The sequence below is a fragment of the Callospermophilus lateralis genome, chromosome 6, assembly GCF_048772815.1.
Source record: "Callospermophilus lateralis isolate mCalLat2 chromosome 6, mCalLat2.hap1, whole genome shotgun sequence".
Taxonomy (NCBI): domain Eukaryota; kingdom Metazoa; phylum Chordata; class Mammalia; order Rodentia; family Sciuridae; genus Callospermophilus; species Callospermophilus lateralis.
In genome coordinates, this window is record NC_135310.1 from 122,263,865 (window position 1) to 122,335,953 (window position 72,089).

A 72,089-nucleotide genomic window follows, 5' to 3' on the forward strand; every position below is an offset into this window, starting at 1 on the left:
GTAAGTTGAGAGGGAAGATGAAGCAGTACAATGAAACAAGTGAATACAGTGACAATGGTATGTCCAAGCAATTCTGAGCAACATTATCTAGCATTAATGTCATCACATTCTAAATCAGATGATATAATTCTGAAGTAGACTGTGAGTGAGATGAGGGCACAACAATTGTGGAGTAAGGAGACAAACACTATTAAATCCATCCTCCTCCTTCTCCTTTCCTTCCTCCTCTTTTGCTGACACTATTTCCATCAAACTGACAAGTAATATATTTACATATAGAAAATACTTAAATCCACAAAAAAGATATTTATATAATGTCATTATTGGAGTTAACCATTTTACTAATTTGATTAATGCCTCAATTACACTTTCTCACATGCTGTGAACATTTCAGTACCTTTAAAAGATACTAAGTAATTTGATGCTTCTATCAAAGTCCAGAAACCACTTAAATTATTTCAATAAGGAAAATTTAATATAGACATATTCATGCCTGAGGCCCTGTGTTTATTCCCTAGCATTGAAAAAAGAAAAGAGAACTAACAAGGTGGTTATCTACTAAAAGAAGTAAAAGAAGTCTCCAAAGAATGATGAAATTGCACACATAGTGAGCAGATACTACCTCTTGGGATGAGGAAGAGTAGCAAAGGAAGGAAGCAATGTATGATAGGGTCCCCAGTGAGATTGAGGTACAGAGCTCATTGGGAAAGATGGGACTATGGTCCACTGGAAGGTTGAAAAGGATCTGTAATGCTCCAACTAAACAGGTGTCCTCTTTCATAATGCCCTCCAGAACACTTCTGACACCAAATGTTTGGAGTTTTGCACACCAAATTATTCTCCAACTCTCTGCACATATCTGGGTATCGATAATTTCAATTAAGGAATGATCAGAGACCCCACAGGTTAAGTGAACCCCACAGTCTTAAAAGTATGCCCCCCATGACTTAGTGACAATCACAAGATGACTCCTCAAATTACCCACCTGTTTCTTTCTGAAGTTTCTGTCACTTTAAGGAAATCCAGTGAAGTTTCTCCAGTGGCAAAGAAAACCTCTACTCGGACCTCTCACACCCTTGCCCATACCTCAGAAAAGAACTTAAGGATGTGCTTGGCTTCATCGAAGAGAAAGAGCATCATTAGAAAGTGAAAAGTGAATATAGGAACACTTAGAGAATAATCTCAAGATCAAATAGAGATACACAACCAGGGATTAAGGTTATGTTATTTTATTAGGGTACAAAGGTAGAATATATGATCCAAAAGGACAGGACTTCCTTGGAGATTGGGAAATATTGAGCAAGATGTTTTCCCTTCAGGGAATCTGGTCTTATATGTTGTTTTCAGCTGATTGATCAGGTGATTGATCCAGTCATATGTTAGCCCCTAGGTTCATAAGGCTAGTAGTTTCTTGCTATTGATATCTTGTTCCTGATTTGCTGCATTCCAGAAAATTTATGCAGAACTGGAAAGTTATAAAGTAATTTATGGGATTATTTGGTGAATTTTTATATTTTGGTCTCTTTCGGTCCCTTAAGTTTTTTTTTTTGTCCAGGACAGAGGCAGTTCACAAGTTATTTTCCACATCCCAAAAGGCACATTTCTCCTTCAGAGAGTTTTTTTCCTTAGTATCCCTAAATTTCTACCTTATTACCAAGGCCCATCCACCATTCCAAAGATCCATCCTCAGATTGGATGATTTTCTACAGTCATTTTTTTAGAATGGCTCACAAAACCAAGAGAAACAACTATGTTTACTAATCAATTTATTATAAAAGATCTTATAAAGGATACAGTGAATAGCCAGATGAACATTCACATAGGATGAGGCCCAGAAAACTATCAAGCACAGGAGTATCTGTCCCTATGGTGGAGTTTCATAGGCACCACCCTGACACATGGATACAGTGTTAGTTGCTCATCAAGTCAGAAGCACCCTCAACGTTTTTATGGAGGTTTCACTGTGTCATTATGGTAGATTAAATCATTGACTGCTAGAAATTAATAAACTCAACCTTAGTCCCTATTTTCTCCCCTCTTTCAACTTTCTTCTCATAAAATTTGTTCCTTTGGCAACCTGCCCCCATCCTAAGGTGACCCAGAAGCTTTCTAAAAGGTATCTTATTAATATAAACTCATATGGTTGAAAGGGGCTTGTTATTATTAATAACAGACTCTCCTTTTATCTCCATCAGGAAATCCCAAGGATTTTAGGAGCTGTTTTCAGGGATGAGGGAGAAGAACCAATTTTCAGGAACCTAGAGCAGAGACTAAAAACAGAGTCAAATATAACAATATAGACATTCCTTACTATGTAACCTAAAGCTGAGCCTACTGCACACCACTGGAAGGTGCATCAAAAAGCAAAAACTGCTCAGTATAGTAGCCCATGCCTGTAATCCCTGAGGAAGGAGTATCACAAGTTCCAAGCCAGCCTCAGCAACTTAGCCAGGCCCTAAGCAATGAAGGAAAAGTGTCTCATAAAAAAGAGTTGGGGGTGCTGGGGTTGTCTCAGTGGTGAAACAAGTGTGAGGTACTAGTTTTGATCCTCAGCACCACACTTAAAGATAAACTAAATTAAACAAAGGCACTGTGTCTATCCACAACTAAAGAAAAATATTTTTAAATGTGGCTCAGAGGTTAAGCATCTATGGGTTCAATCCCTGGTGAAAGAAAGAAAGAAAGAGAGAGAGAGAGAGAGAAAGAAAGAAAGAAAGAAAGAAAGAAAGAAAGAAAGAAAGAAAGAAAGAAAGAAAGAAGAGAGATAATTAAGTTGCCTTGCAGTGGCCCTTCCAGTGCATTGTACCAATAATCTCACATTGCATCATATGGCAAAGAAGTGTTTACAAGGTCCAGATCCAATAACACAAAGAAGACCAGCATGGAGTGGATTTGGAGCAGAAATGCAATGAAATGATACTGGACTCTGTCCACACCTTTGATTTTATACTTTATGTATGCACACCTGTTACACCATTTACAACCATTTGAACTTCCATAAAACAACAAATCTATCATGACAAAGCCACCTGACAAATGAAGATGTTCTCATCTGTTCCCCCACATAAGGAAAGAAGCACTCCCAGTCACTGTATACTACATTGCTATATTATTTACTCTTCAAATTCAGTCAGTCACATTGACTATACTGTTACCTAAAAGATAACAATTTGTATACAAAATCATGAATATAAGAAGAGAGAGGAAACAAATTGTCAATATATACAAATATACACATATATACCACAAACAAACAGGAAATAAAACAAAGCTATTACAGTCCTTGTTTATAGAAGGACTGTGGTTATATGCACTTTCTATCTTCCAATTCCCATTCTGTGTCATATTTCCCCCAGTCAGAACAACTGGTCACAGTTCTTCACCTGGTAGAGTGGACACATCTTTATTCTTCCAGGGTCTAAGTCTTCAAGGTCCTGTCTCTTATTCTTTCTGTGGTTTTCCATTACCCTTAACATCAGACTTTGAAGTACTAAGAGAAAATATATTAACTGGACCTAGGCTCATGGTCAAAGCTTACTGCATTCATCTTGCAGGAAGGGTGGATATGATCAAAGTACATTATATGCATGTATGAAATTGTCAAAATAAAACCCAATATTTTGTACAATGAATATGTATTATTAGCTTTTTAAGGAGGGGATCCATTCCATTATCTGTAATTCCCTGGATTAACATACCACAACATTCTGAATGGTAGTAGAAATTTACTGAGATATGAAAAAATGGATATGTTTTATTCATCCCAGAATAAGAAGCAGATAACATAGAATGTTGGACACTTCTCTTAAAACTCCATCATTCATTGTAGTTTGGAACTGAAATATCCTCCAAAGGCTCATGGTCCCCAGCTGGTGGCCCTTTTGGAAGGTGGTAGAAACTTAAGAGGTGGGGACTAGAAAACAGGAAGGAAGCAGGTTACTTGGATGTGTCTTTGAAGACTATGTGGTATCCCCAGTCCCATGTCTCTCTTGCTCTTGCCCTCTCATGTTTATGTTCTCTCTCTCTCTCTCTCTCTCTCTCTCTCTCTCTCTCTCTCTCTCTCTCCCTCCCTCCCTCCCTCCCTCTCCCTCTCTCTTTCCCTCCCTCTCTCTTCCTTTCTTGCCTTCTGTCTTCCTTGAGGTGAGCCACTTGCTCTACCACCTGTTCCCTGTCATCACATGACATTCTACCTTAGAAACAATGAAGGTGACTCTGGACTGAAGCCTCTAAGACTGTGAGTTGATTTTCTCACAGAGGGGGAAAAAAGTGACTAACACATGATTCATTTCCCTAAAAATTTTTGGACATTATACTTTCTATCATCTGATAGTACAAATCTGCAAAAATAGACCGGGGTATCATTCTCAACTTCAAGTTTCCTCTACAAACATTCAAGTCCAGTAATGTGGTGTCCCATTTGTTTGATTTTTTTTTGAGATAAGGTACCACTAAGGTACCCAGGATGGTCTCAAACATATGGACTAAAGTGATCCTCCTGCCTTAACCTCCCCAGTAGCTAGGACTACAAGTTTGTGCTGCCAATATATATATATTTGTGCTGCCAATATATATATATCTTCATCAGAAAATTCCAAGGGGATATATGTCTATCCATCCTCATAGTTAAATTCCACATTTCCTAAACAAGTTCCAAAACAGTCAACTTTTATCTTCTGCTATCTGAATATAAGACATGAACAGAACTCTTATACCACATATCTGAAGTCTGAGCAAAGATTTGGAGGACAAGCCCACTGAGCCTTCAGGAGATTTTCCACAAGGAGTCTGTAGCCAAAGGAAGGGCCACAGTAGGGGATCAAGGACAGCAGGGGAACATGTGGGAACAAAACTTTGCAGTATCATGGAAGTAATGGAGATTCAGCCACTGGGGGAGCACTATAAACACCACAGTCGGACCTGAAGCCCTCTCGTGGGGTCCCCAGGATCTCCTCCAAAGGATGTGAATTGTTAAGGGCAAAGTGATCCCCTCAGACCCACTTGCCCTGGAACAGATGGTCATGGACACATCTCCTACCATAAACATGAAGTATGGAAAGAGAGCTCCAGGGAAGAAAGCTGGAGGGAAAGAGAAAATGTGAGAACCACTCATCATGTTATATTAGGAGACATCCCCTTCACTGTAGTCCAGGAAACCCCCACTCTACATGAATCCTGCCTAGAAGATAACCAAGTCACAGGATAAGTCTGGGAAAAATATCTATTGTTAAACTGCCCCATTACCCAAACCCCCCTATCTGGTAATTCCTTGTGCCAGCCTGTTCTGCTCACATCTTTCCTACAGAGTCCCAGAGTCCACCTGCTGAATTATCCATTCTCTATCTACACTTCCCAGTACCATATTCCTGATGTGATGCTCTCAAGTCCCAAAACACTGCATTTTTCATCATGGTACACACATGGCTCCTTCCAAGTCAGACATGTCTTTTCATGAGAGACAGAAAGACAGTGGTGAGCAGAGCATGGATCCATAGTGACATGTCCTGTTGAGAGAATTTTCAATCATGCAAGGTCCTCACCTGCCCCAAGACAAAGCACACAGCAACCCACCACCTCACAGCCACATCGCTGCCTGAGCTGAGGAGGGGATAAGACTCCTGACATATGAGTCTTGTAACTCAAGCCCACATCCTCAACCAGGAGAAAGAGCTAGAGACTGATTTAGGGGTAGACATGTGACATGACCCTTGAGAACCAGTACCAGTGTTGCGACCATCACTTCTGCCACAGCAACACCATTGTTGATGCCAGCATCTGAATCACCACAGAGAACTTAAGGAGAAGCCAGAAGCCATGAGGGCAAGAGGAGGAACATCTAGAAGCACACAGTCACTCACAGGCTTGAAACTGTTGTGTCCACCAATCTATGAGAGAGCACACATCTCATATCAGGGACTTGCAGAGTCTCTACCCATCAGGGTCAGCACCCAGACTTCTGAAACACAGCAATGCGGGAGGAAGAAGAGAAAAGCTGTGTAAAAACATTCAGCTGATGTATTTGTTTTTACACACACACACACACACACACACACACACGCACGCACCACTCACACATCCTGCTGCAGCCTTCCCATGAAGACTAAGCCAAAAAGCTCAACACCCCAGGATCAAAATATTGGATATCAATCTGAAAGGTCACTGTTTAGATTTAGCTAACAAATAATTCTTTCTCAAGACACAGACATACAACCATCCTAAAAACTGGGATATCTTAAGATGTAATTGAAGTTATCAAAATTTCCAAGACCTCCATTTATTTATAAAGAACTCACTATGAGCAGAATACCATGGGCAATCAAGCCCAGTAGCCCAGATCCACCTACACTGGCCTCTGCAGGGCCCAGGCACAGCAGGCCTGGTCCACCCCTTTCCTGGTGGGGCAGAGACTCACCAGAGCCTAGTCTCTGGTGTAGGACTGCCCTTTCTGACCAGTGGACTACCTTGGGAGCCAAGATCCAGCCCAGACTGCCCACACCAGCCCTTGTGGGATCCAGGCTCTTAGAAGGCCTGGTCCACTCTTCCCCCAGTGGGGCAGACACTGCCAGAGCCTAGCCTTTGGCACAGGACTGCCCTTTCCAACCTTCAGACTACCTTGGGAAGTCAACACAGTGGCCCAGACCCACCCACACCCACCTGTGCTGGACCCAGGCACACAACAGGTCCAGTCCACTTCTCCCCAGAGCCTACCTAACAGAGCCTAGCCTCTGTCACAGGACCACCATTTCCAACCAGCAGACTACCACTGGAGGTCAAGCCCAGTGGCCCATATCCACCCACTCCAATGTATGCAGGACCCAGATCCAGGATGCAGTAGCATTCATTGAGGGACACCAGCAGGTTCTGGAAGCCCAACATCAAGGTAATTTACACACAATCTACACAGGTACTATAAGAATATAGGAAATAAACTATAATATCTCAGATCCACACTGCAAGAAAGGAAGACACATAGACAACATGAAAAAACAAATCAGGACACTATAATAACAGAACCCATGGACAGCAAAGTTGATAAAATGTCAGAGAAGGAGTTCAGAAGGTCATACTAAAAAGATATGTGAATTAAAGAATGAACTAAATGAGCAAATACAAGCAAAAATTGATCACTCCAACAATGGGATAAGAGATAGCAAAAGATTAATTCAAGAGAAATAGAGACTAAAAAAAACGTCAGAAATCCTTTAAATGAAGGATACAATAAATCAAATACAAACTGAATAAAAAGCATAAACAATAGACTACATCACTTGGAAGAAAGAATGTCACATAATGAAGACAAAGTATACAATCTGGAAAATGAAGTTGATCACACAGTGAAGAAAGTTAGAAACCATGAACATAATCCAAGAATTATGGGACAGCATCAAAAGACCAAATCTAAGAGTTATTGGGTGCTGCAGTCTGGCTGGGCACAAATAACCAAGCCACCACAAAGCACTTGTATGTTCAAACAGGAGACTTTATTGCCCAAACTCCACCAGCACTCCACGCACACTCCTCCTCGGGTACTCTCCCAGGCTCCGCACCAACTCTCTCAGAACCCCGTGAGAACTCAACAGGAACTCCAAAGTAGCAGGCGCCTGAGGCAGCAAGAGCTGCCCTATTGCCAGACAGCAAAAGTCTATATACAACTGAATACACAGCTTAGCTTAACCATCATCATCATCTCAATGGCTCACTGGCATCATCTTTTAACCATTCCCTCTGGCAAAATGCCAGGCATCATTCTGACTCAGCTGTGGCCCTCAACTCTCTCCCCTTCTGTTTAATTAAACAACAAGCATGTGGCTTTGGGACCGTGCCTGCCTTAGGTTGTCCAATACTAAATATGGTTTTTACCCATCATTGGATGAGCTGATCTCAAGGCGTCAGCCTCCTGTCTTAGGTTGGTACCATTGCAATTGGATCTTACCCGTCATTGACTACCAGTCCAGCATACAGCCATACTTGTGAATAGGCCTTGCACCAGTGTGTGTGGGGGGGTGAGCTTCTTTGCCTCACTTCCGTTGGCCCCCAAATTTGGCCTTTGTTAGCAGAAGGGAAGAGGATGCAAAATACCACAACAACAAGCCAAATGACAGCTCTTTTTGGAAAAATTGTACAACCAAAGACACCATCAGCAAAGATACCCCAGCTCTACCACAATTCGCTGCACCAACAGATAGTTCACAATGCATACAAGTGATACATAGTTCATGCAAGTTCTGCAAGCAGTTCAAAGCAGAGGAATCCATTAATATATCCATTTCCTCCCAAAGTAAATCGACTCCTTGATTGAGCATCAATTGTTGAGTTACATTATTCATTGATGCATCAGTTTATACAGTTTGTTGTGATAGCTATCGCAGAAGCTACAGTTTGGTTTTATCTTCGTCTTCACCGGCACTGGGATGAAGGATACAAATTCTGGCAATGATGGCTTAAAAAAAAAAAACTAACATTCCAGCAGGCACTAAAAAAAAGAAATTTTCTAAACAATTTAGTATCCTGAATAGAATTAAATATAATTAAAAGGAAAGGTGAAAGTAAAAAAACAGATCTGTTAACCTCCTTTTTTAACAATCCTCAATAGTTATTTACCTAATTTAAATTAAACCATTTAAATCAAGTGAATAATCAAAAAATATTTGGATCCATTTTTTCATGAGTGCTCCTCATATATGATATATGGACATATGCACATACAGACATACAACACAGAATACAAGTCTGCACACATAACACAATACATACAATACATAATAGTAAAGGCCTTGTAGCTTTTCACAGGTGAAATCTCCATTGCATTGTTTAAACACTCCACAGTCAAAAAATAGAACTGATCAGAGAAACATTAACCTAGGTCTGTATAAGCTCAAAAAATAAAATAGAACTTCATAATGTGGGAAGGGGCAATAATAAAATAGATTGAAAAAGCATCCTGGTTACCACCTGGGTTTGACTTTTCTTATGATATCCCATCCATCTTCCTGTAACTTGCATATGGGTTTGAAGGTATTCCCACAAGTAAGCCTCAAGGTTTTTTACATTTGAAATAGGCCTTAATGATGTTCATTATTCATTAGCCTCCAGGTGTGAGAGAACCACTGTCATAGATGTAAGAATAGCCAAACTGGAGTTCTGGCTATCAGCTGTTATGGATTTGAGCCAAATCATCTTCTTTTTGGTTTGTAGAAATCGCTTTAGTTAGTCTCTCTGAAATCCAAATCGGCTGCTGTTCTCCCTGTGAAAACACACAAACAGACCCCTGACTCCAGACAATTACTGGGTCAGGACCTTTCCATTGTCCTGCTAGAATATCCTTCCAAAGTACCTTGGGCTTATGTACATTTTTTGGACACATATGCCTTTCCACAGCACTAAGCCCTGATGAATCCAAATTTTAAAAGTTTAGAGTAAAAAGGGTTATTTTAAGTTTATCTTTGGAGAATATATACCCCTTCCCAATTCCCTCTTTTTGCTTTAATAATACACTTTAATAGTTTGATGAGCTCTTTCAACTATGCCTTTTCCCTGTGGATTGTATGGGATTCCTGTTATATGAGTAATGCCAAATGATGAGCAAAATTGTTTAAAAGAGGTAGAATTATAGCCAGGACCATTATCTGTTTTTTAACTGTTTTGGAACACCCAGAGTGGCAAAATTTTGTAAACAATGAGCTATAATATCTTTAGTTTTTTCTCCATCATGAAGGGAGCCCATCAAAAATCTGGAAGAAGTATCAACTGTAACATGCAGATATTATCAGTTGCAGAAAGCCAGCACAGGCATTAACCATATGTGTGACCCATCAGTGACCCAGGAAGAATGTACTGACCCTACCAATCCCAGGTAGGTCAGGCCCATGTGTGGTCAAGAGTGAAACAGGTGAGTCCCAGTAGAGGAATTTCAGAACTGGGTCATGGAAAAGGGCCTAGAGGTCTCAAAGGTGGACCTCTGCCCCTCAGAGAAGTAGAGAGGGACTCAGGGCAGGAGAGGTCCTGTCCAGCCCCCAGAGGCACATTCTAATATTCCCTGGGATGCTGCACACCTTGTTCCTCTCCTCTCACAGAGACTCCTCTCTGCAGGCAGAGTCAAGGCTTGCTAATAACCACCAAAAAGTACTTAGGCACACCATTCACTGAGGATCATTTTACCTTGAACATTTTATACTTCATTCCCATGATGATTTAGTACCTTACCATGAGGTGGTTCTCACTGTCCTCATTATAGAGCTGAGGGATAGAAGCAATATGTGGAAGCTATCCAAGGTCACAGGGTCATGTGGACAACCACTCTCAGAAGCAGGTCTGCCACATGGCATAGTCTAAATCTAAAAGAGTTGAGGGCACCAGCACTTGGGGTGCTCCAGGGACCTGGGGGGCAAAAGGAAAGGAAAAGAGTACATCAGAACTTCTATCATAAAAATTTTACCCTTACATCTATTTGTTTTTATAAGCTGAATAATATGTGTACATATTTGTTAGCTGCATGTTCAAAATACATAACTTTAAAAGGAGGGCATGTTGGGCTGGGGTTGTAGCTCAGTGGTTGAGCGCTTTCCTAGCATGTGTGAGGCACCTGGTTCAATTCTTAGCACCACATATAAATAAATAAAATAAAAGTTCATTGACAACTAAAAAATATTTTAAAAAGAGGGCATATCCAGAACCATTTGGAAACGCCCTCCCAGAGAGAAAGGAATGACAAGCACCAAGCAACAGTGTGTTTGTTCCATGGATGCCAGAGCACTGTTGGGCCAATGGAAAGGCCACCCAGCTAGTCTCCCCCAATCTCCTCAGCCTCTGCTGCCCTCTTGTGGCAGAATATAGCAGAGAGAAAGGGCAGTTCCCAGAAGGAAGACAGAGAGAGGGTATAGAGGTGCAGACAAGAATTCTTAAAACTGTGGGAGCTGGGGTTGTTGCTCAGCAGTAGAGAGCTTACCTAGCATGTGCAAGGCACTGGCTTCTACCTTCAGCACCCCATGAAAAAAATAAATGAATAAAATCAATTTTTTTACAAAAGAAATCTTAAAAATGTGGAAGGAATCAAAGGAAACCAGATATAAAATGCCAGATGCTGTAGGATTCCAAATATATGAAGCTAAAGAATAGACAGATGGAAGCTGTGGTGACAGAAGTCATATGAGGAGGTTTCTGTCAGGCTGAGGAGGTAGTTAGGATAGGAAGAGACACCAGGGAGCCTCCAGTGAAGAGTGAAGGTTTCATATCTTCATCTGGGGTGCTTCCTCAGGTATGCACACATGCATGTGTATAACTGGAAATTGAATATTAGTGCATTTATTCATTTTCAGCATTAAAAAAGAAAAAGCCAAGCACAGTGGCACACACCTGAATCCCAGCAGCTCGGGAGGCTGAGACAGAAGGATTCCCAAGTTGGAGACCAGACTCGGCAACTTAGAAAAGATCTAAGCAACTGAGCAAGACTCTTTCTCAAAATAAAAAATAAAAAGGGCTGGGAATGTGCCTCAGTGATTAAGCACCCCTGGATTTAATCCCATATATATATATAGTTTATGGAGGGGGAGAGAAGAAAACTATTCACCTTATGCAAAGTTTTTAGGCAGGTACAATTTATGTATGGTCAAAATAACCCTGGAAAATCCTTATAACACACATCAAGCATACATAAGGTTTTTTTGTTTTTTTTTTCAGATTACAGTTAGTCTTCGTTATTTGATTGACGTCCAAGTTTCTTCTGGAATATAAATTTCTTGGTGATGTGCATGTTTTCCCAAAGCCTAGGATTACTGAGCCTGTCATATCCTAGCCACTTAATAAATATTTTTTCAGTGACTATAACTGATCACATGGGTTGCCCTGATGCTTTGGGGTGACTCAGTTCATCATGGTGGGAATACATGCAGCAGCAAAACCTCTCATTTTATGGCCAAGAAGAAAGAGAGACAAAGAGAAAATGGTCCTAAAATCTCCTCCAAGGGGACACCCACAATGACTTAAAGACTTCCAGTTGGCCCCACCTCCTAAAGACTCCACCACTTCCCACTGGCAACAAGCTTGGAGGAAAAACATTTAAATATAGGAACACTGGAGACCCACATGATAGTAGCATGGTACTACCCCATGTTTCCTGGTACTAAGACCAGAGAAATCCCACCCCTGTTGTAGTCCCTCATAAAAATGACACATCACTTAATAAAGCATGCAAAGTCCCCACAATACACTCAACAGTGAGTTCAGTCAGATCATCCTTTGAAACACTTCCTGGTGTGGACCAGGGAAAAATGCCAAAGCCCAGGTTAAAGAAGCAATCTCCAGGGTAAATGAGAATAAGTGGATGACCTAACTTTCTGCTGCCCTTGTTCCTTTAGAAGTAAGTTGATGAAGGAACAGGTGGTTTGTGTGCCCTTGGTCATGCTGTCAGCTCAGGGAAGCTTTGTAAAGTATCCTGCTGGTACTAGAGAGGATGATGGACATGGATTATAGACTTGATCATAATAGGATTATTAGAACATCCCTCCAACCCCACTGGAAAGGCCACGTGGCTGGTCAACGTAGAACAGTGAAGGAAAGAAAGAAGGAAAAATAAAGGACACAGTGGAAGTGAAAGATTAATGAACTCCCTGAGAACTAAGGATCAGATGTCTGGTCTGGACCTCACCCAAGAGACTCTGATGTTTCTCCAGAGCTTTGTGTGGTAGGAGGACACATAGAGGTGCCAAAGAAGGGGAAAAAAGCCATTTGGGGAGGATGACACTTGAGAAAAGAAACTAACTCTCCCAAACATCCCTTCACCTTCCTGAGAGTCCCTCTTCCTCTGGTGTTGAGAGCCACAGCCAAAGGGGCCCCAGCAAACTTCCAGCTGCCAGCAAACTTCCAGATGCCAGCTGATGATTGGCTCACATTGGCCCCAGCAACTTCTAGCTGCCATCTGATTGGCTCCTCTGCGGTGATGCTCATTGGGCTGTTTCCCCACCCTTTCAGACCATGGAGCTGCTCATTGGGGGACTTTTTTTGGCTCTGCCCACACAACCCAGCCAATCGGCCTCAAGAGCAGGAGGAGTGGGGGAGGCTTGTGGGAAGCCGGTGGTGGCAGTTGGGCTCTGAAGGTTTTTCCTGAGGAGCTGTTTTGTTTGGCGTGTGTGGTTCTAAAAATAAAGTTTCTTTCTTTTGACAAGTGGCTCCTGAATTGTGCCCAGCCAGACTGCAGCACTCTGGTAAAGAACTCTGCTTCCCATCAGATGTCCTCCTCACTAAGGCAGGGAGAGTCATAAAGGTGAGTGGAAAAGGTGATGGACAACAAGCAAAGGTTCATACAGAGAATGAGGCAAAGAAAACATTAGCCAAGGACTTTGTGATGAAGTGGAAACTGGAAGGTACTCAGCTGTGGGGAAGGCCAAGGTAAGGGAATGAGAAGGGGGGTCCATGGCTATTAGATGAGAAGCTTTCAAGTTAGATAGAGGATCTGAGTTCCAGTCCTGTGGGGATGATCCAGAAAAGTCTCTTACTGTCTTTACTCTTCTTCTCAATTCTGCAAGGGAAAAACTGTTTAGGTATGTTACAACTTATATTTCAAGGTTTCATATTTCCAAATTAATTAAAAAGTTATTTTGTAAGGTACTTATCATAAAATTGCCTATTATAAAAATGTTCTACTTACAACTAATATAAAAGTTTTATAAAATCATTCTATTGAAAGGAATAAAATACTGTATAGTTTCCATAGTCATAAATATCTTTCTTTCTGAGGAGTAATACTTACCAAGAATTATATTACATGCAATTATGAATCTGTAACAATAACTCCCATTGTTATGTTTAATTATAATGCACAAGTTGAAAATCAGAAAAAAGCAAATTTGTGTATATATATATATATATATATATATTTTTTTTTTTTTTTCTCAAACAAACCACATTCACTCACTCGGATGTTTTTCATTCTTTCTTTCTCCCTCCATTTTCAATGAATACTTCAGTCTCACATACTATGCCAGGTAGGGGCAAGAAATTTTTTATAAATCTTTTTTTATACTAAAATATTAAATAAATAAATAAGACTCTGGGACAAGCATAATAATCAAAAAACTTATTGAATTAATTATTCAGTATTAGAATTAGTATTACTCTATGGTGATTCAGAGTATTTTATGGAACAGATGCTTATTGTGCAACAAGAAATACAATTTAAATTAAAGATGCTATGGTCCAGCAATCCCACAACTAGTAATATATCCAAAGGAAAGGAAATCAGTGTGGCAAAGAGATATCTGAGCTCCCATGTTCACTGTGGCTCTATTCACAATTGCCAAGATATGAAATCAACCTTGGTGTCCATGGATGAATGAGTAGATAAAGAAAATATATGTACAAACACACACATACTCATATCTACATTTTGATTCATTGTACAAGTAATATGTAATCTTTGTATTAGCCTGTTGATGCTCCAGTATGACACTGAAAGGACATAAAACCCAACTTATTAAACTTATTATGTTTTAAATAATTTTCCTTGACAACATAGAAAATGAATGCCATGAATAATACTGAGGTAGTACTAAGATAGGAACAAACCATGACAAGAACAATCAGAGACTGAGTAGAACTGCTCAAACAAGGCCCAACAGCAGCCAATCTATGTGGACAGTGAAGCCTGTGGTGTTATGCTCACACTCCCTTCTGAAATCTCGGGGGCTTTGCAGAACCTGAGCTTGTAGAGAAGTACCAAGAATCTTTTTGGAGAAGTGAGCTCTGCTGTAAAATAAAGAGAGTAGGGTTTCAAGGATCTACACCATGAATTTGGTTGTGATAAATGTTGCCAGGAAAAAAAAGTATTCCTTCTATAAAATCAAACATTTCTCTTACAACAAAATTTAAAAGCTCAGAAAAACACTTTGCAACCTTGATCAGTATAACTTTCCAAGAGAATCTCATTGCAGTGTGTATACTTAGGTAACTTATAAATCAGAGCAATGTTAAAAAAGGTTTACCAGTAGTGAGGATGTTAATCACTCTCTCTGGGATTGGGCAGCTGGTCCACTTGTTAGAAAGATTACTTCTATTTTGTATGGAAAAAATCATGCTATCTGCATAGCATCCTTTCTGTTTCAAAGGAAGTGTGTCTGTAGCTCATTCAAAAATAATGTAGTTCACAAAGATAAAGGCTAAATGGAAGGGGGATATGACAAGTAATATTTTTCTGTTATTTTTTAAATACTTTATATGGTAAAAATACTATCTTGTTCAAAAACAAAAATACATACTGCTATGGTCATGGTTCTTAGGATGATGTAAGTAGTCACTGGTTCCTCAACATTGACTCTAGTATAGATTTTTTATTTTAATTAGGTATACATAACAGCAAAATGCATTTTGATTCATTTTCACAATTGCAGCACAACTATTCATTTCTCTGATTGTACATGATGTAGTGTCACACCCTATGTGCAGTCTTACATGTACCTAGGGTAATGATGTCCATCTCATCCCACCATCTTTCCTGCCCCCATAATTCCTCCCCACCCTCCCTCTCCTTTGCCCAATCAAATATCCTCCATTTTCCCCATGCCTCCCCCATCCCCGTTTTGGATTAGCATCCACTTATCAGAGAGAACATTTGGCCTTTGGATTTTTGAGACTGGCTTACTTCAGTTAGCATGATATCCTCCAACTTCATCCATTTACCTCAAATGCCATGATTTTATTCTCTTTTAATGCTGAGTGATATTCCATTGTGTATATATACCACAGTTTCTTCATCCATTCATCTATTGAAGGGCATTTAAGTTGCTTCCACAGTTTAGCTATTATAAATTGAGCTTCTATGAATATTGATATGGCTGTGCCACTGGAGTGTGCTGATTTTAAGTCCTTTGGGTATAGACTGAGAAGTGGGATAGCTGGATCAAATGGTGGTTCCATTCCAAGTTTTCTAAGGAATCTCCATATTGCTTTCCACATTGGTTGTGCAATTTGCAGTCCTACCAGCAATGTATGAGTGTGCCTTTTCCCCAACATCCTCATCAACATTTATTGTTGTCTATATTCTTGACAACTACCATTCTGATTGGTGTGAAATGAAATCTTAGACTAGTTTTAATTTTCATTTCTCTACTACAGATGTTCAACATTTTTTCACATATTTGTTGATTGAAGGTATATCTTCTTCTGAGAAGTGTCTCTTCAGCTCTAGCCCATTTGTTTGTTTGTTTGTATGTTTGTTTGTTTGTTTGTTGGAATTAAGTTTTTAGAGTTTTTTATGTATCCTGAAGATTAGTGCTCTATCTGACGTGTGTGGCAAAAATCTGCTCCCAAATTTTAGGCTTTTTTTCACCTCATTGATTGTTTATTTTGCAGAGAAGAAGTTTTTTTTTTCATTTGAATTCATCTCATTTATTAATTTTTTATTTTATTTCTTGTGCTTTAGGACTCTTTTTCAGGAAGTTGGGGCCTAATCCAACATGATGAACATTTAGGCGTAGTTTTTCCTCTGTTAGTCCAGATCTCTGGACTAATTCCTAGGTTCTTGATCCACTTTGATTGAATTTTGTGCATGGTTAAAGATAGGAATTTATTTTCATTTTGCTTCATATGGATTCCCAGTTTTTCCAGCACAATTTCTTTAAGAGACTATCTTTTCTACATTGTATGTATTTGTCACTTTGGTCTAGTATGAAATAACTATTTATATGGGTTTATCTCTGTGTCTTCTATTCTGTATCATTGGTCTATATGTCTATATGGGTGCCAATGCCATTCCATTTTTGTTACTATACCTTTGTAGTATAGTTTAAGGTCTGGTATTGTGATGCCTCCTGCTTCACTCTTCTTGATAAGGATTGCTTTGGTGATTCTGGGTCTCTTTTTTTTCCAGATGAATTTCACGATTGCTTTTTCTATTTCTATAAGAAATGATGTTGAAGTTTTATTTGGAATTGCATTAAATATGTATAGTGCTTTGGGAAGTATGGCCATTTTGATGATATTAACTTTGCCTCTCCAAGATCATGGGAGATCTTTCCATCTTCTAAGGTCTTCTTCAATTTCTTTCTTTAGTGTTCTGTAGTTTTCATTGTAGAGGTCTTTTACCTTTTGTTAAATTAATTCCCAAGTATATATTTTTTGAGGCTATTGTGAATGGGGTAGTTTTCCTAATTTCTCTGTCAGGATTCATCACTGATGTATAGAAATTTATTTGATATATGGGTATTATTTTTATATACTGCTACTTTGCTGACTTAATTAATTAATATTATAAGTTTTCTGGTGGAGTTTTTGTATCCTCTAAGTATAGAATCACATTATCAGCAAATAATGATAGTTTGAGTTCTTCTTTTCCTATTTGTATTTCTTTAATTTCTTTCATCTGTCTAATTGCTCTGGCTACAGTTTCAAGGAATATGTTGAAGAGAAGTGGTAAAAGAGGACATCCCTGTCTTGTTCCAGTTTTTAGAGGGAATGCTTTCAACTTTTTTGCCATTTAGAATGATGTTGGCCTTGGGTTTCACATAGATAGCTTTTACAATGTTGAAGTATGTTCCTACTATTCCTAGTTTTTCTAGTGTTTTGAACATGAAAGGGTGCTGTATTTTGTCAAATACTTTCTCAGCATCAATTGATATAATCATATAATTTTCTTTAAGTTGATTGATGTGATGAATTATATTTATTGATTTCCATATGTTGAAACAACTCTGTGATCCTGGAATAAACTCTACTTGATCATGGTGCACAATTTTTTAATATGCTTTTGTATGTGATTTGCCAGGATTTTATTGAGAATTTTTAAATACTTTTTTAGTTGTTGATGGACACAATACCTTTATTTTTTGCTTGTTTATTTTTATGTGGTACCAGGGCTCAAACCCAGTGCATCACACATGCTAGGCAAGTGTTATTCCACTGAACCACAACCCTGGCCCCTTTCTGCTGTCAGAGGGTTGACTGACATCTGGGGACACTATGCCCATTGAATGAGATGTATGAGGATCATGGCAGAGTAAGTGGAAAGACCAGAGTGAGGTCACCCAAACAGGGGAGCGCACTTTGTGAGATCAGTGCTCAAAGTTCACACACACAGAGCCCATGGCTGGCTTGCCATATCTCTACATTGTCATCACTCAAGATCAAGGGGCACTTGGTTCCTAAATGGCATCTCCCAACAGAAAGCCAAACTTGATCATGGCTTCTTTCATGTGTGACTTCAGTTGCCCTCAATTTTGTATTTCTGTTGAATCAAACACCCCCATGTTGCCATTTGGCACCATAATGAACCAATTTATACTCCACGTTGTAACACATAAGTTGAGAGGGAAGATGAAGCAATGCAATAAAACAAGCAAAATATAGTGACAATAATATGACCAAGAAATTCTGAGCAACACATTCTAGTATTAATGTAATCACATTCTAAATCAGATGATATAATTCTGAAGAAAAGACTTAAAGGGAGATGAGGGCACAACAATTGTGGAGTGAGGAGACAAACACTACTTCCTCCATCCTCCTCCTTCTCCTTGCCTTCCTCCTCTGTTGCTGACACTTCTTCCATCAAACTGACAAGTAATATATTTACATATGGAAAATATTTAAAATCCAAACAAAAAATCAACATATTTATATAACTTTATTGTTGGAGTTAAGCATTTTAGTAAATTGATTAATGCCTCAATTACTCTTTCTCACATGCTGTGAGCAATTCAGCACCCTCCTTTAAAAAGGTACTAAATTATTGTGGTTTAGATGCTTCTCTCAAAGTCCAGAAACCACATAAATCATTTAAACAAAGAAAATTTAACATAGACTTATTCATGTCTGAGGCCCTGGATTTAATCCCCAGCACTAAAAAAAAGAAAAAGAAAAAGGATCAACTAGTAAAAAGTGGTTAACTACTAAAAGAAATAAAATAAGGCTCCAAAAAATGCAGAAATGGCATATATAGGGAAAAGATACTACTTCTTGAATTGAGGCAGAGTAGCCAAGGAAGAAAAAATGTATGACAGGTTCCCCAAAGAGACTGATGTGCATTACTCATTGGGGAAGATGGAAAAATGGCCCACTAGAAGGTTGAAATGGATCTGTAATGCTGCAACTCAACAGGAGTCCTCTTTCATAATGCTGCCACTCCAATATTTCTGACACCAAATGTTTGGAGTTTTCCACACCAAGTTATTCTCCAATTCTCTGCATATATCTGGGTGTCCTATAATTCAATTAAGGAACTAACAGAGAGTCCCAGAGGTTAAGGGGACTCACAGTCTTAAAATTATGCCCCCCATAACTTCAGATGACAATCACAAGATGGCTCCTCAAGTTACCCACCTGTTTCTAAACTTCCTGTCACTGTAAGGAGGTCCTGTGAAGTCTCTCCAGTGGCACTGAAAACCTCTACTCAGACCTTTCAGACATTTGCCCATACCACAGAAAAGAATGTAAGAATGTGTTGGGCTTTAGCAGAGAGGAAGACCATCATTAGAAAGTGAAAAGTGAATATAGGAACACTCTGAGAATAATGTGGGCCATCTCAAGAACAAGAAGAGACACACCACCAGGGATTAAGTTCAGCTTATTTTATTAGTGTTCAAAGGTAGAATATATGATCCAAAGGGAAAGAACTTCCCTGGAGACTTGGCAATAACATAGTTTCCTATTAGGAAATATAGTCTACTATGTTGTTTTCATCTGATGTTTGATCCAATCAAATGTTAGCCCCTAGCATCATGATGTTAGTAGTGTCTTTCTATTGAGATCTTGTTCCTGCTTTGCTGCATTCCAGAAAATTTATATGGAACTGGAAACTTACAAAGTGATTTATGGGATTGTTTGATGCATTTTTACCTTTTGGTCTCTCTATGTCCCTTAAGTTTCTTTGTCCAGGTCAAGAGCAGTTCATCATAAGTTATTTTTCCACATCCCAACAGTCACATTTCTCCTTTAGAGACTTTTCTTCCTTTTTCTTTTTCTTTTTTTTTTTTTTTTTTTTTTGTAGTATCCTAAATTTCTATCTGATTCCAAGGCCCATCCTCCATTCCCAAGGTTCATCCTCAGATTGGTGATTTTCTATAGCCATTTCCTAGAAGGGCTCATAAAATCAACAGAAACAACTATGTTTACTAACCAATTTATTATAAAATATCTTGTTAAGGATACAGTGAATAGTCAGATGAAAATACATATGGGTTGAGGCTTAGAAAAGCCTGGAAATTTTTGGATAATGAACTGTCATCTGATAGTCCAAATCTGCAAAAATAGAACTGGTGACAACTCTCAACCTCAAGGTTCCTCTCCACACATGCAGGTGCAGTAATATAATCTTTCCTTTGTTTGAATTGGTTGTTTTGTTTTGCTTTTGGAAACAGGGTACCATTATGTTGGTCAGGCTGGTCTCAAACTTATAGGATAAATTGATCCACATGCCTTACCCTCTGTGGTAGATGGGACTATAGGTATGTGCTGCCACAGCTTCTTGAAACATTTTCAATACAAAAAATATAGGGCTCCTCAGTTATGCATATTCTCTAAACCAGTTACAAAATAGCCAAATTTCATCTTCTGCTCTCTGAATATAAGATATAAACTGAACTCTCACATCTGAAGTCTTAACACAGAGCAGAAGGACAAGCCCACTGAACAGTCCAAGTGTCATATCATGGGATTTTGACACATGGAGTCTGTAGCCCCAGAAGAGCCACAGTGAGCCATCAGAGACAGCAAGGGACCCTATGTGGACAAAACCTGGGAGTGTCAGGGAAGTAACAGAGATTCAGCCTCTGGGGGAGCACCATCAACACCACAATCTGAGCTTAACCCCTCCATTGGGGTGCTCAGGGGTTCCTCCAAAGAAGGAAAATTGTTAAGGGGTTCAGGGAGCCCTTCAGACCCACTCTCTATGGAGCAGATAGTCATGGACACACCTCCATACATAAGCATGAAGTATGGAAGGAGTCTTCCAGAGAAGGAGGCAGGAGGGAAAGAGAAAATGTGGGACCCATCATCCATGTTATAGAAGGAGACCTCCCCTTCACTGTAGTCCAGAAAAATCCCCACCCTGCAAAGATCTTACCTAGGAGATAACCAACTCTCAGGATCAGTTCAGGCAAAATAACTATTATTACCTTTCCCCATGACCCAAAACCCCCTATCTGGTACTTCCTTGTGCCAGACTGTTCTGCTCACATCTTTCCTACAGACTCCCAGAGTCCATTTGCTTATGAGGTCATTCTCTATTTCCACTTCCTAGTACCATCTTCCTGATGTGATGCCCTCAAGACCCAACACACTGCATTTTTCATCACGGAACACACAGAGGTCCTTCCAGAACAGACGCATCTTTTCATGAGATACATGTCCGGGACAGTTCCTGTGGCCTAGGGCTGTCCCCCGCTCAAGGATAGATGGCGCTTGGCTTTGGGCCAAATCAGCTGCCTTTGGCGTAAACAAGTTTGTGCCTATACCAGGAAGTCCACCCCATTGGCCAGTAGAAACCACAAGAGCTTGAGCTCAGTAAATGCTTCCTATCTTGCCTGTTATGTGTCCACAAGGTTGAGACGTGACCTCCTCGGTGATTGGCTCCTAGGTCCTATATATACTACTTTCTTTCTTGGAACGAGGTTCCTCTTGTTGCTTCTTCAATAAAGCCTGTTACAGTTCCGTCGTGTGGTCATCATTCTTTTGTTCGATTCTGCTGGCCGGAATCGACAGATACAGAAATCCTGTGGGGAGCAGAGTCTGGATCAAGAGTGACAGGCCCTGTTGAGAGAGTTATCAATCCTACAAGGTCCTTACCTGCCCCAAAACAAAGCACACAGCCACCCCCACCACCTTACAGCCATATAGCTGCCTGAACTGAGGAGGGAATAAGCCTCCTGAGATTTGAGTCTTGTAACTCAAGCCCACATCAACAACCAGGAGAAGGAGCCAGAGGCTGATTTGGGGGGTAGATTTGTGACAGGACCCTTGAGAACCAGTACCAGTTTTGTGGCCATTACTTCTGCCACAGCAACACCACTGGTTATGCCAGCATCTGAATCACCACAGAGAACTTAAGGAGAAGGCAGAAGCCATGAGGGCAACAGGAGGAACATCTAGAAGCAACAGTCACTCACAGGCTTGGAACTGTTCCTTCCGCCAATCTACAAGAGAACACACATCTCATGTCAGGGATTTGCAGAGTCTGTACACATCAGGGTCAGCACCCAGTCTTCTGAAACAGCAATGTGGGAGGAGGAAGGGAAAATCTGTGTGAAAACATTCAGCTGATGTATTTGTTTCTTAACACACACACACACACACACACACACACAAGACCCAAACATCCTGCTGCAGCCTTCCCATGAAGACTAAGCCAAAACCTTAACAGCTCAGGATCAAAATGCTGGATATCAATATAAAAAGTCACTATTCAGATTTAGCTACCAAATAATGCTTTCTCAAGACACAGACACACAACCATCCTGAAACTAGGTTATCTTGAGATATAATTGAGGTTAAAAAAATTTCCAAGACCTCCATTTACTTATAAAGAACTGACTTTGCTGAACTTGTAAGGTTAGTTCTAAGCCATGAGTAGAGAATTACATCTAGCTTAGCTGAGCTTGGATAATGACTATAAATCATGAGTGCAGGGACCTCAGAGAAATCTTACCCAGTTAGGTATCAATGGAGAGGGTTTTAGGATGGGAGAGAAAGAAGTTCAAAGCAAGAAACAAATATATCCAGTGAGAAGTCAACACTAGTGACTTTTCTTCCACTTCTCACAGACCAATAGGAGAAAAACATCCTTACAGATATGGGAGAACCCAAAAATATTGGACCTAGTCATTTGTCTCCCAAAGAATTGCCTGAAGAGTTTAAAACTTCCAGCTATGATAGAACCCATAGTCCTAAACTCCAGAGTGTGTGGATATGTTAAATATATGACTAGGCAACTTTACCAATGTGATTAAGATTCAGGTTCTTGAGCAGAGGAGATTATTCTGGATTCTCTGGGCCAGTCCAAACTAATCACATGAACCCTTGTGAATAGAGAGACCTTTCTTGCCTGTTGTCAGAGAAGCAGATAGAATCACAGAAACAAGAACAAAAACATGCTGTGCTGCTAGCTTTGAAGATAAAAGAACAGGCTCCCAAATGAGAGTATACAGATGGCCTCTAGAAACTGCACAAGACAACAGCCTCCAGAAAGAAACACAGACTTTTCCACACATTCTTGGACTTCTGGCCTAAAAACATGTAAGATAATATATTTGTGTTGGTTTAAGCTACTAACTGTTTTTAATATTTATTTTTTAGTCGTAGTTGTCAATACCTTTATTTTTTATGTGGTGCTGAAAATCGAACCCAGAGCCTCGCACGTGTTAGGCGAGCACTCTACCACTGAGCCACAACCCAAGACTCAAGCTACAACTTTTATAGTAACTTGGCAGCAAATAGAAAACTAATATGCCGACATAGATGACATACCCCATGTGGAACAAAGCACTGGCAGAGAAATGTGCTTACAGAAACCATGAACCCCCTGTCTCCTGCACTTAGAAAACTGAGTACCAGGAAAATCTCACATTCTCTGCTACATGGTGAAAAGACAGGGGCCCAGTGAGCCAGTGAACCAGAAAAGGTCTAAATGTCAGAAGAAAACATTCAATGGCAACCAAGAATAAGTGACACATACCTAAGACTTTAACTCAGGGTCAGGGGAAGGGGGACCAAGCAATAAGATGAGACCTGCCTTTACTCAGGAGACACCAACCAAGAGTCTTATGAACCAGTTCAGACTAGCCGACTGATGAAGAAGACCTGAAATAACTAAGAGAAAACACATGATCCCTCTTCCCCCACCGTCCCAAGGCCACATAAGTCTCCTAAAACCACCATACTCCCTTTTGGGAAAATGTCAGGAAGGTAGTTGACCAAAACAAAGTCTACATATGTCATACACTCAAAAATGTCTTCAGCTGGAAAGCTTTTGCTTCCAACATGGCAGAGCCTTAGGAACAAGATTAGAATGATTAACCTAATAACTAAACAACATATTTATTTCTTAAAGATTTTTGTTTAAATTTGTTCTCCCCATTTCCACTAATATATGTTCAATCACCTACATGGGTATTTCCATCTTTGTTGAGTTGCTTGATGGAAACTAGGTCATATAAAATGGCTGAGTAGACCCAGGTAACCCTAGGAGAAAAGTAAACTTTGCTCATTTTTTACTAAGACATTAGTTGAAATTCAATTATAATTTTATATATAATAACTGATGGAGATTATCAAAGAAGAAGAAAAGAGAGGAAAAGGAAGCAGACGAGGGAGAAAAGGAGAAAGACTGAAAGAAGAAAACCTTTTGAGACTCTCCAGTGTGTCAAGCACCATGCTATGCACCTTAATGCAGCCTTCATATAATTCCCACAGAAAATTTTAATCTATAACTCATTGTTACAATTTCATGAACAAGATGAAATAGAGATTTGTCCACCTCATACTATGCACCTGTCAATATGACAGTGTTGATTCTAGTATAACAATGGTGTTTATCCTTACAAATTAAAAGAATATGGAAGTGTTACATGAAAACTTATAGACATTAATTCAGCAGAAAATGGGGAGATGGTTAAAAAACAGACTACGTGATCCTCCTTTTTTAATAAACATGTCCCCAGGAAAATCATTAAGATTCTCAAAGAGTGTTCCTCAGATATTTGAATCCAAAGCCTCCTTGATGCCATGACTCACCCTTCTCTGTCTCTCACAGTCTATATCCCTGATGCCAAAAAGAAACATCCAGAGCAGGAAAAGGGCATATTATACAAATTCAGATGGCACAGGTCCTAAACTCACCCCCAGAGTTAAAGAGTCATCTGGGATTGTCTTTCATTGCATTGGAAACTACCTTAGCATATGCCTGTGCTAACCGCTACTGGAAGGTGGAGGTGGTCTCATAACAGGTGGTCTCATTATCACAAACTCAATGAGATGATTACTTAGAAATGGCTTAATGGAATTCACACACACACACACACACACACACACACACACAATGTATTCACTGAAAACTCTCAAAGATGTATCAAGGAGTTGGTTACATTTCAGGCACACAAAAAACCCCACAAATCTTCTTCACACACAACTCTAATCACCTTGGATGGAATTTTCCATCTCACTGCTTCAGCACACCCAAAATGTCTATGTGAATCTTGGGCACTCTACTTTCTTTCTCACCTCCTCTCTTCTCCCACCTATCCTTTCTTTTCTGATTTGTTCCAACCCTTTCTCAGGTAAACAATATGAAACTCTCCAGGTTTCTCTTTTTATGATCTTCACACATTTAAAAAAAATCAAAGATCAACACACAAATGAAAATTTTCTTAAAAGCAAAGAAAATTATTGTGAACATCATAAATTGCATTGTGTTCCTTATATACAAACACAGAATTTGTATATAATTTCAAGTGCTTCACAGATCCCCTAAGCATCCTGGACCCAAAATTCAGAACACCAGAAACTTATTTCTCAGAAACCAAGGTGCTTGGAAGAAACCCAGCTAGGACAGCGAGTCAGAGTAGGAGGTGGCTGAGAGAAGACTAATATCCAGAGGACCAGAAAAAAAACAAGAAAACCAAACCTGGACCCAAACAATAGGAATCTGTGGTAAAGGGAATAGAGAACAAAGGCCCCACATTAGGAAGATGAATTTCCTAAACTGTCAAATATGATTTCTGGAGTTTTTTGGAGACCAGCAATTCCTATCCCCAGTTCCAACCCTGTTCCATCCAGGCTCTGCTCACAACTGAACTCTCCAGTGTCACTGTACCAACAGTTAAACGTGATTGAAAAACTAAAATCAAAATTAAAAAAGACATTTGGGAAATTACCAAAAATGAAGAATAATTGAGGGCTGCGGTGGTGTCTCAGAAGTAGAGTGCTTGCCTACCATGCATGAGGCACTGGGTTCGTTCCTCAGCACCACATAAAAATAAAATAAAGGTATTGTGTCGATCTACAACTAAAAAAAATGTTTAAAAAATTGAAGAGTGTTTAAAAGATAGGAATATGAGGTGACTTCTTTGATCCAAACAGAAGGAGTCTCTGTGGTATTCCAATGCAAGTTACAATCATTTTTCTCCCATTTACGAGAATTTTGCTTTCCTGTTGTGCTTGGCTTTGGTTAGTTTGGGCAGGGGACAGATTAATGTGTGATAATTATGAAAGGAAAAAAAGAGAAGTTAAAAGTATTTGCTGGGAGAGGTGGGAAACAAATTAAAGAAGAGAGAACAGGAAACCTCATCCCATCCTGGGTGGAGGCCACTGATACAGAAGGTCAGAAGTGGAGCCTGGAGGAGGGAAGGCCAAGGAAACATCAGAGTCACTTACCTGCATACAGGGGGGGCCTTCCTCCAGGCTGAAAGGGAACACATGGTGGTGAGACACAGCTAAAACAAGCCTGCTCAGCATGAATGTATCTGCCTTGGCCTCCCCTCCATTCTAAAGATGAGACTACCCACAGTTGGAGAGAGTCAGAAAGGAGATGGCCTCTTGCAGTATGCAGGGTCTGCAGGGAGTTGTGGGAAATCCCCTGGACCACAGATGAAGACAGCGGCTTTACAGGCCAACTTCTTCCACTGCCCCACTGGTTTCTATCTGTCAGAAAACCATCTGTCTCAAAACTCATAAAAGTCCATATTCTATTTGTCTTTATTCAGTTTTGCCACTAAGGATAAAAATTATGCTATATGTGAAAATATTTGAGAGAATAAAATATAATTCACTCTGCAATTGTCAGGGGTATTATTATTATATCCAGGCTTTTTCTAGCAAAGATATATTTGAAAAGGGGTGGGGATGTACACCATGGTAGAGGGCTTGTCTAGCATGTGAGGCTCCAGGTTCATGCCTCAGCACCAAAAAATGAAAAAAAATAAAATTTAAATTTGAAAAGACACTTGGGAGATTACCAAATATGAAGAATGATTTAGAGACAGCAATGAGTTCTGGGGTAAAACTGACCAGTTTTTCACTTTGGTAAATATTTCTAGACAATAAGAAACAGTTTTTAGGAAGTACTTGGTTCACTCCACCACATTTCCACCTGTGATGAGCAGCCCCCTTGAATTAGCACCTTCAAGAGCTACAGAAAACATAATCCCTCACTGGCAATTTGTAGGGACACAAACAGAAGGTCACACTTCTAAACTTAATGACACCATTTACTTACATAGATCATTTAATAAAATCATACTATCTGCCTTTAATCTTTTAGGTGCAGTCCAACAGCTAGATGCATTGAAGGAAAAAAAAAAATAATGGGCAATCCAGGGTTGAAATAAGATGCAGAATACATGACACACCATGGGTCACCATCACACCCAGGTTTCCAAGCACTAGGTAGAAAATAGAAGCCAAAGTCAAAGAAAGTACAGGGTCCAGTGTTCTGGCTTCCACTAGCTTCCCAAGGATGGGGACCCACATGTCTGTGCCTAGACAGAAACAAGTACAGGGGACACCAGGACACAGGTAAGACAAGGAAACAAGCATTATCTGGAGAGTCACTTACCAGACAGATAAGCAGCTTTCCTCTGATCTGAAAAACAAGAAAGAAGGGAGCTAGGAACTAGAACATGTGCTACCAAGGAAACAGAAAATTCAGAAAGGAAAGAAGAACTTAATGAGGTCTGCCTTGAGTTCATCTAAAAAAAATGAAAAAAAGTATGAACACCCATCCCCAAGAAAAGGAAAGACTGTGTGTCTGGAAAAACCTAGGAATAATGTTTTTGCTCACTAGAATTTCTAACTACAAAACCACCCAACCCCACCAGTCTCTAGCTCTCCTCTCTGATCTCTTCAGTCACCTCCTCTGGGCCCAGGACCATGGGTCTCCCTAGAGAGCCTAGACTCTGGCCCCTGTCAGCTGTCCCTCACCACCAGGTCTCCACTTACCCTTTGCGGTCTTACCAATGGCCTTCTGCACCTCTTCCTTTGCCTTTTTGTTCCTCCTCCTTAAGCTGTCGCAGATGCTCCTTTTCCTGCCTTCTTCTGGAATGTGCTTTTCTGATAAAATAGCAAGCCCCCAAGAGTAGGAGCCCCAGCATGGTCAGGATCACAGCAAATGCTGGCTTCCAGGGAGAAGCCTGAGGTGTTGAGAGCCACAGCTGAAGGGGCCCCAGCAAACTTCCAGCTGCCAGCAAACTTCCAGACTACCGGCTTATGATTGGCTCACAGCGGCCCCAGCAACATCTAGCTGATTGGCTCCTCTGCGGTGATGCTCATTGGGCTGTTTCCCTCCCCTTTCAGACCACGGAGCTGCTCATTGGGGGACTTTTTTGGCTCTGCCCATGCGACCCAGCCAATCGGCCTCAAGAGCAGGAGGATTGTGGGAGGTGGAGAGGCTGGTGGGTGTGAGAGTGGCTTGTGGGAAGCCGGTGGTGGCAGTTGGGCTCTGAGGGTTTTTCCTGAGGAGCTGTTTTGTGGTTCTAAAAATAAAATTAGTTTCTTTTGACAAGTGGCTCCTGAATTGTGCCCAGCCAGACTGTGGCATTTGGTGGCCCGTACAGGGAACAAACCCATGACCTTGGCATTATCAGCACCAAACTCTAATGAATCCAAACCCAAAAAGTTTAGAGTAAAAAGGGCCATCCTAAGTTTATCTTTGGGGAACATATACCCCTTCCCAATTCCTTCCTATTTGCTTTAATAAGTACATTTTAATAGTTTGATGAGCTCTTTCAACTATGCCTTGTCCCTGTGGATTGTATGGGATTCCTGTAATATGAGTAATGCCAAATGATGAGCAAAATTGTTTAAAAGAGGTAGAAGTATAACCAGGGGCATTACCTGTTTTTAACTGTTTTGGAACGCCCACAGTGGCAAAATTTTGTAAGCAATGAGCTATAACATCTTTAGTTTTTTCTCTGGCATGAAGGGAGCTCATCAAAAATCCAGAAGAAGTATCAACTGTAACATGCAAATATTTCAATTTTCCAAATTCTGGCAAGTGTGTGACGTCCATCTGCCAAATATGGTTAAGTATCAGTCCTCTAGGATTGACTCCAAGATTAACTTGTGGTAAAAAGGTCACACAATTTTGACATTGTTTTATTATTTGTCTAGCTTGTTCCTTAGTTATTTTAAAATGCTTTTGTAAAGTATTAGCATTGACATGGAACTTTTTATGAAAATTTGTAGCTTCTTCTAGTGTAGAGAAAATATGTATGTCATGTGTAGTTTTATCTGCTAAATCATTGCCCAAACTAAGGGCTCCAGGCAATCCTGTATGTGCCCTGATATGTCCTATAAAGAATGGATCTTTTCTGTCCCAGATTAGGCTTTGTATAGTGGAAAGCAAAAAGAAAACAGTAGAGGAAGGGGAAATCCTACCAGCATCTTCAAGAGATACTATAGCATTAACTATATACTGACTATCAGAAAATAAATTAAATATAGAATCTTTAAACATCACAAAAGCTTGTAATACTGCATTAAGCTCTACCTTTTGAGCTGATTGTTTGGGTACTAAAAATGTAAAAGTTTGATCAGGTGTAACTATTGCTGCTGTACCATTATTTGACTCATCAGTGAATATATTTGGAGCATTCATGATAGGTGTTTTTCTTGTCATTTTTTGGAAAAATTACAGGATGTGATGACCAAAACGACAATAAAGGATTAGATGGTAAGTGGTTATCAAATGAAACATTAGATTTGCACATGATTATTGCCCAAGTATTTAACTCATTAGCTAACTCATCAATTTGATTCATAGTATATGGAATAATAATTTTATTGGGGGAAATTCCAAACACTCCCTTTGCTGCTTTTATTCCTTTGAGTATTAATTGTCCTACAGCCTCAGGATACCTAGTAAGAATAGTGTTAGGAGAATAAGATAAATGTATCCATAATAATGGACCTTCTTGCCAAAATACTCCTGTAAGAATATTTTTTGTTGGTAGTACAATAAATAATAAAGGCAAACTTATATCAATTCTATCCAAATGCATATTTTCCATATGTTTCAATGATTTTTAATGCCTTTCTTGCTTCAGGCATTAACATTCAGGGTGAATTTGGATCTGATGGACCTTTTAGGATATCAAATAAAGGTCCCAACTCTCCTGTTGGTATACCTAGATAAGGTCTTATCCAATTTATGCCTCCTAATAACTTTTGAAAGTCATTAAGTGATTTGAGTTGATCTACTCATATTTGAATTTTTGGTGGACAGACCATGGTTGAGGATAATAGAACTCCTAAATAATTAATTGGAAAATTTAATTGTACTTTATCTATTGCTATCTCTAGATTATAATTTTTTAATAAGTTTGTAAGTGTGGCATAACATTCTAGCATTGTGTTTTTAGCTTTGTGTGCTAATAATACATCATCCATATAGTGAAATATTTATAGTTCAGGATTTTGATTTCTAAGTGGCTGGATTGCTTTGTTAACATAAATTTGACACATAGTTGGGCTGTTAGCCATCCCTTGAGGGAGTACTTTCCATTCATATCTCTGATCAGGACCTTCATGATTCAGTGCAGGGATAGTAAACAGAAGGTTGTATATGTCCTTCCGCTAATTGTTGTTTGACCAGGTCATGGGCTGCTTTTATCTTTTCTTTAGTCAGGGGCCACTGAGGAAACCATACTGGTCTTTCTGATTTCCAAGTAATTTTTATTGTCTCAGTGGCCCTTTCTGAAAATCCAACCCATGTCTGTCTGTTCTTGATCTATTTGTATTGGTGCTGCTATACCTTGTTCTTGTTTTTCTAATCTTTTTCCTTTCCTAAAACCTTGTCTAGTCATAATAGTGGGTGCATTTTGGTTGATGTTATTTGTTAATGTCAAACCTAATTGATCTAGGACATCTCGTCCCCATAAATTTATGGGAAGATGATCCAATACATATGGCTGTATAGTTCCTTCACATCCTTCAGGATCCTTCCAATCTAATACTATTGCACTTCTATGGGGATTAGTCGCCACTCCTAGGCCTCAAAGCGTTAGAGTTGCTTGTTGAAATGGCCAATGTTTTGGCCATTCTTGATGAGAGATAATGCTAAGGTCTGCACCTGTATCCAGTAGCCCATTAAATTCATGTCCTTGAATATTTAGTTTTAGCATGGGGCGAGAATCTAAATTTAAAGACAGCATAGCCCAATCTACACCTGTGGAGCCTAATCCCTTGGAACCTCTTTCTATAGCACGACTGGAAAATTTATCATGTAGGCTTGGTATTATTAGTAACTGTGCTATTCTATCCCCTGGTGAAATTACTGATATACCCTTTGGAGAACTGGCTATAATTTTTATTTCACCTTCATAATTGGGATCAATTACCCCAGGACTTATCATAAGTCCTTTTAGAGTAGAAGAGCTTCGTCCCAATAATAAGCCTACTGTTCCTTTGGGAAGAGGTCCTTTCACCCCTGTGGGAATGATTTGAACTCCCATCTCTGGAGTTAGTACTGATCTGGTGGAGGTGCAGATGTCCAACCCTGCACTCCCTCTGGTTTGTCTGATGAGGGATCTGATGGACAATGTGTCCTGGGCACTACACTGATGGGGTTGCTGGGTTCCTCCAGTGCTCCATATATTTGTGGTTTTGGGCCCCGGAGCATTGGGCCCCCCTGTCCATTTTTTGGCAATGGAGCCCAATGCCTTTCTCCATGATATCATGGATAAACACTTGATCCTTGTTTGTTTTTTGATAATGGAGTACCCTCTATGGTGGTTTGAGAATGTCATTCATTAGCCCAATGTCTCCCTCTATGGCATGGTGGGCAAATACCCGGTATTCTACTCATTTGATACCTAGTTTTGTTAAACCCTCCTCCTATGGGGCAATTCCTTTTAAAATGTCCTGTTTGCTCACAATTGTAGCATGTTCTTGGCCTGCCATCTAAAGCCTGTTTTACTACAGCTGCCACAATTTGCCCTTGTTCATTAATGTCTCTGGCATCTAAAGCCTGTTTTACTGCAGCTGCCACGACTTGCTCTTGTTCATTAATGTCTCTACATAATTTAATATATGTGCTTAAATCTTCATGTTTCCATGGTCTAATGATATCTCTGCACCAACGATTCGCTTGGTCATAAGCCAGTTGTTTTATTAATGGCATTGCTTGTTCTATATTCTCAAAAACTCTGGTAGCTGTTTGAATAAGCCTATCTACAAATTCAGCGTAAGATTCATTAGCTCCTTGTATTATCTTAGATAATTGACCTTGTAAACCTCCATGTCCTTGTCCATGCCTTAACTGCATCTACAGCAATTTGTAAATATACACCAGTATCATATGCAATTTGTTGCTGCTGATCCTCATAAGGTCTCTTTCCTAACAACATATCTAGATTTCTCTGAGGATAACCAGCTGCTGCATTTCCCCTAGCTGTCTCCTTGCAAAATTCCTCATTAGCAACCTTCCATAACAGGTATTGTCCTCCATTTAGCACAGCTTTACACATATTAGCCCAATCTGCTGGCGTCATGTTCAAGTTGGTAATGGATTCGACCAAGCTTGCAGTGAAGGGTGCTTGAGGACCATAGGTTGTTACAGCCTCTTTTGGCTGCTTCACTGTTTTGAAATTTAAAGCATGGTAAATTCGCTGCCCTCCTACCTCAAATACAGGGCATGTTAATACTTGAGATCCTGTCTCAGGATCCCAACTATCAACTGCGGGGGTTGGGAGCCTCCCAGCCTATGGAGGTGGTGCTGTTGATTGGACACTTATGTCCTCTGGTGATAGAAAGGTGTTAGTAGCAGTCTCTTGTAGAGGTGGTGCTGTTGGTTGGACACTTACACCCTCTGGTGATAGAAAGGTGTTAGTAGCAGTCTCCTGTTGTAACTTTTCCCCTGATGGCTTTTTCTGCTCTAAACTTCCTTCCTCTGTCTGACTAGCTTGAAAGACCTTCTCTTTTACTTGAATCTTTTCCTCTTTCTGACTAACTTGAGAGACCTTCTCTTTTACTTGAATCAATATGTCTTCTCCTTCCTCTACCTTTGTCTGACTTGAAGGCTTTGAACTAAGCAAACCAGATACAAACGTCCACAATGGCAATGTGCCAACTGGCAGAGTTCCTGAGCTGTTCTTTTCTATTCTTTTTAAATCTTCACCATGATGGTTCCATTGTGATATACTTAACAACTCCTCCTTAAAAAGCCATGGGCTACATTTTTTGTATTGTATCAACATATGCCCTGACTGCTCTTGATTTTCCTGGGATGCCTCCTTCCTCTAACAATTTACTTAACATTCTTTTGGTTTGTTTTTCACTAATTTCTGATCCCATATTTCTACTATAATACAACCCAACAAGATGACGCCAAACAAAACCGAGACAGAATGAAACAAAAAGGGAACAACAAAAATTCATTATAGCCTCTCTATCCTCCTGACATGTGCATCCGTCCTTTCTCCCTATCTGTTCCTCAGATGTAAATAGTTTTTCCTCAGATGTGAGCAGTTTTTCTTCCGTCTCACTCATCTCCAGGGACAGGCAACTTAAAACAAAAATGAAGCAAAACAAAAGAGGAATCTTAAAATGGCTACCTATCCTCTCGCCCTGCCCTCAGGGGCGAGCAGTTTACTTACCCTCAGTCCCTCCCCATGCGAGCCACCAAATGCCACAGTCTGGCTGGGCACAAACGGCCAGCTGGGCACAAGAAAGGCTCTGTGGCTGAGGCAGACAGCAGGTCAGGGACACACCCAGGAGAGCCAGCACACTCAGAGAGGCCAGCCCCTCCCCACAGCTCTGCTGGGAGTGGGAAGCAGCACTGACCTGGGATGTAAATAGCCATGGCCTTCTCCTGGCCCAGGACAGGGTTGAACACAGAGCAGGTCACATTCCCCACAGAACTGTCTCTCAACACCGAAGTGGCCTCCACACTAAACAGCTCTTCACTGTCTTGGGTATGGTCCTCAGAAAGTGCTGGGAACTTGTTTCCACTGAGGTCTCTCCACTGCTCCTGGGGCTTTGGGAACCATCCTTAAGCTTTGCACACCAAGCGTACTCCATCCTCTTCTGTCCCTTCTATGTGCACTTGGGGGTCAGAGCTCATCCCTGTGGGTAGGAAGCTGTGGAGCGCCAGGAGGCCACCTTGGACCCTGAGACCCCAGAGTTGCCTAGATATCACAAAACTTCAGAGGGAAGGATTTCATGTTGAATTCTGGGAATTCTATGGGAAGAGGGAAGAAAAGGAAGGAGCACAGGGACCCACACAGGGCAATGGGTTCTTCTCCCCAACTGTGAGGCCAAGGCAAACAGGAAGAATTTGATCCCAAGACTCCCTCCTTGAATCTCAGTCTTCTCATCTCACACACTCTCCTGAGATATCTGCCTCTCTGTATATCATGTCCAAAATTATATAGAGTGACCATCTTGTCTCCTGAATTCTCTTCTCCTACACCCATGTTCCCATGAGTTATCTTTACCAGGTTTCCTCACATACACATCAAACTCAAAACTCAAAACTGAATTCATAAATTTGTACCACTTTTGATAAAACAAAAATTAAAATCTCCCTAATTCCAAACCCTTATATATACCTAGTTCTCCCACTTCCACACACTTTTACAGCCGTTATCTTCTGCCTCTGGGCCCAGGCATGGGATTTGATTTAGCCAATGAGAAATTAGCTACTGTGTCTAGTGCAGAGGTTTGAAAAGCACTTGCACCTTGGTTTTACCCTCTACTATTTCCACAGGAGGACAATCCTGGGATATCCAGTGGAGAATGGACTCATGTGACATTGCCTGGTCAACCTGATACAGTTGCTCTAGTTCAGCCAAATGACCACCTAAAACATGAGCACACCCAACCAAGACGCACCTGGTGAACTTTTCAGCTGACTTATGAACAAATAAAAATTACAAGTAAAAAGCTTAATTCTCCCTGTTGAATAAAAGATTTTATTCTTTTTTCTTATACCATTTGCTTTAGGAAATGTCAATTACAAATAGGTGCTTTCTCCTCTTTTGAAATGTTTATATATGATTTTGAAAACTGGTTAGGTTTTCTGCCAGCTTTGTGGTTCAGGAATGCCTTTCTCAAGGACCTGGGAGCCATTTCTTTGAAATATAAACATTAGGGAAGATAGCAACCCTTTGCCCCCTTTTGTGGAAAGATAGGAGTCTAACTTATGTGGGTATCTTACTCTAAGTTATAAAACTGCTTCCTGTTATAAAGCTGGAGGAGTTTATTTTGCTTCCAGATGAAGCCTATTAGATGACCCAGATGGTCTCCCAAACTACCAGGTAAATTTCGGATGAGTTATATGGAACAATAGTGCTTTGAGCCGTCTTAGTGGAGGATTACTCATTGTTCATATTGAAAACAAATATACAGGAGATTATATATGATTGACTCTAAAGAGAAAGAGGAAATTATTTTTCTGGTTGTGTAATCCGTTCACAGATCACCATACTATGTATCACACTCTGGTTTGATGCTTATTCAGTAATAAAAGTGTTTTCTCCTAGCATGGAAGGGATATTCTGGTTTAATTATGTTTCTGAAATATGACCAAAGATGTGAGTAAACCCAGGTGAGATAAGCCAAGTTCAGCCCCAATTAATTGAACTCACTTAGTGCCTGAATTAATTACATTTTTATTGCCAAATGCACCTGAGATTGTGGCTGTTTGTAACACAGCATTATCACAGCAGTAGAACTGACACATAATTATCAATAGTCCTGCCACAAAACAACAAATGGTTCAAATAAAATCCTGGAAGTCTCTGAACCCTTCTCCTCCCCTTCCAAACTCTGTGCCCATAAATCTACTCAGTTGACTCTAGTTTCTAAACCTGTCTGACCCCTCCTCTCCCATCCCACTGCCATGCCTCAGGTCAGGCACTCATTTTCTCCACATCATAACTACACTTCATGCCTCCTTCTTGCTCATCTCCAAACCTCCCATTCACAACTGCCAACATGAGCATTCCCTGAATGGCTCCATTTAGAATTCCCCTACTCTGCATTCGAACTCCATAACACAGCACACAAAGCCTTTACTGACCTAGAAACTGCCTTCCTCTCCAACACTTGTCCCCAGACTCCACCATCTGAGACCCTCAGGGTCCACATACTCAATACCAAGAACTATCTGCTCAAATGCAAGTAGCCACAATCACCATGTTGTCTGCCCTCTGCCTTTTCACATTCCAGCCCATCAACATCCAGGGCTCTTGTGCCAGCCCAGGTGTCCACTCCTAATGATCTCATCCTGACACCTGTGAGTGGTGTTAATGCAGGACCATCTCTTTATTCCAGTATTGCCACTTCTTACCATCCTCCCTTCACTCCTCCTACCAATGATGATGGCCTCATTATACCCAGAATAATCAACCATACTCCTACTTCAAAGGTTTCATACCAGGTGTTCCCTCTACATTAAACTCTTGCCCCCCAGATATCCACCTGGCTAAATACCTACTTCCTTTGAGCCTTGCTCAGACTGTCAATAAGGCTCTGCCTGAGTCCGTATGTAACACTGCACCTTGTCCCAACTTCCCAGCCCACATCCTGTGCCCCTTTCTGAATTCTACTTAGTCTTTTGTCTTAAGTAATTATCACCTTATCACATCTTCTACTGAGTTATTTATTATAATTTTTCTTCCTTTGTCTCTTGAAAGTAAACTCCTCATGGCTGGGATCTCTGTTACACTGATATATCTCTGGGCACAGGATAAGTCCGCACATATTTTAGATGCCCCCAAACAGTGCTTGAATTGAATCAATGAATAAAAGATGAGCCACTTTTTTCTTTCATTTCACCTATAAAATGTGAGGCTTAATTTGGATGATTCTTGATATTCCTACCAAACCCAGTACTCCCAAGGTCTCTTGAATAAACATCAAGAAACTAACCTGCCACCTTCACTTCCAAATCAGCCTCTTCATAGAAGCCTCCATGTCTAAAGAAGCAGGTGTACATTCCATTGTCAGAATCCTGGACCTTGTGGATGTACACAGAAGCCTGCCCTTCTGAAAGGAAGTCCCTCACCAGTGAGGTCTGCCCTCTGTACTCAGCCATCTGCTCCTCAGTCTGTTCCCATTGGTTCCAGTAGATGAACACTGCCTATGAGAATGTGGTGCAGAACCACCCCAGTTCCATGTTCTCTGCATTCATGGCTGGGAGTAGGGCGCAGGGCAGTATGGCATCCTTGCCCAGCACTGCCACAATGGGGTGTTGAGGGCCAACAACCTAGAACTGCTCTGTGAACACAGACATAGGGGAAAGGAAGCTAGAGAGACCAAAAAACAGAGAACACACACCACCAGGTGGGAAGGTCAGGAAAGCTGGGGCAGGGCCACATGAGATGAACCCTCCAGTCTGATAGATTTGGAAGAGGTCTTCTGATCATAATGATGTGGCCAGAAATGATGTCAAGGACACTCCCTCATTGTCTTCTGGTCCTGGTCCCAGGCCCTTCCATGAAGTAATCTCTAATTCAGTGGTTCTCAAGATTTCATACACCTCAACCACTAGGATGCCTTATAGAGCACACATCACTAGACCCCATTCCAGAGCATCTCCTTCACTAGATCTGGGATGGGCAAATGAATGTGCATGTACAAGAAGTTCCAAGGGTGGTCTGGGGATCACACATTGTGAATCCCAAGTCAAACTTGTCCTGTCTCAGGACAAACCTCAAAACTGACAAAGAGCACACCTGACAAAAGTGCAACCCTCTTTGGTCATTCAGTCACACCCTGGAAATTCCCCTCTTCCAATTCCAAATTTTTTACTTCAGTCTATATTTTTGACCTCCACTGAGGGAGGAGAGAAATACATATGCACTTTAAAACACAGAGTCAAATGCTACTTACTGCTGTGAAGATCCTGCTCTCATCATTCACAGAAACCCCCATCACTGCATGTTCAAGAAGCAAGTCGACATCACTCTCCACCCCTTGGTGCTCTTGGGCTTCTGAGGCTACACATGACTCCTCTGCAGGAAATGCTGCAATGGGCCTCCAAAGAGCTACTCTCAAACCATGTGTCTCTCCACTCTGGTCTCAGACACCTTTAAATCTCAACTGGAGGATGACTAAGATTCCTGATCTCAGTGATCCTGTTAACATGTGAGCTGATCCATGCTGCTGCTCTGCTCAAAGCCTCCACGTGGCTTCCCACTTCTCCCCAGGCCTGACAAGGTGGACCCTCCTTCCCAAGATGCCTCTGAACTCACCTGCTACTTCTCTCCCCATGGGTTCTATTCCAACAACACTGGCCTCTGTGCTTCCTCACACTCAGCACACTGCCAGCCCTGCATGGGCTCCTCCTCTAGGAGTCCTTCTCCCAAATGGTCCTACAGCTCACTCCTCCTTCTCTAGGGTTATGTTCCCATCTACACACCACCTCACTGAACACTGCTGCCTGCCCACACCCTGCCTCCCATGTCCCTGACTGCCCACACCCTGCCCTGCTACATTTCCCATCACGGTCATCTCCTCCAATACACTTAGGCCTCTCTGCCTACTTGCAGTTATTACTCACTCTCTCCAACTAGAAGGCAAACTTTATGACAGAATTTCTGTCTGATTCTTTCATAGAATACCACCTAACAATCAACATTTCATTAATATTTCAGGAATAAAATGAAAGAATTAATGCTTGCAATACACACCAAAAAAATGCAAGAAAACAAAAAATGATGGAAAATATACTTTCAAATGTTTTATATCCTGCTGTTTAAAACCACAAAGGAAGACCAATGGGGACACTCACCCATGGACAGCTGGACAAGGAGAAGCAAGGAAGTGAGACAGCAGAGCAAGGAGTGACTGCAGCACCCTTCCATATCTTTAGAGCTGGGAAGAGAAATGGGGATGAGGGCCAAGACCTGCAGGCAGGAGGCAGGTCCAGCCCAGAGCTCTAGCACCTCAGCATAGAGAGCAAGGCTCAGGGCTGGACAGCAGTCCCCTGCTGAAGCAAAGCATTTCCTAGTGGCACATAATACTAACAGGGTGGTGGGCCCCCCACAACCCTAACACTGACAAATAGCTGAGCCCAGGATCCTTCCAGCTCTTCTGGGAAGACTGTGGTATCAGGAAACCATTAGAGTTCCCTGGTAAGAAAATGTTCCTTTCTTTCCCAGGCCAACTCAGGGCAGCTCTACTCATCCCAGAACACCAGGCTCTTCCATTCCCCATACCTGGAGCTCTGTGGTGGAAGCCATTCCTCTATCTCTCTGTTATTCACACACCACTCATGACCCCCCAGAAAGGAGGGCCCAGATTCAGGGCTCTCATCAGGAAGGACATCCAGCTCCTGATTCTCTCTTGTTCTACCCTCTAGTTATGCCCAGGTTTGGCCTGGGCAGCGTCAGAGACACACACAACCTCAAGGAGGCTGTAGTGCCCATCACAGGAGCCCAGAACCCTGCCCTGCTTTTTTAGATATGGAGTTCACATAAACCTGAATTATCCCAGTCCCTTCCACTGTGGGCTCAGGACATGGTGCTTCATTGGCCGCACATAGCCCCACCAACAGGTTTGTCCTTTCCTCGGTTTCTTTAAGAAAGATTTCATCCTGAGAGGTAAGGGACCCTTCCTGGAGACAGAGCATAGAGCTAATGAGCCCTGATCAGAGAAAAGACCCCAAATCACCTACTGTTTGGAAGTGGCAGGGAGAAGGCAGTCTGTGGTATTGGGAAGAACAAATTCTGGGAGCCAACTCCTAGGCTGCCCTCCAGACTCAGCCACTCTCCAAATGAACTTCTTGCCCTCAGTTTCCTTATCTGTATGATGGGCATAGTTACAACAACTACCCCCCAAGTTTGCAATGAAAATGAGGTGAATTTATAGTCACTACATGTAATTAGAAGAGGGCCTGGGCCCAGAAAATGTTACAGAAATATCATTAAAACAAATGAATATAGGAACAACCCTCATTAAGCTTCTCCTGGTTCTTCCTAGAACAAGACTGTCTCACCTACCCACTCCCACTGCCTCTCGCACCAGCTCATCCACAGCTTCTTCCTGCCACCAGCTTCTCCCTGGTTTCCTCCACTTAGGTCACAGGTGTCTTCAAAGCCAACTTACCTGCTTCTGTGTTCTCCCACCTATGAAAGGCTGTGACTTCCTGGAGCACCTCTAAAAACAGCAGCTGGAGATAGGTCAGAGTCACAAGGACCCCAGCAGCCCCAAAGGTTCCCTCAGAATTTGCACCTGCCCCAAACTTCACTTAGATCCCTACCCTCTGCTTCTGAGTCCAATGCTGAGGTCCCAAATTCCTCATTTCCAAAAGGCAGTTGGTCCCCAGGAATAGGGGGAAAAAGCAGAGCCAGACATACGTTGCAGTGATCTCTGCAGAGTCTCTGACACGGGGACCCCACTAAGCCCTCCCAGTTAGAGGAGCAACCCCTCTCTGGCTCCTTCCACCATCTAAAGCAAAAACTTGCAAAAGGAGCCTGGGCAGAGTGTGCCCTGCCCTCTGGACATCGCTCCCTTTACCAGGAAGAAAGCAGCACAGCAGAGTAGCAAAAAGAGGGTGCCCACAATTTTCCTGGAACACTGCAGAACAACCCCACTTAGAGGTGAAATGCCACAACCACCCCACAATGCCACCACCAATCCCTGCCCTAAGGGCGAACTCTAACTTGGAAATGTTAGGGACATGATACAAAAAGAAGAAAACAAAATTATATCGAATCCCTACTAATTATCAAGAACTGTGCTACATAAATTTTATTTATGCCATCTCATTATTACAATTGCAGAGATAAAGCCATGAGCCCTGCCATCTGATAACATCAATCTAGTATCTTCCCAGAGGAGGGAGATGCTAGATGTGCCCGGAGACTGCCTCCCACCACCACATCTCCAGCCCAGCCCAGCCCCCTGCCCCAGGTAACTCAAGTGAGCAAGATCCTGAAAGGGACCTTGGACTCTTAGTTGCCTCAATTACATGGCCAGAAAGCTTATCTCACCCTGACCTGAGCATTCTCCCTCCCAAGGTGCACTTTGCCTTCCATTTGGGGAGGAGGGGGTGGAAGTAGTGACAAAGTGCAGATCAGGTCTGCTTAAAGAACATTGGCAGAATACCTGACCAGCACTGACAGGGACACCGAACGAACATGAGCACTGTCCTCTCCAAGCTCATCAGGATCGCCGTTCAGCTGCTTTGACAAGAAACACTATTCAGTAAACCACAAATAATTTTCTTGTATAAACTTAAATGATCCTGATACTAATGAGGTTAATATTAACTTTCTTTCAAGACCAACATGTAATAAATACCTCTTATCTTTTCCCATATTAAATGTTTTCTAAATAGCATCAGATAATTGCCAAAATCATAAAACAATGGTTAATGTAAAATATATTAAATGCATTGAGATTCTAAAAATGTGACAGTTGATATAAAGTAGTTAATCCCCCATACCCCCAATTCAGTTCATACTTCGGATTGAATACATCCTGAAATATCCAACCAGCAGTGTCTGAGAGACCTCCTTATGCCTCTGTCTCTTAGTGGAGCCAGGCCCTGGCCCAGCCCCACCCTGAATTCAGCTACTGAGCCCTCCTGGATGGAGCACCTACCCCACCACCTTCTGCATGATCAATTCACCCCTTCCTCATCTGAGATTCCAGGGACATAAAGTATCCCTCTCACTAAAGCCCTGAGATAGAGAAGGGTAAGGGAGTGAGACCAGAGGGAGAAAAATAAACATGCTTATAGAAAGTTGACTAAAATGTATTAGACTAATGAAAAGCAAACAATAAATAAAAATTTAAAAGGAAAGACAGCAGACTGAGAGAAAGCTGCCATAAAAAGGAAGGAGCAGGGCTGGGGTGTGGCTCAGTGGTGGAGCCCTTGGCCAGCACATGTGAGGCCCTGGGTTTGATCCTCTGCATCACATAACAGTAAATAAAATAAAGGTATTGTGTCCATCTACAACTAAAAATATTTTTTTAAAAAAAGGGAGGGTTGAGGAGCCTGGCATTGGTCTGACCTATCAGGAGATGGACACCAGAGTGAACATATTGGCCCAGAGTATCTGAAACATGTTCCCCAGTTACTGCAATGTCAGATCAGTTGCAGAGAGCCAGCACAGGCACTGACCATATGTGTGATCCATCAGTGACCCGGGAAGAATTTACTGATCCTCCCAATCCCAGGTAGATAAGGCCCATGTATGGTCATGGGTGAAACAGGTGAGACCCAGTGGAGGGATTTCAGAACTGGGTCATGGATAAAGGCCTAGAGGTCTCAAAGGTGAACCTCTGCCCCTCAGAGAAGTAAGGGGGGCCCAGGGCAGGAGAGGCCCTGTCCAGCCCCAAGAGGCATATTCTAACAGTCCCTGGGATGCTGCACATCCTGTTCCTCTCCTGTCACAGAGACTCTTCCACCCAGGCAAAGCCAGGGCCTCTGCTCTCTAATAACCACAAGAAATACTTAGGCACACCATTCACTGAGGGTCATTTTACCTGGAACATTTTATACTTCATTCCCATGATGATTCAGTACAATACCATGCAGTGATTCTCACTGTCCTCATTCTAGAGATGAGGGATGGCGCCTCTACAATAGTGGAAGTTTTCCAAGGTCATAGAGTCAAGTGGACAAACACTGACAGGGGCAGGTCTGCCCCAAGGCACAGTATAAATCTAAAAGAATTGAAAGCACCAGCACTTAGGATGCTCCAGGGACCTGGGGGTCAAAAGGGGAGGCAAAGAGTACATTAGAACTTTCATCATAAACATTTTTATTGGTTGTTCAAAATATTACAAAGCTCTTGACATATCACATTTCATACATTAGATTCAAGTGGATTATGAACTCCCATTTTTACCCCAAATACAGATTGCAGAATCACATCCGTTACACATCCACATTTTTACATAATGCCCTATTAGTAACTGTTGTATTCTGCTACCTTTCCTATTCTCTACTATCTCATCATAAAAATTTTACTCTTACATCTATTTGTTTTGAGATGAATAATATGTGTACATATTTGTTAGCTGCATGTTCAAAATACATAACTTTAAGGAAGGGCATGTGGGGCTGGGATTGTGGCTCAGTGGTAGAGTGCTTTCCTAGCATGTATGAGGCACATGGATTGCCCTGATGCTTTGGGGTAACTCTGCTCATCATGGTGGGAGCACATGCAGCAGCAAAACATCTCATCTCATGGCCAAAAAGTGAGAGAGACAAAGAGAAAAGGGTCCTAAAATTTCCTTCAAGGGGACACCCACAATGACCTAAAGACCTTCAGTTGGCCCCACCTCCTAAAGGCTCCACCATCTCCCACTGGCACCAAGGTAGGAGTCAAATATTTAATTGTGGGGGACATTTAAGACCCAAACCATAGTAGCATGGTACCACTCCATATTTCCTGGTACTAAGCCAGAGAGATCACACCCCTGTTCTCCCTCAGAAAAATGACACAGCATTTAATACAGCAAGCAAAATCCCCACGATGCATTCAACTGTGAGTCCAGTCAGATCATCTTTTGTAACACTTCCCAGTGTGGACCAGGGCAGGCCAAGGTCCAGGTCAAAGGAGCAATATCCAGGGGGAATGAGACAATGTGGAGCAGGAACCCAACTTTCTGTTGCCCTTGCTTCTTCAGAGGTAAGTTGATAAAGAACAGGTGGGCTGGGTACCCTTCCTCCTGGTGCTCAGCTCACAGAATCTTTGTTAAAGTATCCTGCAGGTACTAGAGAGGATGATGGACATGGAGAATAGTCTTGATCATAATAGGATTATTAGAGCATCCCTCTAACCATACTGGAAAGGCCATGTGGCTAGTCAATGTAGAAAAGTAGAGAAAAGAAAGAAGGAAAGAATAAAGGACCCAGTGGAATTGAAAGATTAATGAACTCCCTCAGAACCAATGATGAGACGTCTGGAATAGGCCGCACCCCAGAGACTCTGGTTTTTCTCCAGAGCTTTGTGTGGTGGGAGGACACATAGGAGGTGCCAAAGAAGGAAAACTAAAGCCATTTGGGGAGGATGACCCTTGAGAACAGAAACTAACTCTCCCAAACGTCCCTTGGCCTTTCTGAGAGTCCCTCTCCCTCTGGTAAAGAACTCTGCTTCCCATCAATGTCCTCCTCACTGAGGCAGAGAGAGTCAGAAACGTGAGTGGAAAAGGTGATGGACAACAAGTAAAGGTTCATACAGAGAATGAGGCAAAGAAAACAGTAGCCAAGGACTTTGTGATGAAGTGGAAACTGGAAGGTACCCAGCTATGTGGAAGACCAAGGTAAGGGAATGAGAAGGGGGTCCATGGTTTTGAGATGAGAAGCTTTCAAGGATCTGAATTCCAGTCCTGTGGGGATGATCTGGAAAAGTCTCTTGCTCTCTTTACTCTTCTTGTCAATTCTGCAGGGGAAATAATACTTGGGTATGTTGCAACTTACATTTCAATGTTTCATATTTCCAAATTAATAAAAAGATATTTTGTAACATGTTTATCATAAAAATTGCCTAATATAAAAATGTTCTATATACAACTAATATAAATATTTTTATAAAATTAATCTATTGGAAGCAAGAAAATACTGTATAGTTTTCATAGTCATAAATATCTTTCTGAGGAGCAATACTGACCAAGGATTATATTACACACAATTATGAATATTTATGGGGAAAAAGAAAATTCTATATGTGTGTGTATGTGTGTGTGTGTGTGTATGTGTGTTATTTCTCAAACAAACCACATTGACTCAATCGGATGTTTTTCTTTCCAGTTTTAGTTCAGTATCACATACTACACCAGTTAGGGGCAAGAAATTATTTATAAAACTTTTCTGATACTAAAATTGTAAATAAATAAAAAGATTCCTGGACAAGTATAGAAATCAAAGAACTTAATTAATCAGTATTAAAATTGATATTACTTTAGGCTGATTCACAGAGTATTTTAAGGAACAGGATGCTTATTGTGCAACAATAATTACAATTTAAATTAAAGATGCTATTGTCCAGCAATCCCATGACTACTAATATATCCAAAGGAAAGGAAATCAGTGTGGCAAAGAGATGTCTGCACTCCCATGTTTATTGTGACACTATTCACAAGTGCCAAAATATGGAATTAACCTAAGTATCCATGGATGGATGAATAGATAAAGAAAATATATGAACAAACACACAAACATAAACACACACATACACATATCTACAGTAATACATAATCTTTGTATTAGCATTTTAATGCTCCCATATGACACTGAAAGGACATAAAACCCAACACTTTAACGTTATTATGTTTTAAATAATTTTTCTTGGCAATATAAAAAGTGGATACCATGAATAATATTGAGGTACTACTAAGATAGGAATAAACCATGACAAAAACAACCAGAGACTGAGTAGAACTGCTCGAAAAAGGCCTTTCAGCAGCCATTTGATGTGGACAGTAAAGTGAAGCTGGCCTGTGGGGTTAAGTTCATGCTCTCTTATGAAATCTGGGGGGCTTTGCAGAAACTGAGCCTGAAAAAAAAACCTGAGCATCAAAAAATCTTTTGGAGAAGTGAGCTCTGCTATAAAACAAAGAGAGTAAGGTTTCAAGAATATACACCGTGGATTTGGATATAATAAATGTATCCAGGAAAAAAAACAGTCTGTCTTTTGTGTAATCAAACATTTCATTTACTACAAAATTAAAAATTTAAGGAAAGCAGTTTGCAACCTGGATCAGAATAAATTTCCAAGAGAAACTCATCACAATATGTATACCTAGGTAACTTATAAATCAAAACAATCTTAACAAATCTTTACCAACAGTAAGGGTGTTAAGCACTCTCTCTGGACCACTTCTTAAAAAAGATTACTTTTATTTTCTATGTATAAAATCTTTTTATCTGAATACAATCTTTTCTGTTTCAAAAGAAGTGTGCCTATAGCTCCTTCAAAAATAATATAGTTCATAAATGTACAGGCTAAATGGAAGGAAGGATATGACAAGTAATATTCTTCTGTTGTTTTTAAAATACTTTATTATGGTAAAAATGCTATCTTGTTCAAATACAAAATTATATACTGCTATGATCATGGTTCTCAGGATGATGTAAATAATCACTGGCTCCTCAACTGTTCACTATAATGTATCTTTTTAAAACAAATTAGGTATATATGACAACAAAATGCATTTTGATTCATTATACACATTGCAGCACATATTTTCATTTCTCTGGTTGTACACCACGTAGCCTCACACCCAAATGTGCAGTCTTAGGTGTACCTACGGTAATGACGTCCATCTCATTCCATCATCTTTCCTGCCCCCATGGCCCCTCTCTACCCTCCCTCCCCTTTGCCCAATCAAATTTTCTCCATTTCCCCATGCTTCACCCTCCCCATTTTGGATCAGCATCCACTTATCAGAGAGAACATTCAGCCTTTAAATTTGGGGGATTGGCTTATGTCACTTAACATGATATTCTCCAACTCCATCCATTTACCTGAAAATGCCATGTTTTATTCTCTTCTAATGCTGAGAATAGTCCATTGTGTATATATACCACAGTTTATTCATCCATTCATATATTGAAGGGCATCTAGGTTGCTTCCACAGTTGAGCTATTGTGAATTGAGCTGCTATGAACATTGATGTGGCTGCATTACTATATCCTTTGGGTATAGACAAAGGAGTGGGTCAAATAGTGGTTCCATTCCAAGTTTTCTAAGTAATATCCAAACTGCTTTCCAGATTGGTTGCATAATTTGTTGTGTTTTTTATTGGATTATTTTATTTTTTTATTTTTTTAAATACATGACAGTGGAATGCATAACAATTCTTATTACAATATAGAGCACAATTTTTCATATCTTTGTATATAAAGTATGTTCACACAATTTTTATACATGTACTTTGTGTTTTTTGCATTACAATTCTTATTAAACATATATACCACAATTTTTTCATATCTCTGTTTGTAAACCAATTCATGTCTTGATACATATACTTTGGATAATGATGTTCATCACATTCCACAATCCTTGCTAATCCCTGCCCCTGCCCTTTCCCTCCCTCCCCTCTTCCCTCTCTAGAATTCATATATTACTCCCATGTTCCCCCTCCCTACCCCACTATGAGTCAGCCTCATTATATCAGGGAAAATATTTGGAATTTGTTTTGGGGGGATTAGTTAACTTCACTTAGCATTATCTTCTCCAACGACATCTATTTACCTGTAAATTCCATGATTTTATCCTCTTATTGCTGAGTAAAATTCCATTGTGTATATATGCCACAGTTTTTTTATCCATTCCTCCACTGAAAGGCATCTAGGTTGGCTCCACAGTTTAGTTATTGTGAATTGTGGTTACACCAATTTGCAGTCCCACCAGCAATATATGAGTGTGCCTTTTCCCCTACATCCTCACCAACATTTATAGTTGTCTGTTTCTTGATGATTGACATTCTGACTGGTGTGAGATAAAATCTTAGAGTAGTTTTGATTTGCATTTCTCTAATTATTAGAGATTTGAACTTTTTTAATATATTTGTTGATTGAATGTATATCTTCTTCTAAAAAGTGTCCATTCACCTCCTTAGCCCATTTGTTGATTGAATTGTTTGGTTTGTTGGTTTTAAGGTTTTTTTGAGATTTTTATAAATCCTGGAGATTAGTGCTGTACCTGACATGTATATGGCAAAAATTTGCTCCAAAATTTAGGCTCTGTTCACCTCATTGATTGTTTCTTTTGTTGAGCAGAAGCTTTTTAGTTTGAGTCCATCCCATTTATTAATTCTTGATTTTATTTCTTGTGCTTTAGAACTCTTTTTAAGGAAGTCGGGGCCTAATCTGACCTGATTAAGATTGGGCCTACTTCTTCCTCTATTAGGTGCAGGATCTCTGGATTAATTCCTAGGTCCTTGATCCACTTTGAGTTCAGTTTTGTGCATGGAGAGAGTTGAGGGTTTATTTTGATTTTGCTACATATGGATTTCCAGTTCTCTCAGCACCATTTGTTGTAGAGGCTATTTTTTCTCCAAAGTATGTCTTTGTTGCCATTATCAGTATGAGATAACTGTATTTAAATGGGTTTCTCTCTGTGTCTTCTATTCTGTACCATTGGTCTACATGTCTATATGGGTGCCAATATCATGCTATTTTTGTTACTATAGCTTTGTAGTATAGTTTACATCTGGTATTGTGATGCCTCCTGCTTCATTCTTCATGATAAGAATCGCTTTCACTATTCTGGGTCTTATTTTTCCAAATAAATTTCATAATTGCTTTTTCTATTTATATAAGGAATAATATTAGGATTTTAATTGGAATCATATTTAATCTGTATAGTGCTTTGGGTACTGTGGCCATTTTGACAATATTAATTTTGCTTATCCAAGAGCATATGAGATCTTTTCATCTTCTAAGATCTTCTTCAATTTCTTTTTTTTAGTGTTCTCTAGTTTTCATTGCAGATGTCTTTCACCTATTTTGATAAGTTCATTCCCAAAGATTTTATATATATTTTTGAGGCCATTGTGAATGGGGTAGTTTTCCTAATTTCTCTGTCAGAGGATTAATCACTGATGTATAGAAATGCATTTGATTTATGGGTATTGATTTTTGTATCCTGCTACTTTGCTGAATTCATTCATTAATTCCACAAGTTTTCTAGTGGAGTTTTTTGGATCTTCCAAGTATAGAATCATATCGCCAACAAATAATAATTTGATTTCTTCTTTTTCTATTTGTATCCTTTTAATTTCTTTCATCTGTCTACTTGCTCTGGACAGAATTTTTCAAGAACTATATTGAATAGAAGTGGTGAAACAGGGCATTCATGTCTTGTTCCAGTTTTTAGAGGAAATGCTTCCAATTTTTCCCATTTAGAATGATGTTGGCCTTGGGTTTAGCATGGATAGCTTTTACAGTGTTGAGGTATGTTCCTAATATTCTGAATTTTTCCAGTGTTTTGAACATGAAAGGGTGTTGTATTTTGTCAAATGCTTTCTCTGTATCAATTGATAAAATCATATGATTCTTATCCTTAAGTCTATTGATGTAATCAATTATATTTACTGATTTCCATATGTTGAACCAACTTTTCATCCCTGGAAAGAACCCCACTTGATCACGGTGCATTACTTTTTTAAATATGCTTTTGTATGCAATTTGCCAGAATTTAATTGGGAATTTTTGCATCAATATTCATCAGGAATGTTGGTCTAAAATTTTCTTTCCTTGATATGTCTCTGCCTGGTTTTGGTATCAGGATGATACTGACTTTGTAGAATGAGTTCAGAAGGGCTACATCCTATTCTATTTCATGGAATAATTTGAGGAATATTCAGTATTAATTCTTACTTGTAGGTCCTGTACAACTCAGCTGTGAATCCATCTGGCCTCAGGATTCTTTGTTGATAGGCTTTTGATGGTGTCATCTAATTCCTTGCTTGAAATTGATCTGTTTAAATTTCGTATGTCCTATGACTCAGTTTGGTTTGATCATATGCCACTGTAGTGTATACTAACTCCAACCACAGTTTCTCTGTCTTCAGTCATTTATCACAGCTAAAATCATGTTATGAAAATACATGAGGAAATGAAGCAAGTGGAAACCAAGCTTGATCATGGCTTCTTTCATGTGCAACTTCAGTTGACCTCAATTTTGTATTTATGTTGGCTCAAACACCCCCATGTTGCCACTTGACACCATATGAACCAATCTATATTCCAAGTAGCAACAGCTAAGTTGAGAAGAAATATGAAGCAGTTAAATGAAAGAAGCAAAATATGGTGACAATGTTATGACCAACAAATTCTGAGCAACATGACCCAGCATTAATGTAGTAACATTGTAAATCAGATGATATAATTCTGAAGTAGACTGAGAGGGAGATGAGGGTTCAATAACTGTAGAGAGAGGAGGTGAACACTACTGCCTCCATCCTCCTCCTTCTCCTTTCCTTCCTCCTCTGTTGTTGACACTCTTTCCATCAAACTGACAAGTAATCTATTTACATATAGAAAATACTTAACATCCACAAAAAAACAAGATATTTATATAATGTCATTGTTGGAGTTAACCATTTTACTAAATTGATCAATGCTTCAATTACTCTTTCTCACATGCTCTGAGCAATTCAGCACCCTCCTTCAAAAGGTACTAAGTAATTGTGGTTTAGATGGTTCTATCAAAGTCCAGAAACCATTTGAACAAGGAAAACTTAATATAGACTTTTTCATGCCTGAGGCACTGGGTTTATTCTCTATCACTGAAAAAAGAAAAAGAATTAAAGTAAAGGTGATTATCTACTAAAAGAAGTAAAATGTGGCTCCAAAGAATGCAAAAATGGCATATATAGCAAGTAGACAGTACCTCTTGGGATGAGGCAGAGTAGCAAAGGAAGAAAGCAATGTACGATAGGGTCCTCAGTGAGACTGAGGTACAGAGCTCATTGGAGAAGATGGGACTATGGCCCACTGAAATGCTAAAAGGGATCTGAAATGCTCCAAATAACCATGTGTCCTCTTTCATAGTACACTCCAGAACACTTCTGACACCAAATGTTTGGAGTTTTCCACAGCAAGTTATTCTCCAACTCTCTGCATATATCTGGGTGTCCAATAATTCAATTTTAAGGAGTGAGCAGAGACCCCACAGGTTAAGTGGACCCCACAGTCTTAAAAGTATGCCCCCTATGACTTAGTGAAAATCACAGGATGACTCCTGAAATTACCCACCTGTTTCTGAAATTCCTATCACTGTAAGGAAGTCCAGTGAAGTCTCTCCAGTGGCAAAGGAAACCTCTACTCAGACCTTCAAGATCTTTGTCCATACCACAAAAAAGAACTTAAGGATTGTTGGGCTTCAGAAAAGAGAAAGAGCATCATTAGAAAGTGAAAAGTGAATACAGGAAATCTCAGAGAATAATGTGGGCCAACTCAAGAGCAAAAAAAGAGACACATAACCAGGGATTAGGGTCAGGTTATTTTATTAGTGAACAAAGGTAAAATATATGATCCAAAGGGAAAGGACTTCCCTAGAGATTGAGAAATATTGAGAAAAATGTTTTCCCTTCAGAGAATCTGGTCTCGTAACTTGTTTTCAGCTGATTGATCAGGTGATTAATTCAATCATATGTTAGCCCCTAGCTTCACGAGGTTAGAATTGTCTTTCTATTGAAATCTTGTTCCTGCTTTTCTGCATTCCAGAACATTTATGCAGAACTGGAAAGTTTTAATCTAATTTATGGAATTATTTTGGTCCCTTTCTGTTCCTTAAATTTCTTTGTCCAAGTCAGAGGCAGTTCACAAGTTATTTTCCACATCCCAATAGGCATGTTTTTCCTTTAGAGGGTTTTTTCCTTAGTATCCCTAAATTTCTACCTCATTCCAAAGGGCCATCCTCCATTCCCAAGATCCATTCTCAGATTGAATGATTTTCTACAGCCATTTACTAGAGAAACAACTGTATTTCCAAACAATTTATTACAAAAGATCTTTTAAATGATACAGTGAATAGTCAGATGAACATGTACATAGGTGAGGCCCAGAAAAGTCTCGAGCTCAGGAGTATCTGTACCATGCTGGAGTTTGAGAGGCATCACCCTGACACATGGATACAGGTTGTTCATCAATTCAGAAACTCCCTGAATGTTTTTATGGAGGTTTCACTGTATAATTATGATTTATTAAATCAGTGACTACTCAAAATTAATTAACTCAACCTTCAGCCCTACTTCCTTCCCTCTTTCAATTTTCTACTCAGAATGTGTTCCATTGACAACTTACTCCTATCCTGAGGTGACACAGGGGATTTCTAAAAGTTACCTTATTAACATAAACTCAGATGAGTGAAAGGGGCTGGTTATTAATAACAACAGACTCTCCTTTCATCTCCATCAGGAAATTCCAAAGGTTTTCAGGAGCCTAAGACAGAGACTAAAAATACAGATAAAGATATCAATATAGACATTTCTTACTATGTGACCAAAAGGTGAGCCTTTTGCACACCACTGGAAGGTGCATCAAAAAATAAAAACAACCCAGTATGGTGGCCCATGCCTATAATCCCTGAGGCAGGAGTAACACGAGTTCTAAGCCAGCCTCAGCAACTTAGCCAGGCCCTAAGCAATGGGGCAAATTATGTCTAAAATTTTAAAAAGGGTTGGGGGTTGTAGCTAGTGTGAGGCACTAGCTTGGATTCTCAGCACCACGTCCATCCACAACTAAAGAAAAATACTTACAAAAAAAGATGGGATGGAGAGATCCAACATGGTGGCGGGCGCTGAGAGATCAATTCTCTGACCTCTTCAGCTGCGCGGGCAAAGGGAGTCTTAAACCAACTGAATGCTGTTTGCTCAGGATCACTAGGCAATGCTGGGCTGAAGTGGACCTGAGCCAAGCAGTTTGTGCCCCTAAGAACCCACACCCAGCCCGGAGCTGGTGAATTCAGGCTCCCCGTACACAGTTTCTGGCTGATTGTCTGCATCTCGCAGCCAAACTGCCATGACTCAGTGCTACAGACGCTCCCGCGGAATAGAGAAACAACTCTTTGGTTCCTCCATGAAACTTTTGAGGTGATACCAACCAAACCTTCATAGGCAGCGGGCCCAGAATTAAGATGGGACCTGGGAGAGCCAGACCTGACCCACCCTTTGCATTGGACACCCAGCAAAGGGATCCAACAGCCGCCCTTCTCATTGGACACCACCATGGCAGAGAACTGACGTCACCAGAATTCGGCGGAGGGGATAGCTTCATTGAAACCAGCAACTGCAGGTGTGTGATCCCCGGGGCCCCTCCTCCCCACACAGCAGGGAAATCTCAAGGGCCCCTCCCCCCAGCTCTCCAATGAGCGCGATTGTCAGACTGAGGGAGTCAGGAGTGACACCTGTCCCCCGATTACTGCTCCCACCAGCGCTGACAACCGAGGTCTCTTGTGCCAGCTCCCGGTGGCATAGCTACCAGAGGGAAGCAGAGAGAATAAGCTGACAGTTCCCAGCTCCAAGCTCCACAACCTTAGGGTCTGGGGGAATGGCAAACAGAGAGTGTGTGCCCAGTCATTCAAGAAAATAGGGCTCTGGGAGTGGCAGATCCAGCATGTAGCCAGTTTTGTGGTGAATGTTACTGGTGAGCAGGGCCTGGCTGGAGGAAAAGCAGGGAAGTGACTGGAGACCAGGAAAGACCCTGGGCGCCCAGGATTGGAGAGCTGACCAGTGGGGGAGGAGGAGCCGCCTCACAGGAATTGGTTCCTGCTTATGGAGAGGAGAAGCTTGGCCTGGTGGGCACAGCTCCACCTACTGGAAGAGAAGTTAATCAAACTCTAAGACTGCATTTTTTTTAATTTTTTTTAATTTTTATTTTTTTTATTTTTATTTTTATTTTTTTGTCTTTTCATTTCTTTTCAATTTCCTTATTCCCCTTTTCTTGAATTCTACCTGTTTTCTCTCATTCTCTTTAGTGACTTCTTCTCTCCCCTTCTAATACATTTCCTCCCAAGTATTACAACACTGTTATTGTGTAATTTATTAAATGTGTATAGGTAAATGTTCTGAGGCATTATATAGTGCTACCAATTCCCTAGCTACCTCCAAATACTCCAGACCATTCTCCTGTTAATATACCTTGTCAGTAGAGCAATCTTCCAAGGTTGCCAAGATATACCAATCTCTATACCATTACATCACTCGACCAAAACATAAGTCCCAAGACCAAACTGCAGATCACTATATGCCATCAGAATCCATACGCATTTTATGAAATGAATGAATCTGCTTTAAATTGCAATAAAATTTATCATCTCTAGTCATAGTCTCCAATCACAAAGGAGAGACCCCGGAGATGCACAAAACCAAAATAAATTTATAGGAGTAAACAATAACTCAGAGGTCAAATAGAAATGGAAGTAACATGAGCAGCATGAAAAAGCAAGGAAGAAAAGGAGTACAAACAATGCAGGACAGCCTAAATCTACAGGAGAACCTATAGGCATCAGAAAAATGGTCAAATAAAGAACTCAAGGAATACTTTATACAGATGAAATGGAATCTTAAAGAGAACACGAGACAGCAAATTCAAACAATGAAAGAACACATTGAAAATTAATTACATAAACAGATTCAAGAAGCAAATAAGCAACTTTACCAGGAGATAGAGATTATACAAAAAAATCAAACAATAATCCTAGAAATGAAAGAAACTATAAACCAAATTTAAAACTCAAACGAGAGTATCACTAATAGAGTGGAGCAAGTAGAAGTCAGAAGGTCAGACAAGGAAGACAAAATATATCATCTTGAAAAGAGTCTAGCCAACTCAGAAAGGCTGGTAAGAAACCACGAGAAAAACATCCAAGAGATATGGAATAACATAAAAAACACTTAAAGAGTCATCAGGATAGAGGAAGGTATAGAGGTCCAAACCAAGGGAATGAGCAATCTGTTGAATGAAATAATTTTAGAAAACTTTCCAGATATAAAAAAGGAAATGAATGTACAAATTCTAGATGCATACAGGACACCAAGCATACAAAATCACAGTATACCAATGCCAAGACACATTGTTATGAAGATATCCAATATACAGAACAAAGAGAAAATATTAAAAGCTACAAGAGAAAGGAGGCAGATTACATTCAGGGGGAAAAACCAATAAGGTTAATGGCTGATTTTTCATCAGAGACGCTGAAAGCGAGAAGATCGTGGGACAACATATTTCAAACACTGAAAGACAAAGGATGCCAACCAAGAATTTTGTATCCAGCAAAATTAAGCTTCAGGTATGACAACAAAATAAAAATATTTCATGATAAACAAAAGTTAAAAAAGAATTCACAGCCAGAAACCAGCATTGCAAAGCATCTTGAGCAAAACATTACACGAGGAAGAAATGAAAAACAACAACCAAAACCAACAGTGGGAAGTACCTCAGTAAAGCTAGAGTTGGGGAGAAAAAAAGCTAATCATGTAGAAACAAAATAAATTTTTAAAAAAAGATAAATAATCAAACATGACTGGAAGTACAAAGCATATATCAATAGTAACCTAAATGTTAATGGCTTAAACTCACCAATAAAGTGACATAGGCTGGTAATCTGAATTAAAAAAACAAATTCAACAATATGCTGCATTCAGGAGATACATCTGATTGGAAAAGACATACACAGTCTGAAGGTGAAAGGTTGGGAAAAATCATATCATGCACATGGTCCTCAGAAGCAAGCAGGTGTGGCCATCCTCATATTGAATAAAATTGACTTCAAGACTAAGTTAATCAAAAGGGATAAGGAAGGACATTATATACTGTTAAAAGGAACCATTCACCAACAAGACATAACAATTATAAATATTTATGCACCAAATAATGTTGCTGCAATGTTCATAAAACAAACTCTCCTCAAGTTCAAGAATCAAATAGAACACAACACAATAAATATGGGTGACTTCAACACACCTCTCACACCATTGGACAGATCCTCCAAACAAAAGTTGAATTAAGAAACTATAGAACTGAATAATACAATCAATAACCTAGACTTAAGTGACATATATAGAATATATCAACCATCATCAAGTGGATATACTTTTTTCTCAGCAGCACATGGATCCTTCTCAAAAATAGACCATATATTATGCCACAGGGCAACCCTTAGTAAATATAAAGGTGTGGAGATAATACCATGCATCTTATCTGATTATAATGGAATGAAACTGGAAATCAATGATAAAAGAAGGAAGAAAAAATACTACATCACTAGGAAAATGAACAATATGTTACTGAATGATCAATGGGTTACAGAAGACATAAAGGAGGAAATCAAAAAATTCTTAGAGATAAATGAAAATACAGACACAATATATCGAAATCTATGGGACACGAGGAAAGCAGTTTTAAGAGGGAAACTCATTGCCTGGAGTACATTCCTCAAAAAACGAAAAAACCAACAAATAAATGAGCTCACACTTCATCTCAAAACCCTAGAAAAGGAAGAGCAAAACAACAGCAAATGTAGCAGAAGGCAAGAAATAATTAAAATCCTCACACTTCAAATAGAGCCCTAATACCCAGAGTATAGAAAGAACTCAAAAAAATTAAACAAAAAGAAAACAAATAACCCAATCAACAAATGGGCCAAGGACCTGAACAGACACTTCTCAGAGGAGGACATACAATCAATCAACAAGTACATGAAAAAATGCTCACCATCTCTAGCAGTCAGAGAATTGCAAATCAAAACCTCCCTAAGATACCATCTCACTCCAGTAAGATTGGCAGCCATTATGAAGTCAAACACAACAAGTGTTGGTGAGGATGTGGGGAAAAGGGTACTCTTGTACATTGCTGGTGGGACTGCAAATTGGTGCGGCCAATTTGGAAAGCAGTATGGAGATTCCTGGGAAAGCTCGGAATGGAACCACCTTTGACCCAGCTATTCCCCTTCTCAGACTATTCCCCAAAAACTTTAAAAGAGTGTACTATAGGGATACACTACATCGATGTTCATAGCAGCACAATTCACAATAGCTAGACTGTGGAACCAACCTAGATGCCCTTCAATAGATGAATGGATTAAAAAATGTGGCATTTATACACAATGGAGTATTACTCTACACTAAAAAATGACAAAATCATGGAATTTGCAGGGAAATGGATGGCATTAGTGCAGATTATGCTAAGTGAAGCTAGCCAATCCCTAAAAAACAAATACCAAATGTCTTCTTTGATATAAGGAGAACAACTAAGAACAGAACAGGGAGGAAGAGCATGAGAAGAAAATTAACATTAAACAGGGACAAGAGGTGGGAGAGAAAGGGAGAGAGAAGGGAAATTGCATGAAAATGGAAGGAGACCCTCATTATTATACAAAATTACATATAAGAGAAAGTATGGGGAAAGGGAAAAAACAAGGGGGAGAAATGGATTACAGTAGATGGGGTAGAGAGAGAAGATGGGAGGGGAGGGGAGAGGTGGGGGGATAGTAGAGGATAGGAAGGGCAGCAGAATACAACAGACACTAGTATGGCAGTATGTAAAAGTGTGGATGTGTAACTGATGTGATTCTGCAATCTGTATACAGGGTAAAAATGGGAGTTCATAAGCCACTTGGATCAAATGTATGAAATATGATATGTCAAGAGCTTTGTAATGTTTTGAACAACTAATAATAAAAAAAAGTTAAAAAAAAAAGATTGGATGTGTCTCAATGGTTAAGCATCCCTGAGTTCAATACTTGGTAAAAGAAAAGAAAAGAAGAAAGAAAGAAAGAAAGAAAGAAAGAAAGAAAGAAAGAAAGAAAGAAAGAAAGAAAGAAAGAAGAGAATTAACTTGCCTTGCAGTGGCCCCTCCAGTGCATTGTACCAAAATTTTCATATTATGTCAGATGGCAAAGAAGTGTTTACAAGGTCCAGTTCCAATAACACAAAGAAGACCAACATGGAGTAGATTTGGAACAGAAATGTAATGAAATGATACTTGACTCTGTCCACACCTTTGACTTTATACTTTATGTATGCATACATGTTAGACCATTTTACAAACATTTGAATTTTTATAAAACAACAAATCTATCATGACAAAACCACCTGACAAATGAAGAGGTTCTCATCTATTCCCCCACATAAGGAAAGAAGCACTTCCAGTCACTGTACACTACACTGCTATATTATCTACTCTTCAGATTCAGATTCACTGACTATACTGTTACCTAAAAGATAACAATTTGTATAGAAAATCATAAATATAAGAAGAGAAGAAGCAAATGGTCAATATATACAAATACACACATATTCACCACAAGCAAAGAGAAAATGTACAAATGTATTACAGTCCTTGTTTCTAGAAGGACTGTGGATATATGTACTTTCTATCTTCCAATTCCCATTCTGTGTCATCTATCCCCCAGTCAGAACAAATGGTCACAGTTCTTCACCTAGTAGAGTGGACACACCTTTATCTTTCAGAGTCTAAGTCTTCAATAGTCCTGTCTCTTCTTCTTTCTGTTTTTTTTTTCCATAAACCCTTAACATCATACTTGGAAGTACTAAGAGAAAACATATTAACTGGATCTATGCTTATGGTCGAAGCTTTCTGCAATTCACCTTGCATCTGGAAATCCTGTTTTTCAATTATGTTCATTCTAGTAATATTTCTCTTGCCTTAGTTGCAATATTGACACAAAAGGGAAATGGAGAGAAAAGTCAAGGATGGTAGCAGGAAGGGTGGATATGATCAAAGTACATTATATGCATGTATGGAATTATCAAAATAAAACCCAATATTTAGTACAATGAATAAGTACTAATAACTTTTTAAGGAGGGGATTTGTTGCCTTATCCTTAATTCCCTGGATTAACATATCCAACATTCTCAATGGTACCAGAAATTAATGAGCTATGGAAAAACAGGTATATTTTATTCATCCCAGAATAGGAAGCAGATAACATAGAATGTTGGACTCTTCTCTTAAAACTCATTCATTGGCGTTTGGAACTGAAATATCCTCCAAAGAATCATGTGTTAAAAGCTTGGTCCACAGCTGGTGGCCCTTTTGGGAGGTGGTAGAAAATTTCGTGGGTGGGGACTGGGAAACAGGAAGAAAGTTGGTAACTTGGCTGTGTCTTTGAAGACTATGTCTTTTCCAGGGCCACCTGTGTCTCTTGCTCTTGCTCTTGCCCCGCCCCTTGCCTTCTGGCTGCCATGAGGTGAGCCACTAGCTCCACCACCTGTTCCCTGTCATCACATGACATTCTCCTCAGAAACAATGAAGCCAGGTGACTATGAACTGAAACATCTAAGACTGTGAGGATAACAAATCTCTCTTCCTTTAGTTGATTGCTTCACAGAGAAAAAAGGTGACTAACACACTATTCATTTCTCTGGAAATTTTTGGATGATAAACTTTCTATCATCTCATAGTACAAATCTGCAAAAATAGAACAGGGGACCATTCTCAAACTTCAGGTTCCTCTGCAAACATTTTAGTCCAGTAATGTGGTGTCCCCTTTGTTTGATTTTTTTTTTTTTTTGAGATAAGGTACCACAACGTGCCCAGGATGGTCTCAAACTTATGGGCTAAAGTGATTCTCCTGCCTTAACCTCCCCAGTTGCTAGGACTACAGGTATGTGCTGCCACACCTGTCTGAAATTCCAAAAAATATTTTAATACCAAAAAATAAAAATAAATGGTTCCTCATACTTAAATTCCACATTCCCTAAACCAGTTACAAAACAGTCAAATTTATCTTCTGCTATTTGCATATAAGACATGAACTGAACTCTCATAACCACACATCTGAAGTCTGAGCAGGACCACCCCCTCTAATTGGCAGACTACATTGAGAGGTCAAGTCCAGTGGCCCAGATACACCCACACCCACCTGTGCTGGATGCAGACACACAACAGGCCCAGTCTGCTTCTCCCCAGGTGGGGCAGACACCCAACAGAGCCTAGCCTCTGTCGCAGGACCACCCCTTCCAACCACCAGACTACCACTGGAGGTCAAGTCCAGTGGCCCAGATCCACCCACTCCAACATATGCAGGACCCAGAACCAGGATGCAGAAGCATTCATTGAGGGACAACATCAGGGTCTGGAAACCCAAAATCAAAGTAAGATACAGATAATCTGCATGGGTACTATAAGAATATAGGGAAGAAACTATAGTATCTCAGATCCACACTACAAGAAAGGAAGACACATAGACAACATGAAAAAGCAAGCAAGAAAAGTGCCCCAAACAAATCAGGATACTATAATAACAGAATCCATGGACAGCAAAGTTGATGAAAATGTCAGAGAAGGAGTTCAGAAGGTTCATAATTAAAGTGATCTGTGAATTAAATAATGACCTAAATGAGCAAATACAACCAAAAATTGATTGCCCCAACAATAAGAGAGCAAATACAGGTAGCAAAAGATTACTTCAAGAGAGAGATAGAGACTCTGGAAAAAAAACAGTCAGAAATTCTTAAAATGAAAGATACAATAAATCAAATAAAAAACTCAATAGAAAGCATAACCAACAGACTAGATCTCTTGAAAGAAAAATGTCAGATAATAAAGACAAAGAATACAATCTGTAAAATAAAGTTAATCACACAGTAAAGAAAGTTAGAAACTATGAACATAATCCAAGAATTATGGAACAGCAACAAAAGACCAAATCTAAGAGTTATTGGGATAGAGGAAGGCACAGTTTCAAGCCAAAGAATGCGCAATTTCTTCAATGAGATAATATCAGAAAATCTCCCAATCATGAAGAACGAATTGCAAAACCAAATACTAGAGGCTTACAGGACACCAAATGTACAAAATTACAACAGATATACATGAAGGCACATTAAAATGAAAATGCCTAGCATACAGAATAAGGATATAATCTTAAAAGTCACAAGAGAGAGGAATCATATCACATATGGGAGAGACCAATTTGTATCTTAGCAGATATTTCAGCCAAGATTCTCAAAGCCAGGGGATCATGGAACAACATACACTAAGCTCTGAAAAAAAAATGAATGCCAACCAAGAATCTTATATCCAGCCAAATTAAGCTTTAGATTTCATGTCTAAATAAAAACCTTCCAGTATAAACAAAAGTTAAAAATAATTTTACAACTAGAAAGCCTGTACTATAAAACATCCTCATCAAAATATTCCAAAAAGAGGAAATGAAAAACCAAGTCATGTTAAATACCAAAAATGGCTGAAAATACAAATCGTGTCTCAATAATAATCCTAAATGTTAATGGCCTAAACTCACCAATCAAAAGACATAGACTAGATGGATCCAGGATGGCAGAATAGAGGAGATACTGTTTATAGCTGCTCTGTGGCATAAAACCAAGAAAGCAGTCAGGTAGCCTCTCCTCAAGGTTTCACCTAGATGGAATACAATAGCTCAGAGTGTGCAAGAGGACCCTTATACAGTGGATTTTTGGAGAAACCACCAGCTCTGTGACTACCTCTTGCAGAAATAATAGACTCTGCATTCCAGGAAGACTCCAGACTCCAGATCCAAAGACCTCAGTTCTACCACACACCATGGCTCTAAAGTGGGGTAACAGAATCACCTAATCAGCAACTCTGCAGAATTCCAGGCTGTGCTCCACTCCCATACAGGCACTCAGCTACTATCTAGCCACAGCACAAGGGAATTCCAGCTCCCCCCACCTCAGCAGACACACTGGTACTGGAAGCAGACCAACTCCATCTTGGAAAAACTTTCTCACCATTTTTTGCTGGGTGTGGTATCAGCTCGGATTCCATCTGAACAGGTACCTGGTTTCCAACTTCCCCACACACTCCTCCCAGCTTTGATAACTCGACACAGTGACTACCCAATACAAAAACAGCTCTCAGTTGAATACGATTGCAGTGCAACCAAGGTGCCACCCACCTGGTGCAAGCCTGAGGGTGAGAAGTCCAGCAGTTGGGACCTGGTAAACAAGAGAGGGGAGGGGTCTAAAACCTGGAGTAAAACAGAGAGACCAGGATCAGGAATCCTTGAAGCAGGAGACAATGCCAGGGGCTCACATATTCTCATCCTGGTTAAATACAACAGACTGAGGACAGAGTTTCCAGCTTAAAATAGACAACTCCACCTACTGGAAGAGAAGAGAAGCAGGAAATAAATGTAATTCTAAGAATATTTCTTCTTCTTCTTCTTCTTCTTCTTCTTCTTCTTCTTCTTCTTCTTCTTCTTCTTCTTCTTCTTCTTCTTCTTTCTCCTCTGCCCTTCTATCCTCTGGCCCTCACAATCCCATCATATGTGAAACCAAGAAATTTGCATGAAATAGAACTTTAGAGTCACCTGAGTAATATAATATAGAAGAATTGCATAAGCCTTCCTTTTTTCTTTTTTCTTCTCTCATTTTTCTCTTTCTTTCTTTCACTTTTTTCTTCTTCTCATTTAAAAATTTTACTATTTTTACATCCTGTAATTTTCTAAATACTTATGTGTGTTTGTTTTCATATACTCTACTGTCCTCTCACATACTTGTCTACCCTAAACTGCTTCTGGTCTATTCCCCTGCTACTAACCCTCTTCATTAGAGATCTTCAAATTTCCTAAATTATATTATCCCAACTCCTCAAATCTTTCCTCCTTAGAATATACTCTTACACCCAACCCCCAGTTCACTGTCCATTGCCAGAAACTGTAAACTTTTTATGAAACTACTGATTATATTCTAAATAATAATTGAATCCAAAATTTATGGACATTGAGACTAAACTATAAATGTCTTAACAACAATACTTTGTTAATAGGGAAAATTTGTTGATATTGGGATCTGCTAACATTGTCCTTCCCCACAAAAGAGGGATCTTGCAACCATACAAGAGGACTACAAATCATAGGGTAAAAAAAATAACACACCAGTCCCACAGAGCTGAAAAGAAAGAAATGCAAGCAATATGAAAAGACAGGGGAAGAAAGTACCACAAACAAATCAAGACAACACATCCTTAGAAGAATTGACAGGTACCACAGAAAAATGACAGAGGAAGATTTCAGGATATACATGGTTAAAATGTTTGGGGATGTCAAAGAAGTCATAAGAGAACAAATGCAGGCAGTGAAAGATCACATCAAAAATGAGCTACATAAACAAATCCAAGAAGCAAAAGATCACTTCAACAGGGGCTGGAATTGTGGCTCAGTGGTAGAGCATTAGCCTAGCATGGGCGGGACCCAGGTTCAATCCTCAGCACCATATAAAATAAAGGCATTTTGTTGTGTCCATCTACACCTAAAAAATAAATATTTTTAAAAAGATTTTTTAAAAAAAGATCACTTCAACAGGGAGATGGAAGTTCAAAAAAAAAACAGAAATCCTTGAAATAAAAGAAATAATAAGCCAAATTAAAAACTCAAATAAGAGCATCACAAACAGAGTAGAACTCTTAGAAAATAGGACATCAGACAATGAAGCTCAAATATACCATCTTGAAAAGAACATAGACAACACAGTGAAAATGGTAAGAAACCATGAGCAAAACATTCAAGAAATATGGGGGGAAAAAAAACAAATTTAAGAGTTATTGGGATATAGGAAGTCATAGAGTCCCAAACCAAAGGAATGAGCAATCTATTCCATGAAATAATATCAGAAAACTTTCCAGACATGAAGAATGAAAAGGAAACCAAATCCAAAAAGCCTACAGGGTGGCAAATGTGCAAAATCACAACAGATCCACACCAAGACATGTTATAATGAAAATGCCCAAAATACAGAATAAGAAGAGTATTTTAAAAGCCACAAGAGAAAGGAATCCGATTACATATAGGGGTAAACCAATTGGGATAACAGCAGATTTTTCAATGCAGACCCTGAAAGCTAGAAGATCCTGGAACAACATATATCAAGCTTTGAAAGGTAATGGGTGCCAAGAATCTTATATCCAGCAAAATTAAGCTTCAGATTGGAAGATGAAATGGAAACCTTTCACAATAAACAAAAGTTAAAACAACTTACAGCTAGAAAACTGGAACTAAAAAACATCGTTGGCAAAATATTTCATGAAGAGGAAATGAAAAACAATGATGAAAACCAGCAGAAGGAGGTATTCCACTAAAGGAAAAACTAATCAAAGAGGAAAACCAAGTCAATTTAAATAACAAAAATAAACAAATATGGCTGGAAATACGAACTGTGTCTCAATAGTTACCCAAAATATTAATGCCCATAAAGTCTCCAATCAAAAGACATAGGTGAGCAGACTGGATTTAAAAAAATGATCCATCAATATGCTGCCTACAGCAGACTCATCTGATAAGAAAACACAAACACAGACTGAAGGTGAAAGGTTGGGAAAAATCATACCACTCACATGGACTGCAGAAGCAAGCAGGGGTTTCCAGTCTCATATCAAATAAAGTAAACCTCAAGCCAAAGTTAATCAAAAGGGATAAATACAGATATTACATACTGCTCAAGGGAGCCATACACCAACAAAACATATCATAAATACATATGCCCCAAACAACAGTGCAGCTGTGTTCATCAAACAAACTCTTCTCAAGTTCAAGAGTCAAATTGACCACAACATAATAATCTTGGGTGACTTTAACATACCTCTCTCACCATTGGATATATCTTCCAAACAAAAGTTGAATAAAGAAACTATACAGCTCAGTAACACAATTAATAACTTAGATTTAACTGTCATGTATAGAATATTTCAACCAGCATCAAGTGGATACACTTTCTTCATAGCAGCACATGGATCCTTCTCTAAAATAGACCATATACTATGCCACAAAGCAACTCTTAGCAAATACAAAACAGTAGAAATACTACCATGCATTTTATCAGATCATAATGGAATGAAATTGGAAATCAATGACAAAATAAAAATTTTTCCATCACCTGGAGACTAAACAATATGTTACTGAATTAACAATGGGTCACAGAAGACATAAAGGAGAAGAACAAAAAATTCTTAGAGGTAAATGAGAACACAGACACAACATATGGAAATACATGGGACACTATGAAAGCAGTATTGAGAGGAAAATTCATGGTATGGAGTTCATTCCTTAAAAGAACAAAAAGTCAACAAATAAATGAATCACATTATATCTCAAAGCCCTAAAAAAAGAAGAACAATTCAGCAGCAAAAGCAGTAGAAGGCAAGAAATAATTAAAATTAGAGCTGAAATCAATGAAATCAAAACAAAATAAATAATTTAAAAATTTGAAAGAACTAAAAGTTGGATCTTTGAAAAAATAAATAAAATTGACAGTTCCTTAGCCATGCTAAGGAAGAGAAGGAGAGAGAGAACTCAAATTATGAGCATACATGAAGAAAAAGGCAATATCATAAAGTACTACAGAAATACAGAGGATAATTAGAAATTATTTTGAAACCTTATACTCCAATAAAATTGAAGGCATTGACAAATTTCATAAGTCATATGATTTGCCCAGATTGAGTCAGAAAGATATACACAACATAAACAGACCAATATCAAGTGAAGAAATAGAAGAAGCCATCAAAAGATTACCAACCAAGAAAAGCCCAGGATAGGAAGGATACACAGTCGAGTTCTATAAGACCCTTAAATAAGAAATAATACCAAAACTCTTCAATTTATTTTGGAAATAGAAAAAGAGGCAGCACTTCCAAACTCATTCTATGAGGCCAATATCACTCTGATTCCAAAACCAGGCAAAGACACATCAAAAAAAAGAAAGAAAGAAAAAGAAAAAACGAAACTTCAGACAAATATCTCTAATGAACATAGATGCAAAAATTCTCAATTAAATTCTGACAAATTGAATACAAAAACATATCAAAAATATTGTGGACCATGATCAAGTGGGATTCATCCCAGGGATACAAGGTTGGTTCAACATACAGAAATCAATAAATGTAATTCATCCCATCAATAGACTTAAAGATAAGAATCATATGATCATCTCAATAGATGCAGAAAAAGCATTTGACAAAATACCACACATATTTATGTTCAAAACAGTATAGAAACTAGGAATAACAGGAACATATTTTAACATCATAAAGGCTATCTATGCTAAGCCTCAGGCCAACATCATTCTAAATGTTGAAAAATTGAAGACATTTCATCTCAAAACTAGAACAAGACAGAAATGCCCTCTTTCATCACTTCTATTCAACATAGTTCTTGAAACACTGACTTCAAACTAAAGTCAATCAAAAAGATAAAGAAGACATTACACACTGCTCAAGGGAGCTATAGACCAACAAGACTTAGCAATTAGACAGATGAAAGAAATTAAAGGGATACACATAGGAAAAGAAGAACTCAAATTGACACTATTTGCTGATGATATGACTCTATACATAGAAGACCCTAAAAGTTCAACCAGAAAACTTCTAGAACTAGTAAATGAATCTGGAAAAGTAGCAGGATATAAAATCAACACTCATAAATCAAAGACATTTCTGTATATCAGTGACAAATCCCCTGAGAAGGAAATGAGGGAAATAACCTCATTAACAATATCTTCAAAAAAAAAAGATAAGATACTTGGGAATCTACTTAATGAAACAGATAAAATATCTATACAATAAAAACTACAGAACCCTAAAGAAAGAAATCAAAGAAGACCTTAGAAGATGGAAGAATCTACCTTGCTCTTGGATAGGCAGAATTAATATTATCAAAATAACCATACTACCAAAAGCACTATACAGATTTAATGAAATTACAATCAAAATCCCAATGGCATTCCTCATAGAAATAGAAAAAGAAATCAAGAAATTTACATGGAAAAATAAGAGACCCAGAATAGCCAAAGTAATCCTTAGCAGGAAGAATGAAGCAGGTAGCATCGCTATACCAGACCTTAAACTATACTACAGAGCAATAGTAACAAAAACAGCATGGTATTGGCACCAAAACATGCTTGTAGACCAATGGTACAGAATAGAGGACACATAGACTAACCCACAAAATTACAATTATCATATATTAGACAAAGTTGCCAAAAACATGCAAAACATGCACTGGAGAAAAGAAAGATTCTTCAACAAAGTATGTTGGGAAAACTGGAAATCCATATGCAACAAAATGAAATTAAATTTCTCTCACCATGCACAAAACATAACTCAAAATGGATCAAGGACCTAGGAATTAAACCAGAAACTCTGCATCTAATAATAGAAAAGGCTAGGCCCTACTCTTCATCATGTGGTATTAGGCCCCAATTTCCTTAATAAGACTCCTATATTGCAAGGATTAAAACCAATAGAATGGAATCAAACTAAAAAGTTTTCTTCTCAGAATAAGAAACAATCTGTAAGGTGAATAGAGACTCTACATCTTGAGAGCAAATTTTTACCCCTGACACATCAGATAGAGCACTAATCTCTAGGGTATATAAAGAACTCAAGTAGCTAAACACAAAGAAGAAGAAGGAGGAGGAGGAGGAGGAGGAGGAGGAGGAGGAGGAGGAGGAGGAGAAGAAGAGGAGGAGGAGAAGAAGAAGAGGAGGAGGAGGAGGAGGAGGAGGCAACAAATGACCCAAATAACCCAATCAGCAACCGGGCCAAGGACCTGAACAGACACTTCTCAGAAGAGAATATATAATCAATCAACAAATATATGAAAAAATTCTCATTATCACTGTCAATGAGAGAAATGCAAATCAAAACTACTTTATCATCTCACTCCAGCCAGAATGGCAGTTATTATGAAGATAAACAAAAACAAGTGTTTGCGAGGATGTAGGGGAAAGGGTACACTAATACATTGCTGGTGGGACTGCAAATTGGTGCAACCAATATGGAAAGCAGTATGAAGATTCCTTGGAAACCTGGGAATGGAACTACCATTTGACTCAGCTATTCCTCTCCTCGGTTTATACCCAAAAGACTTAAAAACTGCATACTACAGGGAAACAGCCACATAAATGTTCATAGCAGCACAATTCACAATAGCTAAACTGTGTAGCCAACCTAGATGTCCTTCAGTGGATGAATGGACAAAAAAAAATGTGGCATATATACACAATGGAATTTTACTCAGCATAAAAAATAGCAAAATCATGGCATTTGCAGGTAAATGGATGGTGTTGGAGAAGATAATGCTAAGTGAAGTTAGCCAATTCCACAAAAACAAATGCTGAATATTTTCTCTGATATAAGGAAACTGACTCATAGTGTGGTAGGGAGGGGGAGTATGGGAGGATTAGATTATTTCCAGATAGGGAAGAGAGGTGGGAGGTAAAAAGAGAGGGCAGGGGATTATCAAGGATGGTGGAATGTGGTGGAGAAATATAAAATACATGTATAAAGACTTAAATTGAGTGTCAACATACTTTAGAAACAAACAGAAATATGAAAAATTGTGATATATATGTGTATTAAGAATTGAAATGCAAAAAAAAGTACATGTAGGAAAAAAGAAAACAAAAAAATACATAGACTATCAGATTGGATAAAAAAAAGACCCAACATTATACTCCCTCAAAGAGACTCATTAAAAAAGACATTCACAGACTGAAGGTGAATGGTTAGGAAAAAACATACCACTCACAATGCCTGCAAAAGCAAGCAGGAGTTTTCATCCTTATATCGAATAAAGCAGACTTCAAACTAAAGTCAATCAAAAAGGATAAAGAAGACATTACATACTGCTCAAGGGAGTTATATACCAACAAGACTTAACAATTATTGATATATATGCTCTAAACTTGATGCATCTATGCTCATCAAACAAACTCTTCTCAAATTCAAGAGTCAAATAGACTACAACACAATAACTTTGGGTGATGTTAACACACCTCTTTTATCACTAGGTAGATCTTCCAAACAAAAACTAAACAAAGAAACTATAGAACTCAATAATATAATCAATAACTTAGACTTAACTGACATATATAGAATATTTCATCCTTCAATGAGAGAATATACTTTCTTCTCAGCAGCACATGGAGCCTTCCCTAAAATAGACCATATACTATGCCACAAAGCAACTCTTAGCAAATATAAAAAAGTAGAGATACTAATCTGCATACTATCAGATCATAATGAAATGAAATTTGAAATCAATGATAAAATAAGAAACAAAATCCACTCCAACACCTGGAAACTAAATAATATGCCACTGAATGAACAATTTGTTACAGAAGACATCAAGGAAGAGATTAAAAAAATTTTAGAGGTGAATGAAAACACAGATATTGAAATCTCTGGGACACTATGAAAGCAGTTCTAAGAGGAAAGTTCATTGCATAAAGTTCATTCCTTAAAAGAAGAAAAAGTCAACAAATAAATCACCTCATTTTACATCTTAATGCCCTAAAAAAGAAGAAATAAATTGAACAATGTTCTCCAGATACTAGAGAACAAAGATTTATGTTATCAAAAACTTTGGGAAATGTGACAATGCTCTCAGAAATTTATATGCCTATGATTGCTAAGTTACTTATTTTATTCTGTTTATTGGTTAAATTAATACTTATTTTCTTAGCAGACTTATTAACATATCTTCTTATGCATTAAATTTTTATTTTTATCTTAAAAAAAGAACAAATCAACACTAAAAGTAGCAGAAGTCAGGAAAAAATTAAAATCAGGACTGAAATCAATGAAATTGAAACAAAAGAAACAATTAAAAGAATTGACAGAATAAAAAGTGGGTTCTTAAAAAAATAAATGAAATTGACAGACTCTTAGCCACGCTAATGAAGAGAAGGAGAGAGAAAATTCAAATCACCAACATACATTATGAAAAAGAAAATATCACAATAGATACTACAGTAATACAGAAAATAATCAGAAATTACATGGAAAATTTGTACTACAATAAAATAGAAAATGTCAAAGGCATCGACAAATTTCTAGAATCTTATAATTTGCCCAGGATGATTTAAATCAGGATGACATACAAAATTTAAACAGATCAATTTTAAGTGATGAAATAGCAGATGCCATCAAAAGTCTACCATCCAAGAAAAGCCCAGGACCAGACAAATACCCAGCCTAGTTCTACAAGACCTTTAAAGAAGAAATAACACCAATACTCTTCAATTTATTTTGGAAATAGAAAAAGAGGCATCACTTCCAGACTTATTCTATGATGCCAATATCACTCTGATTCCAAAACCAGGCAAAGACACATCAAAACAAAAGAAAACATCAGACCAATATCTCTAATCAACATAGATGCAAAAATTCTCAATAAAATTGTGGCAAATTGAATACAAAACTATATCAAAAAGATTTTGCACCATGATCAAGTGGGATTTGTTCCAAAGATGCAAGCTAGTTCAACATAGAAAAATCAATAAACATAATTCATTACATCAACAGAATCATCTCAATAAACACAGAAAAAGCATATGACAAAATACAGCACACCTTTATGTTCAAAACACTAGAAAAACTAGGGATAACAAGAACATGTTTCAACATCATAAAGGCTATCTATGGTAATCCCCAGGTCAATATCATTTTAAGTGGAGAAAAAATGAAGGCATTCCCTCTAAAAACTGAAACAAGACAGGGATGCCCTCTCTCACCACTTCTACTTAACAGATAATTAGGTAGACAAAAGAAATTAAAGGGATGCACATAGGAAAAGAAGAATCAAATTGGCACTACTAGCTGATGATATGATTCTATACCTGGAAGACCCTAAAAGTTCCACCATAAAACTTCTAGAACTAGTAAGTGAACTCATCAAAGTAGGAGACTAGTAAATGAATTCAGCAAAGCAGCAGTATATAACATCAACACCCATAAATCAAAGACATTTCTGTATATCAGTGACAAATCCTCAGAAAGGGAAATGAGAAAAACTACCCCATTTTCAATAGCCTCAAAAAAATAAAATACCTGGGAATCAATTTAATGAAAGAGGTGAAAGATATATATATAATGAAAATTACAGAACGCTAAAGAAAGAAATCAAAGAAGACCTTAGAAGATGGAAAGAGCTTCCTTGCTCTTGGATAGGCAGAATTAATATTATCAAAATGACAATACTACCAAAAGCACTATAGAGATTTAATGCAATTCCAATCAAAATCCCAATGGCATTCCTCATAGAAATAGAAGAAGCAATCGTGAAATGTATGTGAAAAAATACTCTTATATAGAATAGCTAAAGCAATCCTTAGCAGGAAGAGTGAAGCAAGTGGCATCACTATACCAGACCTTAAACTATACTACAGAGCAATAATAACAAAAACAGCAGACTATTGGCACCAAAACAGACTGGTAGACCAATGGTACAGAATAGAGGAAGATACAGAAACTAACCTACAAAATTACAATTATCTTATATTAGAAAAAAGTGCCAAAAACATGCATGGGAGAAAAAATAGCCTCTTCAACAATGGTGCTGGAAAAACTGGAAATCCATGTGAAACAAAATGAAATTAAACCCCTATCTCTCACCATGCACAAAACTCAACTCAAAATGGATCAAGGACTTAGGAATAAAACCAGAGACCCTGCTTTTAATAGAAGAAAAAGTAGGCCCTAATCTTCATTATTTGGGATTAGGCCCCAACTTCCATAATAATACTCCTGTGGCACAAGAATTAAAATCAAAAACTAATAAATGGGATGGAATCAAGCTAAAAAGTTTCTTCTCAGTAAAAGAAACAATCTGTGAAGTGAATAGAGAGACTACATCTTGGGAGCAAATCTTTACCCCTCACACATCAAATATAGTACTAATCTCTAGGGTTTGTAAAGAATTCAAAAAGCTAAACACCAAAAAAACAAATAACACTATCAATAAATGGGCCCAGACCTGAACAGACACTTCTCAGAAGATGATGTACAATCAATCAACAAATACATAAAATAATTCATTATCACTAGCAATTAGAGAAATGCAAGTCAAAACCACTCTAAGATTTCATATCACTCCAGTCAAAAGGGCAGCTATTGTGAAGACAAATAACAATAAGTGTTGATGAGGATGTGGGGAAAAGGTATACTCATACGTTGCTGGTGGGATGACAAATTGGTGCAGCCAATATGGAAACCAGTATGGAGATTTCTTGGAAAACTGTTAATGGAACCACCATTTGATCCAGCTATCCCTCTCCTTGGACTATACCCAAAGGACTTAAAAACAGCATACCACAGAGACACAGGCATCAATGTTTACAGCAGCACAATTCACAATAGCTAAGCTGTGGAACCAACTTAGATGCTTTTCAATAGATTAATGGATAAAAAAGTGTGGCATGTGTACACAATGGAATGTTACTCAGCAATAAAAGAGAGTAAAATCATGGCATTTGCAAGTACATGGTTGGAGTTAGAGAGGATAATGCTAAGTAAGTTACCCAATCCCAAAAACCAAATGCTGAATTTTTTCTTTGATATAAAAAGGCTGATTCATAGTAGGATAGGGAGAGGGAGCATGGGAGGTATAGGCAATCTAGGCAGAGGGGTTGGAGGGGAAGAGAAGGGGTATGAGGTTATTAATGATGGTAGAATTTGATGATCATTATTATCCAAAGTACAGGTATTATTATCCAAAGTACAGGTGTGAAGGCATTAATTGGTGGGAATATACTTTGTGTATAACTGGAGATATGAAAAATTGTGCTCTATATGGGTAACAAGAATTGTAATGCATTCTGCTGTCATATATATATTTTTAAAAATTTCCTTATGAATTACTTAAAAACTTACTAATGCAATATAATATTAACTTCTTTTAAAAATAACAATAATAAATGA

The 72,089-nt window shown here is 39.2% G+C and overlaps 4 pseudogenes; all 4 read right to left on the bottom strand.

The window, feature by feature from the left end:
• Positions 1–200, bottom strand: part of LOC143400744 (protein cornichon homolog 4-like) — a 394-nt pseudogene extending 194 nt beyond the window's left edge.
• A 10,096-nt stretch (positions 201–10,296) lies between these two features.
• LOC143402010 (protein cornichon homolog 4 pseudogene) lies at positions 10,297–18,483 on the bottom strand (annotated as a pseudogene).
• A 3,594-nt stretch (positions 18,484–22,077) lies between these two features.
• On the bottom strand, positions 22,078–39,155 carry LOC143402011 (butyrophilin subfamily 1 member A1-like; annotated as a pseudogene).
• A 10,290-nt stretch (positions 39,156–49,445) lies between these two features.
• Positions 49,446–49,839, bottom strand: LOC143400747 (protein cornichon homolog 4-like; annotated as a pseudogene).
• Between the last annotated feature and the right edge of the window lie 22,250 nt (positions 49,840–72,089).